We start from the raw sequence: 69,957 nt of genomic DNA, 5'->3' as shown, positions 1-69,957 counted from the left end.
ACAATGCAGGTAAATTAAAAGAGATCCAGGAAGAATCAATCTGTCACCAAGAAAAGCCAGACAAGATTGATCAGGTATCACTCTGCTGAAACCATAATCCTGAGTTGTGGATACACAGTAGAATCATATGTCTGGCAAAAATATGCACAAATGTAGGAAACCAAGAAAATATCTCTTTTTAATGAAATCTACATGTCAAATATGGCAACGAGTCTACCAACCTCCTTTATTTCCTGCCACATCTCTTTTGCTGAGATACCCTTAGAGTTACCCGATATCAAAAAGCAAGGGCACTCAGAGACGTGAATACCATCTGTCTCCTCCGCTGCAATTGCAAAGGTCACAGGGGGTTGTCCATTTGCTGTCCTGTAGTGGCATGTGAGGAATGTCACATGCACCGTATCGAAAAATATAACATATAATGATTCAGCTGATTAAGCAAGGGCAGAATTTTTTATTTTTGTTTTCCTTGTTTTCTTCTGTTTTAAGGAAAGGAAATTACTTGTGATGTAGAAGTACACCATGCACACCATCCTTCATCCTACCAGAATAAATTATTGTAGGTTAGTATAACCCATAGGCATGCTACAAAATAGATGAGGAATCTTCATATAAGGACACACACAGACACAGAAAGAAACACATGCAGAGACATACATATATGTAATAATCATTTCAAAAATGCCTAAGAAAGATTGGAATATATCAAGAAAATGTTCAGCTAATGAGATTTTTCTTACATTATTCTAGAATTAGAGTGCTGACCAGAAAATTCAGAAAGCCCTCCAACAGAATTCTGAATGGCATTGAGAAAGATTTTGAATTAGTTTTGACAGCTTCTGACATGTCAAATTCTTTTCAGGAGTCTATATAATATATACTCGGTACCTCCAACAAGGACTAAGCTTTTAAGGAAAATATATAACTAACAAACGTACAGCACCAAAGGACATAAAGCTGAAAGGGGCTAACACATCAAAAAAAATGACTTACTGCCCATGTGAAAAGCAAGGTGACATCTGCAGCAGTCTTTCCAGAATTGTACAGCTGAAGACAAATAAAATCACCACTTAATACTTGAGGCTAACTGTATCAGATGTCAGATAAACAAGTATCTAAAAGATCATTTCCAACCGTGAAAGTAAAAGCTGAGACAGGGAAGCTGCTTTCCTCGTAATTATGGGGGATAACAGGCGAAATTTGACGACAAACTATTCTAAGCTCTGGATCAGGTTCACCTGTATTTAGAGAGCAACAGGTGACCCACATATAAGACAAATTATCCATGATGAAGGTCATTATAGATAGAGAAGTATACCACTTAATGTAGATTACCCTCATATACAGTCCAAGCCCTTGGGAATAGAGCATGATAAGTAGAGTTGTATCCATTCAGATTCCAGTCCCAAGATCCAATCCCTGAAACTGCAATTTCTCTGTTTATAACATAATATTCAGTGAGTTCATTTCTTCAAGTTTTCTTTGGTCTTCCCGTCACAGCTCATACACAAATGAAACTGAAGCTCTCAAGAACTTATGAAGCATTAATTATCCATAACAAATCAACAGCACAGCAAATAGTTACTTACTTAAGCACCTCTGGGCTCCCTGGGCATAGTACCGTAGAATATTTTTCACCACTTGAGCGCGAAACAAATACCTGCATGAGCAATTGTATTCCAAACTTAGAAAATGCAACTTGTTAAAAACCAGTAAACAAATAGTAATGATAATGAATTATCTATTTTTTATTTATTTCATATGATTAGTTTGCTTTAATCTCAAGATTGTTTAGAAAAAAAAAATGAAGTAATCAACACTAACGACAATGACCTTTTCATCAAAGACAGTTCCCAACATGTTCAGATAAACTATTGGACGTCTTTGACCATTACCCTCCATCTAGAGGCACATCTTGTATAACTGTATAAATTTCTCATAAACATGACCGACATTTTCCTTCATGTTTTCCTAGTGAAATGTTTAAACTAAGACCATATTAACTACGTTTGTATTATAGAACCATGATGTCGAAACTACATACAAAACCAAATATCCAGACATAGTGTGAAGTGTTAAAGTCTCTTTTAGTTGCATTGTTTTAAATTATTATATGTAGAAGGGCAATTTATAATCTCTTCATATTCTCCCTCTCTCCGGTTGACAACATCAAACCTTGTTTAAGCAAGAATCAACAAACAAAGCAGTTTCAAAAGTATAACTTAAACCACCTTCTCATAAATTCAAGAACAAAGTGTAAATAGTTATATCTCTCCCAATTAGCTTTATGGTCATTGATGTTAGTATTACTGAACCAGATAGGGCCAGGGCAATTGCTCAACACATCACCCTTTTAGTTCAATTGAGAAGACAAACATGACAGTTCATTTTGACACAGGAAAAATTTCTCAAATACTGCAACACCCATGTCTCTAAATACAGGACTATAATATGTAAGACTTCATTAAACTGTATTAAAATATTTATATGTTTTTTTAAAAATAAAAAAATTGTCAATGGGAAAGAACTATGTGGTTATATTATGTAGAAGACTACAACTTCGTCAGATATTCCAAAAGAAAGAAGGATAATACACTTATTTTTTAGCAAACTTCAAAAATAAACAAAGAAGACTCTTTTGAATTGACCCAATGGTGCCAGACAGAGAAGGCCACAGGTACTGTGTTGCCATTTGCCATCAGTTTGCCATCATTAGTTATACAAAGTATGATGTGCAAAGAAACTTTTATAATAGCTCCTTAAACATATCAAGAATAAATGGCTCAACATTACATTTATTGAACTTACCGAAAATTGATTTGCTAAAACTGGTTTCTCTTCACATATTTTGTGGAATAGTTGCCAGCGCTGAAACTCGCCCCTGTAACTTCTACCAATGCTCCCTGCACTGAAGATTTTTTTTTTTTCAAGAAACAAGAATAAAAATGTGTATGCGAACAAACAACAAATGATCAGCTAGTTCTAAAACTCAAAAGAAAAGAAGCATATATAATAAATTGGCCAATATTAAAATTTTCAGGTTATGATATGTAGTGAGGATAAAGAAGAATTCTCTTTACTAAGGCTGGTTCTCTTTGGGTAGCTTGGGTGAAGATGAATTTGATAAAAGGAAGGTGCTTTCGTTGCTAAAGGTCCCTTCCTCTACCACTTGGTGTTGGAGAAAAATTCTGAAGCTTCGATGGAATTTTCTTGTGGTTGGCAACTTGGCACCCCGATTGCCTTCTAGTAAACAAGTATGGCCGTAGGATTGTTTTTGAGGCCGGAAGTAGGTTGGATGCTCGGCTCTCTAGTGTTATAAGTGGGAGGGAATGTCATTGCCTGCCAGATCATAGAACAAGGTGAAGGTCCAGAGTCTGTTGTCTTTAGTAAGATTGGGAGAGAAGGCTGCTCCTCTATGGTTGCTGGCAAAGAACAAAATTTTCTCTTGTAGAGATGCTTGGGAGGCCATTCGAGAGAAAAAATCGAGGGTGTAATGGAGCAAGCTTATTTGGTATCCTCTTTTTATCCCCAAGCATGCTTTCTTTTTATGGCTCACATTTAAAGATAGATTAACCACTGGGGATAAAATGCTGAAATGGGGAGTTTCAGGGGAGTTCAAATGTTTGTTTTGTCGAAATTATATGGAGACTAGAGATCACATTTTCTTTGAGTGTGGTCCTAGTAAGAGGATTTGGAGAGCTGTCATGACAAAGTGTATGCAGAAGTATGTCCCTACTGATTGGGAATCCATTGTTAGACAAGGTTTGAAGTTGTGGAAAGGGAAGACACTATGTGCTACTCTTTGTAGGCTGGCTTGGAGTGCGTAGGTGTATAATATTTGGGAGTTTCGAGATTATTGAGAGCTGGTGTATAATATGTGCTATCTTTCATGAGTTATGAAGATCGAACACCTACCCTATACCACCCAAGGGAACGCCATGACAAGATGTTATAAAGCGCTTAGCAAATGGATTTATAAAGACCCCCTGCATGAAGAACAAAAAGATGCTCACGTGGAAAAAAAATACTCAAGAGTTCTTTTCACATGGATTTCTTACCATAACCAACAAATCATAGAAACTGGACATCTTAGATAAAAAGAAAGAAATATACATTTCCTTTAGCAGCCTCTTCTCTGATATGGCGCCACAGCCGAAATCCTATTGGAGCCTACCAAACCAAAATAGAGAAAGTAGTTGGCACATACATATAAAAAAGAGAAAAAATCAAGACTTTCCACCCAAGAAACCATAATAAGTGGGCCAAGGCCCTAATGTTCATGTCCATGAATTTGTCATGTAATTCTGCTCCATGAGCAAGGCCATGGTAAATATGCAGAGATATAATCTATATACTGCTTGACCTATATACAATCTATATAGGTCAAGCAGAACATACAGATAATCTATATACTGCTTGACCTACCTAAATAAATATATAATTGATATGTACATGCATATATGTCTAAATATGTATATACAAATATGCATGTTTCTTTTACATGTCTTGAGCCTTTCTACAAAGCAATTTACATGTCTTGTGCCTTGATTATATAAGATAAAGGCAGTATAAGATTGGAAAGGTCCGAAATAAAAAAGGTCTTAGACTCCAAATCTGTAGACATACCATCTGAACTATCTCTTTCAAACTTAGAGTGAACTGCGAAATGGCACTTCCCTCATCATTTAACATTCGCTGCCAGGTCAGAGATGCAGGTTTCCCAGGGTCAACCTTTCAAAAGAAATTCAATATTATACAATCAATTAATTAAAGGGTTTGAAGAATCAATCGAAACAAAATGTGAAGTAGAGTCATATCACTGGGCATTAAGAAAAAAATATGTAAGTACTTGCTGTAATCTGGGGCATTCCTCCAACACTCACCCCCGCAACCACCCCCCCCCCCCCCCCCCCCCCCCCCAACCGGGGCAAAAAAAAAAAAAAGAAATAGAAAAACAGAAATGAGGAAGAGGAACAGCTAAAAGGTAAATATTAACACTGTAAACTAATAATGCATTCAACTATTGGCTAAGTGTGGGATAACCCATGTATCTACCAACAAAGAAATGTGATTGATTATCTTGCCTCTTGAGTTACTTAACATTTCATGTTTAGTTGTCTAGTTATAAAGTTATGCATATTGTCACCTATATATTTCAGTGTTGTAACTTAGCATTTCGTGAAACAGATTTAAACTGCTGAATACAACGTCTAAATGTTGCAGCAATTCGGATGGTGTGTAGAAACGCATATTGAAAAGCTAGATAACTAAAAACAGAAATCATTTCACCTTCTCATGAATAATGTTCATTATTGAAACTTTTCAAACATACAGAGATAGTCCCATACCAATGCTTGAAACTAAAAGGGAGAAGTTGATGCCTTGCTTATCTCAGTATTATAACCAAGCATACAAGTACCTTATTAGTTGAAGACTTAGAATGTTCCTTCTCCTCTTCAACAAAACCATTTTCCAACGTCTTCTCCTGAAACATTTTTCCTGTATTAAGCAAAGAACAAAAAGATCAGCCCAATTGCACTATATACAATTCATCACATAGTTTATTTCTCTATATACAATTCTTCCAATTCCCTTTTCCTTTTCTCCATCTCCTCATAAACCTCAAAAAGCACTATAATTTCTTTCTCCTAAGTCCTAACCAAACATTTCACAATATCTCCAAAGGCTGGAAAAAGTAGTAAGTGGCCCCTATTTATAAACTTAAATCTCTCATTACAATCATATGAAACTAGTTAAATTAGTATAGCATGTAGTCTGTCATAAAAAGAGCTCAACCAAATTCATGCTCAACGTAATACAAGTATACTTATTGTGCAGCAATATAAAGTACTTTTTTTTTTATGATATGGAATTCCTTCAAGGCAATGCCATTTCGTGACCCATCCTTGTCGGAATGTCGGGTAAACCCCGGATACACAACCCTACCCACAAGAATCATATATCGGTTGAGTGAGGGCTCGAACAATCAATCTCATGGTATTAACCAAATGAGTCGACTATTCAAGCTGACCCTTGTGGGCTCTCTATATTTACACTATAAAGCACATTAACAACATTTTTTTTTTTTGGATGAATACATTAACAACATATTTACACATAGGGAGAGGTCACAGCTTCAATTTTCGGTATCTGAACATTACATGGGAAGTTTTAAAACTGAATTTATGATCCATAGGCCCTCACCCACCAAAACAACATCATAACTAAACCAAATTTCCAACTTCAACAAAATTCATATTTCCAAACCGAGTCCAGTTCTGCACAACCAAACGCAGCCTTATCTAATCAACCTCAAACACACAAACTTCATATATTACCCCCTAACCCATTTCACAGCAAACTTCATTAGCTTATTTTGCAGCAGATAAACTTCATGACAACTCACCACACATCCATATACATACACATAAACACACCGTACACACATACATACCCACATCATTACATACACGTATACGAATTTTTCACGTCGATTTCCGATTAGTAGACGGGAAAACGATGTGGGTCAAACTAAGCGATTGGTCGAAGAAACTTCAACACAATTACTCAAACAAAGATTACACTTTTTAGGACACTCTTCAATCGTCCAATGCAACATGCCAACATGTATGAGTAAAAAGTGCCCAACAGAAATGCATCACAAACCAGACGAACCGTTAGATCTCTAACCTGAAAAGTTGTCGGACTAAAACTGGAGCTGGTTGGGCAAAGGCACAACGACTGTGACAATTATTCGTACTTTATAGTGTATGAACAACAAAATACACTTTTCCGTAACTTTTTTTTTTTTTCTTTTATTTTTTGCAGTTACTACGGCCAAATTTTTAACATTATAATTATTATGTTAGATAATTTATAGTACAATATAAATAAGTATTTTTTAAAACATAAAAAATGCTATAAATCATATTTTTATCCTAAAACTATTTTTCACTAACCTGGCAGTTACAACTAACCCTCGATTTTTTATTTTTTATTTTTAGTAATTTTATATACTACGTTTTTATCTCACAAGTAATAATTATCTCACAATACTTATGTACCAGTCTTAACCAATCGTTATAATTCTTTTTTTAAAACAGACTAATTCAAGGGTTGGTTGAGACTGTTACATCAATATTGTCGGATAGTTGTGAAATAAAATTATAGTTTCTAACATTACATTTTTTTTCTTTTAACATGACTATGTTAAGATGACAATATTTGAATAGTAGATTTTTAAAAAAAAAATATTTGGGTCGGAGGCCTGATCTATAAAATTGCTATGTATATTTTGGTATGCGAGAAGCACATGGTTCAACCGAGAAGTTGATATCCAACCGCCTAAAAAATGTGACAATTATTTATCTTAATTCTGATAGGAATTTATGAAATGATATTTATTATTTTATAGACTTAAAAATTGTTAAGATTACATAACTCTTGTTTGGAATTTCTTCTCAAAAAAAAAAACCTCTTATCCAAATTATCTTGAAATATTATTTATTTTACATAATCATTTTAGTTTCTTTAAAAAGGAAAAATGAAAGTAATAAGGGAAATTGAAGAAGTATAAACTTTTTCTCTTTTTTTTTTTGGTAAGTTTTATATATTTTTACATAACCCAAATAACAAAATTTAAATTGATGGAGTATTTATGAATTATGACATGATCAAATTGTAATTTTTCTAGCAAATCCATTAGCCTTCGGACAAAGATTAGGATTTCTTTGCCGTAGAAGCAAGGGCATAAATAAATAAATAAATAAAAGCAAAACCCAAAAGGGGATAATAATAAGAAAAAATAAAGAACAGGAAAATAATATATAATATCCTAAGTAACTTGTTGTTGAGTTCCTCTTGTTTTGAAAGCTGGTAGTCGGAAATTTGGAATCTTCAACAGTTGACGTTTTCATTATCAGATGCTCCCGATAACAGATGGAACTGCTACATCTCGTGTCAAGATTTCATCAGGCCAATAGGATTTAAACACTTTTTCTCGAGCTCACGTAGTCTTGAAGGCAGTTAATCATTTTCAAGGGTTTGTCCGATTGCTGCATAGTTGGACTATCCGACGGCAGATTCCTTCTCCTGTGTTTGCATTATTGGTAGATATTTTTAATTTAAAAAAATTGTGTAGATTTTTTAAAACTGAAATGTTTAATGCTTTAGGAATGAAAATGTTTGTAGGCAATACATTTTTTATTACTTATTATAAATTCGCGTGATAATTCATATTTTATTAAAAAAATTATTCGAGATATTATAAATTTTAGTATGAAAAAAAATTAAAAGTATATGATAAATTAAATTTTTTGCTTAATTATTTTACTAATTATAAACTATTATGTTAGTTTGTAAAAAGCATTTGTAAAGAAAATACAGTACTCTTAACATCGTTACACATTTTTACTATTTAACGTGACATGTGACATGTGTCATATAGACTGTCACATTAATTTGTAAAAAAAACTTATAATAAAAGCTATAATATTCCTAGCACTCGTTTAAAAATAGTTTTAAAAAAATAAAAAATTGATTGCATAATAATTTAGCAATGAAAACCTTGACTTTGATAAAGTCTCACTATATATTTGGATTAGGTGAAGTGTAATTTGCCTATGTTTATCTTACAGGAATAGCAATCAAAGCTAAGATGGTGATTAAGGGGCTATCCACTTATGTTTTATCCCTGCATTTTATATTTTTAATTCATCTTGGACTAATTCATTTATCTTTTGAATGAATAGATTCAAGTTCTGAAAATTATACTCTCGAATTTAAATACCCAGAAGAGATAAATGATTTTTAAAACCAACAATAGATGTTGAAAAAAAAAAACTATTAAAATTGTGGCTCAATGACTTTTTAATGTAAACAAAAATTATTTTGAGAACTAAACGAATAGTTTAGGTTCGTTGACTTTTTAAAGAACATAAAATACAGAATTAAAAATTTGGGGTGAGGTAAGAGGAGTAGAAATTTTCCTAAATATATGATTCTTGAGTTTCAATCCATTATTGCCATCTCATCATTTGATCTATCTTCATCTCTCTTTTTTCTTTTCTTTTTTTCTTTACTTTTTTGTGGCCTGACAAATTATTTCATCCATATCCTAAATGAAGGTTATGTATGGAGTTCTTTATGCAAAATGTCTCATTTGGGGGTACGTTTAAAAAATGACGATTTAAAAAAAAAAAAAAAAAAAAAAAAACCACTTTTTGAGCAATAGGCAAGAAAGTATGCTTTAAATTTCAAAATTGCATTTTCATTAAAAAGTGCTTGTTTGTTTAAAAATAGAATTTTGCCAAACGCTTAACAGTAATTTTTCATTTATTGTGTTTTGAAAGTCTCTAATTTACGGATTAAAGTTAGAACTATTAGAAAGGACTTTTCAATTAAATATTATTTAGTTAGAACTCTTGCGCCAATGGAAATATAAATCTTCTACTCTAACTGAAATTCGTCATTTGCTTTTACTAAGTGTAAACCTCCTTTTTAAAATTTTGGCTTAATATATATCACAGACGCTTGTAATGGCTAATGTGAATCAAACGTAAGAAATGGGTTGTAATGGCTGATGTCTTTTGCAGAAACGGTTTGGAAAGCCAAGACCATCTTTTTCTTTTAAGTGTAGCTTTAGCTTTTTAGCTTTCGGAGATGGATATCTTGTTTACAAAGATGCAATGTGATGGCTACCCTCTTGTTTGGCAAGTTTTGATAAATAAGGATTGCAGAAATTAGAAATCGAAAATCATGAGGCATTGAGCTCCACAGTTTATGGGATTTGGAGAGCTAGGAATGAAATAAAGCATCATGGCCAACCAAAAACAGAGGAGCAAATTTTTGAAGTTAATTTTCTGAGAAGTTCTATCCAGATTATCAGGAAAATGGAGTTTCAAGAAAACTAGGAAAAACCTTAGCCTTTGTTCAAACTGGAACCTCAAATGTAAACATGCTGGTTTGATACCAGTTTTGTCTCTTTTCTAGGTTTTGTTTTGGCAGGGTCTTCGTAACATAGCCTTTGTTGCTCTGGTTTGCGTTGTGTTTCGGTTGGTTTTGTGTGACTTAGTTGTAATCTTGGTTCTTTAGTTGTAAAATGAAATTGATCTACTTATTCATTAAAAAAACAGAAAAAAAAGTGAGAAAGTAGGGGGGGGTAGCATGTTACAAACCGACATTTGATCCTGACCCAAACCCTAATATATGGTCTAATTCTCAAATCAAATCAAATCAATTCCCATGAATTTGTATAGAACTAGGTAAAACCCTAACCAAATTCTCTCCTTCAAATTTCTTGGCAATATATATATATATACACTTTATAATTTTGAAGGCATCCAGTAATAGTAATCAAAACACTAATCATCAATTCTGGAGTTCTTAGCTACTCGATAGCCACCAACTGATGCACATGTGACATTATTCCTCATCCATATAAGCATCCAAGGAGCACATCCTTACTTCCCCACAACGGAGTGTTACGAAAAACTGCACCAACATCTGATGAGGTTATCTCTACAGGGACTTGAAAACAAATGCCATAAAGACCAATTAAATTGCGAATTTGGATGTCTAACAATTTGTTGCCCAGATTGCTCCGGACAACAAACGTGAGAAAGCTCTTATAGAATCTACTTATCCAAATAGGTGGCGAGCTGCCCAAGATCTACTTTGGCAAGTGGGTCTTATAGAAGCTCTCTCACATTTGCTGCCCCGATTACTAGCAATTTGGACATCAAAATTGCTAATAACTTGAACAACAAAACTGCTAGAAATCTCTAACCATCTTGTACCTCGTCCATCTTGGTAGCTAGAGCGAACCCATAAAGAAACAATAACAGAAGCGAAAACATAGGAAGATTGATCATAGCCAAACAGCAAACAGTCGAATATCAGATTTTATAAAATCATCTATAGTTCATGAAATGCCATATAATTAGGGACTGAACAAAATTTTTTTGGACATGCAGCCTATTTATCCAAGAAAGAGAGCATGTTAAATGCATGTTGATCTTATTTAAACAATAAAGTATTTTCTTCTTTTTCAATAAAAAATTTTCAAATTGGCACCATTAGCCAAACTCTTCAAATTCTGACAAAATACTAGATGATGACCTAACCAAAAGGATTAGGCAGTTCCTTCCTTCAGATAAGCAATGAGGTCCGCACGATCCTGTGGCTTCTTCAATCCAGGGAAAACCATCTTCGTTCCAGGAATGTACTGCACAAACCAAATTTTATAAGCAGTCAATTAATTTAAAGTATTCAAATTTCATCTATATATCTACATAAGAGACGGGAACATCTATACCAAAGAAAAAGAGTTATGTGCTTATAGATTTTTTTTTTTTTTTGATAATTAGTGTGCTTATAGATTTTTTAGGTGATAAATAATAAAGATTTATACAAAACAAGAATAAAAAGAGGTACACAGAATGTATTCAAAAGATACACATAAGAAACTAGGAAAAGTAATGCAAAAATACAGCTATGATAAAATTATCAAAGATCCAAAACTCGGAGGACAAAGAAGAGAAACCCCCAATAGCCCTCACTCAATCAAAAAGAGATCTCATAAATGAAGACTTCATCTCATCACCAACAGCTCAATTTCCCCAAAAGTCATAGAATTCCTTTCCTTCCAAATACTCCAAAGAAGACATAATAGTAAACCATTACATATGATGTTTCTTCTGTGTGGATCTCAACACCACAACAAAGAGAAAACCAACAACCATAACTCCCTAGCAACATAATCAAACAAGAATATGGTCTAAACAGTTTTATAGGTTTTTAAATTTTCATCACTAAAGCTTTAAAAGAAATAAATTAACTTCTGAAACATATGACCTAAACACTTGAACCAAATGCAGGCACATATTCCTAACTTGGAATTTTGCAACAGATGCCAATCATAATAGAAAAGCGGAGAAAGGATCCCATTGGCTTATGTAAAACGTAAATATACAGTTTAGCCTAGACATTTTTCATAAGTAGACAATGTAGCCTGCTTCAACATATAAGGTTCCAGACTCTAAAAAGGTATAAATGTATTCCTTCATTGTTATGCACGGCTACTTGCATGATTTCATCAACTCTAGTTCACATATCAATCATAAACAACTGTACAATACTTCAGGAGCAGGCATCTTATAACCGAAAGGTAGAGAAGAACTTCAAGAATACATACAGTACAATGACGCATTACCTTCTATTTCGGTTTGTGGAAAATGCAAACAGTTATTCAAGTTAACTATGTGCTAGCATTGCATACAATTTCATAAGATTGAGCTCTCAAACATAGAACTTGTTCCACTTTTCAGAGTTAAATATATGTCATATTAACAGAGTATGTGCAGCCCCCCATTTCATAACCCACATGAACCCTTTAATTAGAAATTAATACTTATCAGGATTAGAATAAGGCAAAACAGTTAACTAAACATTTAAACCACCATATAACCTACAGCAATGCAATTGCTCAGAGAACATGCCAGACATACCAGGTGTTTTACACACAAGACCATCTTGCTGCCATGATCAAACAGCATGATCAAGTATGATGAGTATAGAGCAAGTCTTCTTTTATTTTAGAATTGTCACAAGCAATAAAATTAAAGGAAACCATTAATCATACACACCTTCTTTGGGTTAAGCAAGTAATCGTACAACGTGTTCTCTCCCCAATTCACAGCCATGTTCTTGTTTGCAGTAGAATAGGAGTACCCAGGAGTTGTGCCAGACTGCCTTCCGAAAAGACCATTCAGATTAGGACCTGCAGAAGTCAACTGCTCAAATGATTATTATGTTGGGACAAACAACAATTGAGACCATTATCACAGCAGATAAAAAATCATTTTCATATGGAAGCAGACAAACACATTACAGTGAAATATTCAATTTGAATAGGGCAATACACAAAGATATGCTTCACAACTTCTAAAAGTCCAACAATTGCCCCACATATCCAGCAATACAATATATACATACTTCCATAGCTTAAGTTCACAATGTTCAAGTCATCAACTGCATACTCTGCACCTATAATCTTCTAGATTTTCCAGGATAAATCCACATTAGCGTTCTTAAAATCCCAACCATCATTTTCTATTAAAAGGTTAGATTTTTCCATCTCAGCACAAACTAGAGAGATATAGAATGCTGAGATAGCAATATTTGAACCTTTCAATTAAAATATAATTTCTGCTAATGATAACTGACTTCCATTGCATACATTACTTCAATAATCCATTCATTATAAAAAATAAAAAATGTTCCTTTATACCACTACTTTCCTAATCAACTATGTATTCTACAAAAAATCAAGATTCTAATACCATTATTAGTCATTGACCCAACAATTTGTTCTTTTTTTTTTAAAAAAAAAAAAAAACCATTTCTTTCTCAGTATACAAACACAGTGATCCCATAGAATCCAACACTAGAGGAACACCATCAAATGGCTAAATAAGAAATGACATGGACTTCTACACAAAATATATAGTGGAATCGGTACACAAGTTTTGAGAAATCTGATCAAAATAAAAGAGCGAGAGAGAGAGAGAGAGAGAGAGAGAGAGAGACCTTGTTTGTGACCAGCGCCTTTGTCAACGGTGTGGCATTGGGCGCACTTGGTCCTGAAGATCTTCTCTCCGACCTTGGGATCACCGGGTGGAGCTTGATCGAAGCTCGCCATTTTCTCTTCAAATGAAACGTATGGAATTTCCACTCTCTCAGATCAAAGGGTTTACGTTTGGGGTTAGGGTTAGGGTTAGGGTTTTAAGCTCTCCGAGGGTTTGGTTGGCTGAAGCAGTGTCACACGTCACGGCATTTTGGATTCTTATTGACGAAACTGCCCTTCGCGTATGTGTTTAATTACTCAGTCCTCGTGTCACACGTCTTATATAATTTTCCACTCTAATTTATGTCACGTCGTCTTATATAGCATATTTTAAATAAATAATCATTGAAAACAACAATTTAAGTAATAAATTACTAAAAACATATCGTGCCACTCGGTTGGACATGAGCGTAAAATGTAACATTATTTTACATTTTTTCATATTTATTTCAAACTAATTAAAGTAATATATTTTAAGTAGTTGATATGAAAAATCACGTTAACCGACTTGAAATGAATATAATAAATTTATGTAAAGAGTAGAAACATTACTCATATCAATTTCACTGCAAATAATTATTGATTATGGAATAAACCTCACGTTTGAGTCCAAGTCAAAAGGGCATACAAAAAATAGTAGTTATTACCGCGAAGACTTGCTAAGTGTGCCAATAGGAGATATCTCCAATATTTAAGTCAATAATCTTTTTAGGAAAGATAAAGAGCAATTGAGTGATTTAGCTAAAGTGGGTGAATGAGACTATGAATGCATACCTTTTGAGGGTTACTTCTTTTTACATCATTAGGGTTCCCTTCCTCTGTATGGACTTTGCCAAGTGTCACATTGCGATTGGACAACATGTAAATTGGGCATGATGTTTGGTTATTGACTCTAGCGAGTCACATCCCTTGTCGGGTGTTGCATGACCATGATAAAATTAAATGACACTTGCTATTGTTGCAGGGCAGGAAGGCATTATATTTGTATATTAATTCTAGCATGTGCAACTTATAAAAAATAAAAATAAAAATAATAAAATAAAATAAAAATCTAGCATGTGCCACCCAAGGTCTCATTGGAAATATAGAAGAATGATTCTATATTGAGTGTTTCCTTTTGCCCCCTTATTATGGGAGTGGACTGGGCCATCTATCCTAGGTAACCATGACTTTTGGAGCTTAGATATCCGGCTTTGGTGGGCTCCTGACCCAAGCCCAATTGGGTGGATATGGGTGTATCAACTATAATTTGCAGTTATGACAAGTGTAATAACAACCCTTGTCTCTTAAATTAAAATTCTAACATGACATATAAAAGAAGATGTAGCACTTTAACTAGTGCTCATCTTTTCAATTTTGAAAATTTAGATGATAAAAATAAGATAAATAAGATTATAAATCTCACGCTTTTCGCTAGACTTTAAAGACCCCGAATTTCAACTTGATAGACATTTTCAATAACTCTATTGGCATTTTCGTGAAAAATGACAATAATTACACTAATCACATTTAAAAAGAAAAAAAGAAAAAAGAAAAAAAAAGTAGAAAGTGGATAGATTAAACTCCAGCCATGAATGAGTCATGCTCCTAGCCACCAACGGTGGCTCGCGGCCTCCCCAATGAAAAGGAGTGCAACCACCTCAAATCGGGGTGTCTACAATCCATCGTTGGTGGTTGGGTTAGGAAACCTGGCCACTGTTTACTTCACTAATTTGAACTGTAGCCAAAATATTGAATTTCATATTTCAACAAAGCTGGAAATAAGGCCAAACAATATTAAGAAGGGTTAAATATACTTTTGGTCCATAAATTTTGGAAACTTTATTTTTTAGTACCTGAGTTTCAATTCACATAACAAATGAAACCTCAATTTTAATAAAAGATCAAATTAGTACCTTAGTCAAGCTTTCCGTCAAAAAACTAACGGTCCGCCACATGTCAACCCTTGAGGGTTGACACATATTACAATATAAAAAATAAAAATAAAAATCTTTAAAAATTAATTATAAAAAATAAAATAAAATAATTTTTTAAAAAAAAAAAAAAAAAAAAAAAAGGACCCATAACCACCCATGGGGGTGGGTCAGCCACCCCATGACAGGAAGAAAAAAAAAAAAAAAAAAATTGAAGCGTAACCACCTCCAAGGGCCTAAACCTTTGGTTTTTTATTTTTTATTTTTTATTTTTTATTTTTTATTTTCTTCAGCGTAACCACCCCTAACGGCTAAAACCTTTGAAAATAAAAATAAAAATTCATCCACCCCCCTTCTTTTTCTTTTTTCTTTTTTCAATTTTTTTTTCAAGTTTTTAATTAATTTTTAAAGATTTTTTATTTTTTTTAAACTACAATACGTGGCGAGCCATTAATTTTTAGACGAAAAACTTAATTGAGGTACTAATTTAATCTTTTGCTAAAATTGAGGTACCATCTGTAAAGCGAATTGAAACTCAAGTACTAAAAAATGAGGTTTTTAAAACTCGTGGACCAAAAATGTATTTAACCCTATTAATAATAGGGATCATTGCACCGTTGGTCCCTGTGGTATGCCATAATTATTTTTACTCCCTATGGTTTAAAAAGTTCATGAGAAGTCCTTGTGGTTAGCAATAATTACAAATCGATCCCTACAGTCAAATTCCGTTAAAAATTTTAATAGATTCTATCAAATGCCACTTCAGCGCCACGTGTCACTAATAAGATGGCGACACGTGTCCATCTTAATAAAAAAAATATAAAGTTATTAAAAAATAAATAAATATACCCCTTGCCCCATTTTTTGTTTTTTAAAAAATAAATTTATTTATTTATTTTTTTAATAATTTTTTTTTTTCTTATTAGCGACTCGTGGCATTTGACGAAATCTATTAAAAATAATTTGACTGTAGAAATCGATTTGTAATTTATTACTAACCACAAGGATCTCCCATAAAATTTTTAAACCATAAACAGTGAAAAATAATTATGACATTCCACATGGACCAATGGTACAATTATCCCTTAAAAATATGGCTGAAATACCGCCTTTGCTCATGAGCAGTTTCTTGGCCAGGCTATGATTGGTGTTGTATGGCCATGCGCACAGGACGCAAACTCAAGTGATCTGTGTTGTGTGCCTACACACAAGCTTAAGATGCCACGCAAGCCCATATTAAAAGCCGGATGTGCACCCCAGCTTGGCAGCTTGCACAAGACCGGAGATGCATGCATTCAACAAACAGCTAAAAGGTGATCCATCGCAATCAAGAAAGACCAAAACAAAATAATGCCAGGAAAGAGCAGAAAACACTCGTACCAACTGAAGTCCTACCTAACATGAATGTATGCTTCATTGAGAGAGAGAGATCGAGAGAGAGAGTAAAAGAGGAAGAATGGAAATGAAAATTGGTTAATAGAAATGGTACAAAAATAGAAACACAGATGATAGAATTCCTCCAAGCAAAACCATCATATCTAAAATTAGAAAACAAACCAAGAACTAAAAATCCTTATTGCAGCTACACCCTTTACAATCAGTTTTTCTTTCCCACAAAATTGATATTCACCAAAGACTGATATGTTTCTTTCTCCCTTGCATTTACGGTCAAGGAACTCGTGCAGGAGGACGCATAGGCCAGCCAAGAAGCGGCGGTGATCCTGGTGGGGTTGCATCTCGACTAGGAGAGAAGAGACTGAGCTCTACGAATGTCCCTGTTGAAGTCCCATCTTTGTCAAGAGTCCGAAAAGAAATAGATCCACGCTTTGTTGACGCATCAGAATTTCTGCTGGGACTAATTCGACCGCTTTCTTCCAGATGGCTCTGGTTAGCGATAAGAGAAATGGTATCATTGAGATCATCATCAACCCTTCTCCTAGCCGCCTCCATGTCCTGTAGATTTCCCAGGGCTAAAGAATCTGCCACTGGGTAGTACACAAGTATGCATATACACATCCCAGCAAAACATAAAAGGGCAAGAAAAGCCAACAAAACAAGAGCTTCAAATAGAAAATCCTCTGGTTTAGACAAAACAGATAAACCAAGTAAAAGAACCCTTAACGGTAGGAAACTCGAAACAGAGAATATCAATGTGTAAACTCTCTTCTGCAAACCCCTATTGATGACCAGTTTCAAAATCTGACTTCCAAGCCAAAACAAGTAGGCAGTAAGGATCGTGGCAAAAATTCCTAGGAATATAGTACTCAGTAAGGGGTAAGTGCAGAGGGCAATATCTTCCGTTTTTGCAGCCGTACTCATAAAATAAGGACGCAGCTTTACCGGGTGAGTCTTCTCAGACCCAATAAAAATAACAAAGAGCTGAAGAACGAACATTGGGAGGCAGTAAAGAAGAACATAGCCTGCTGTTTTCCCATTCCATCTTCGGCTTAGAATTCCCAACTCCATCTCCTGTAAGGGTGCACGAAGGAGAAATGCAAGGGTCAGGAAGAGGCAAGGTTCTGCAAACCCTAGATTCGAGACAATGTAGCATTTGCAAATAGTTTCCTGCCATTTCAGGTCAAGGGCACGTCTCCACAAACTTAACCGAATTACCTCACCAAAACCCCACCAGATCACAAACAATATGAATGTAATTCGAATGATCCAAGGACCACTAAAATAACTGAGTTGAATACAACCTTGGCTACGAATCCGAGACCGGAAGTAAAATGAGTAAATGATGCATAGCAAACCAAGTAGAATCAAGACCACAACTAGACAAATTGTCACCACACCGAATGCATCGGCAGCAAATCTCGTCTGGGGCATTACCCGAAGCACAGATTCCACGCATGCTCTCAGCCAGCATGGATACGAAGAATCCTCTTGTAGCGTATACGCTTTCCAATATTAAGGAGAATAATAAAAACAGCTTCCAAAGTAATACCAGGAGATGCTCATTGACCACAAAGTAACCATAGGCAATCAATCACTCAGTATGATGATTTAGCAAATTGTAGACAGCACTCAGATAGCACCACCGCACATTCTTATGTAACAAATAAAACCATATACGTCAATACGTCAACAATTTTGTTTGGGCTCTATGGTTGACTATCCAACCAAACTACCTACAATATAGAAAACAGAAAACCATGAGACAATAAAGAGTATGAAAAGGGAGAAAAGCAGAGATAAACATTTGTCATATAGAACAGTTTTATTCTGTGCTCAAGACAACTACACATCAACTAATTACAAGAATCACAAAATTCAGACAAGAGAAAAGGATTTCATGCCATGTAAAAACAGCATAACAAGATCTTCAATCTTCAATCACAGATCTGGCTTTCCTTTAACCATATAGTTGATTTGTCCAAATGAAACTATGCATCTTAAAAGAAATTGATATGGAAGCAAACAGAAACAAGAAAAAGATCAACATAATTTTTTTTTAAAAAAAAAAACAATCTGTTCTGAAGCTGTTTGTTTTGTGAGTTCATAGAGTTCAGGTGAAAATACAAGAAAATAAATTCCATCGGAATACAAAGTCAAAAGATTCCTTCCAATTTCAAGATAACCAAACTTCAGCAAGCATCTTAGCCAAACTAACTCGATTCATGTGAAAATTTTCCACAAATCATTTTATCAATGTACCAGTTATTCAAAAACGGGGGAAAAAGAACAAAATTCTTGAGAGAGCTCTGAAATTAAACAAATTTATTGCAATCAAATGGCCCATGACATAAATTACAGATACCTCTTGCACTCTTTGTCCACTAAATAAGATCCTATAAATTGTAGGCCCCCACTCCTAGTGATGCTAATGAAGTAAAAAACACTTCAACCAAAAATATTTTCATAATTTTTTAGCAGTTCCACACGAATTTCCAATTCAAGTATTTAGAGCAAGTTTCCCGCAGCCCAAAAGAAGAAAATACGTTTGGATTAGGTATCTAGCTAGACTTGAGTTTTACTTTCAAGTATTTAGAGCAAGTTTCCTGCAGCCCAAAAGAAGAAAATACGTTTGGATCAGGTATCTAGCGAGACTTGAGTTTTACTTTCATAGATAAAGTTAATTTTTTCCCCTTTTTCTCTTCTTTTTCCTACAAGATCCCACACTCCAACTGATAAGACTCACCAATCATGTGGGTCAAACAAATAACTTTAAAAGGTGAAAAAATGTTGCCTATACTTTTTCCTTCTTCTTCGTCATAGATTTCTTAATACAGTTATCTATGTAATAAAGTGATATATCTTTCTTCTTTTTGGAAATAAGCAACATTTAGAATAACTTTTTTTTAAAAAAAAAAAAAAAAAATTAAAGTCAGTAAGCTACTATAAGTGTGCACCTGGCTGCAGAATGCTATATCTAAATAGAAACCAGCCAATGCTTGCAGACTTTGCCTAGTTGGGCTACAAGTAGCAAACCTTTTACGAATTCACAAACTACACCCACCAAAAGAACCTACCATAACATATATGCTAGCTAACAAAAGATCCCAATTTTGAGCCAAAATCTCCAATAAACCACCCTCACATAAACTCTACTCCCATGCATTAATTACGTAGATTACCAATGGGATTATGCCTCAAGTAATTTAATTACCATTATTAATCTTATTCAAACATCAACAAACTAAAACACATTACGTTTATTTCGTTTTATGTTTATTTAATGAATCGTCATCGAAAAATAAACCAAGAAAGTTCATTTTTATCTGATTACACAAACAAAGAAAAAAAAGACTGAAACACCTAACTTCATTTACTTCTATTTCCCACCGTTTCTACGCAACCAAACAGACCGTAAGCATTTCAACCATAAAAAACAAAACCACGACCTCAAATCTAAGCCTTTAAGACAAGAAACAAAAAAAAAATATAAATTCAAAAGAAAAAAACAAAACATACGTTCTTTGGCATCACAACCACGTAAGCTACAACATCAGCGACAAAACCATCAAAAGGTTTAAACAAGAAGACAATTTGCATCGTTTACAAAACACAAAAACCCTAACTTTAAGAATTGGAGGGTACAAACAGTGCCGAAACGAGCCAAAAGTTAGATCAATGGAGAGCTTACAGAGCGCAGAATCTTGATCCGGTGAGCTCGAACGTGGAAACGAAGCACCGCGGAACAAGATCAGAAAACCCTAATTCGCTCAGAGAGAGAGAGAGGGAGAGAACCAGAGCGAGCGAGCGAGATGCAGAGAGAGAGAGAGAGAGAGAGAGAGAGAACGTAGTTAGAGGGGAATAGGTGAGTGGGACTTTGTTGGAGACAGGCTGTCTCCAGCTGTGACTGCCCGAGCCTCTAGGTTCGGAACTGAAGGGTCTCGTTTGCCTCGATCCTACGTGGCACTTGTCGTGGCGGCGTTTACGGCTATATGCTTTTACTTTTCCATTCTTCTATTTATATATCCGTATTTAAGATCTGGTATTTTGTTTTATAATATATAAATTTTCTTACATTTTAGTTATTATTTTTAAATTAAACAGTTAAGTTCGATTATATAGTATTTATTTTGGGTAGAATTATAATTTTACAATTATTTCATTATAAAAATTGATTGAAAGTTTACCATAAAGAATATTAAGATAATTTTTGTATCACAAAAACCAGTCTCATAAAAGTTTAAAAGTAATAACATATATTACTTTTTTATTTTATAATTATTTTATTATGTGACAGTTTTACCTAACTTTTGATTTGATTTATTTTTTAAATAAAAAATATTCAAAAGTCAGTTGAGATTGTCATATCAGTATTATAGGATAAAAATGTATAAACTAGCAATTGCTCTTAAGTTTTTAAACCCTATAAATAAAAAGTAATGTATAAGCTACATTTTTATCTTACAACTACCTTACGATAAGTCTTTGCTAAAAAAATAAAAAGGTCAAAGATTTTTTTTTTAAAACCAAAAATTGGTTAGAATGGCCACGTCAATATAATGAAATAATTGTATGGTTATAAAGAAAAATGTGTATAACATTACTTTTAAATAAATTCAATAATTTTTCCTAAATGCTAAAGCAACCAATGTTGAATTAGAAAACAAGTAAATGGAGATACGACTTTATCCCAACAATTTCATTTGAGAATAATTATTAGAATTTTAAAATTTATATGTGATAAAATACTCGAAAATTTAAAAAATATATGGAGTTGTGTGTTTGGGTGGGGATGGAACTTTCCTCCACCTATGAGTATAAAAAGTATAAATTGAAACAATTTATTTCCATTCAAAGAATTCAAATTTTTAATTGAAAAAAAATATATTAAAAATGCTCATAAAGATGATGCCTAACCTAAGGCCCAGTTTTCATAATATAGTTTGTTAAACATTAACCGCACACCAATCGTCCGGTAAATGAGACCTGCAAAACGGGTTGGCAGGTCAACTCGTCGGATTTGCATGTTAACCCGTTTAGCTAATCTGATAAAAAAATGTGTCATAAACGTATCGTAAATATATCATAAACAGGTTGACGGATCATAAACATGTCATAAACAGGTTGGCGGGTCATAAATGTGTCATAAACGAGTTGACGGGTCATAAACGGGTTATAACCTAAACTTAAACCTTATATATTCATGTCGTGGTTGTGTTCGTGTCGAATTCGCGAGTCATTTTAAAATTGTCAACCCTAAAGATGTGCCGGAAGCACTTGACTCTAATGCTTAAATTAGTAGATGAAGATAAAAGTAAATTTATGGAGTATAAGCAAGGAGAACGGAAGTGAGGAAGCTACCTGCCTACCTCCCATCCAATTTATTGGCTTACCACCTTGAACACTGATTTGGTGATTACTAGAGGCAAGGAATGTGCATAGGAAATAAATATGGAAATAGTGATATAGGCTCCAGTGCTTGGTTTTTCCCTTGTAGAGACCCCAACGGTAAGTTTCCCAACAAAACTAACCATAATTAATTCAACAAGATAATAAATGTGGATTGTATTGTCTTATATGATTGTATTCAATTTACCACATACATATGAAAATAAAGGATATGATGTGTCGCACTCACATAGTGTTTGTAAGGGATTATTATTGTATATAGTTATTTGTCAGAATTTGAGAGAATTCGGGCCGGTGATTGTGAAATATTACTTATAATAAGACTCACTTGACCGGATAAGTGATTGGACATGCCAAGTTTTATTTGGTCAGGTATGTAGGTCCTATAAGAAATCTCTCACAATTACATGTCTGAATTATTTTAAATTCGAGCAAATAATTGTAGACGATCATATTCTATTTATAAGACCTTTTTATGGGTTTTGGATGTTAATGGGTCGAAGACATGGGCTTTCTCTTCCGTCTTTGTGGCCAGACGAGTTCCAACGGGAAGCCCTTTGGGCAGTGAGGTCCATGGGCCTTGGACGTGGCCCAAGAGGATCATAGGCATATTGGGCACTCCATTATTATATACGTATGATATGATATTCATTAACTGATATATTAGATAAATTATGGACATAAATTTCCTACAACCCACATATAAAAATGACACGTGGACCTTAAGCATGTGAGAAACACATGTTTTTTTATTAATGCTATTAAAAAAGCTTGTAAGAAGCACATGCTATTAAAATAACATGTATTTTTCACATGCCAAGTGACACATGTCAATCTTAGTTGTGGGTTGTAAAAAATTTCCTACAAACCGATTTATAGAAAATTTTTGTCCACAAATTATTTAAGCATTGTCTAATTGATATTCATTTATAAAGAGAAAACCTTGAATAGCTCTCTTTTGTTAATGAAGTAATGAAAAGATAACAAAGAAAAAGATGCTGACTTGACTTGGAAAGCAATTAATTAAACTATACATACCAAAAAAAAAAAAAAAAAAAAGCTAACGCGTTGATTGTTTCATTGCAACTCACATTTTAGTTATCGATGTGTTAAGTATCACGTGAATTGCCATATATCAACTTGTAAAGACTTGTAATAAAAGTTCCCTAACAATGTTCATGTTTAGGTAAAAAGAGAATAAGTTAATCAATTTTCGCATGAAAAATTAGGTTCCAACTCCCATCTCATACATTTGTTGCGAAGAATGTTAATTAAATGGGTAATAATACTTATAACTAGATTAGTATGGCATAATGAGATGGAAGACCAACATTTATTCAAACCTTGGTATTAATAATTGACTACTTTCGGCATACTTAATAAGATTAAAAATTAGTTCTTCTTGGAGATAATGATGAAAGGGAGATTATCATACGGAGGCAGGGACCAATTGAGGAAAATAGGAGCTGTAGAGTTACCCCAAGAGTGTTATTTGGTCAAAATTGGTAGGATTTATCTCAAATGTACAATAAATATTTTACGACAAGTTGTTTTAATACATGTGAGAATCACGTGCTTTAAAAATATATATCAGTTTAATAAACAAAATTAAAAAAAAAAAAAAAAAATTGTCCATCTTGTATGGACTACCAATAACTATTTTGTAAGAAAAGATAATTCAAGGTAAAAGTTACTATAATGCACGTACGTAAAAATCACGTACTCTGAAAATATATATTAATTTAATAGACTGAATTAAAAAAAAAAAAAAAAAAAATTCCGAGTCAACTTTGTCGGAGAAGTATTTTATAAGAAAAAATAATTTAAGGTAAAAGCCACTCTAATGCATCAAGCTGGACTTGGTAAGGTTGGAAAGAGATTGCCATCTCCTAATTGGAGGGATTAATTGATGGTAGTTGATGGGTTCTGATATTTGGTTTTGGACCAATATTGATGGTGATTGTAATTGAAAAGCCTAAAGTGTAAGAAATTCCTTGCTTCTTATTTGGTTAAAAATCCCCAAAGATTTACATTATTTTTCATTTTCGTTCCTTCTTTTTCTTTCTATACAAGAGTTATTAATTTCAGAAATTTCGTAATTACGATTAATTGAATATTAAACTATGATTATTAAAATGAAAAAATAAAATAAGATCATATGAAATTACTTATACAAATTGAACCAATCACAACATTTTTGAAAAAGGCTATAGTATATGAGATACCTCTTCTTTTTTCTTTTCTTTTCTTTTCTTTTCTTCTTCTTATTTTATTTTATTTTTTTTGCTTTTCGGATCTAAAATTTGTTCAGCATAACAATTTCAACTGGATTAATTTTTGAAATAAGTAAAAAGTCAACTCTACTCCTGTTTGTGTTTTTTCAAATAAGCATGTTTTGCGTTTTTTCTTTAAAAATGCAAAACACTTTCCAAAAGTTTACTTAACTATTTTTTTTTTTTAATAAATTTCACATAAAACAAATTCTGAATTGTTGATCCCTTAACAAGCATTTCTCAAATTTTATATCATATAAAAAAAAATAATTCAAAATACAAAAAATAATTCTCAAAACCGTTAACAAAGACATCGTGAGTGTTGCTGCTACGTTTAGGTTTCACTACAAGTTCTTATAAAGTGACATGACAATTCACATGATTTTTACCATATCAACTACTAAATAATTAAATTTGATTGTAGGCTTTGTAGCATTGCTATATGAAACTACCACGTCAATTTGTAAGTCCACACAAGACTTATTACGTTAGATATTTAAAATCAAATTTTATTGTAATTGACACGATAATGTCGTGTTAGAAGTTATAATAAAAACTATAATACCTTAATATATTTTAAAAAGAGTAATATTATACGCCACACAATTATTACACTTTATTGATATAACACTGTCAATCAACCGTTATTATTTTTTGAAACAATTGTTCATCAAATGATTGATTGATAGTGTCATATCAACAAAGTGAAATAAATGTGTAGTGTAAAGTATTTTTCTTTGAGTAATTTTTTTTTTTTTTTTAAAGTAATGAGTAATATTATGCACGATACTTTTATCTCATTATGATGATGTGACTAGGTCTAATAGTCTTTGTTTTTTTTAAAAAAAGGTTGATCTAAAGGCTTTTACACCCTATTAAATTAAAATATTAGGATAAAAATTAAATAAAAATGTTGTGTATAACACTTCTTAGGTATTTTATACAAATTATTTTACATGAAAACAAATAGAATTTAAAAATTAATAGAGTTTTTTGAAATGAAAAATTAATAGAGTTTTTTGAAATGAAAAATTAATAGAGTTGACTCTTAATTATCAAACAGTCTTATTCCTGAGACCAAACTCAAAAGCTGAGTATTTAGGCCCGGCGCCCAAAAGCAGTCGATATCACCCAGCTCTCACAATAGGGACCGGGCCAGGCCCATCTAATGTCCTGTCAAAAAAGATATATCGTGTGGGACAAGACGGGCCGAAAAATAAATAAATTCAGAAAATAAAAAAAATAAAAAAGTGGGACCAGTGATCTCCATGGGCCCCGCACCTCGCAACGTGGCGCCACGTCCACTCTCTGTTCAAGCAACCAGATCTCTCTCTCTCTCTCTCTGCGATTTGTATCTGAATCTCTCTAAAACAGAGCTCTGTTTCATTCTCTGTTTTTCTCTGTTTCCAAAACAGAGTATTAATATTGGGTTGAAGCTCGTTAACATCACATATTCTGTTCCAACACAAGTATCCGTTGGCAATTTGTATTTCTCTAGGATCATCCAGATCCAATCCTCTCTCTCTCTCTCTGTGTTTCTGTTTCTAGAACTTCTAAATTTTGTGTGTGTGCCAACTCACATTTGGAATCCAAACATAAATGAAAAATCTGATTTATTTTTTTGTTTGGCTTATTTTTAGTTAGTCTTGTGTGGCTTTAGTTGTATTCGACGAATTGATAGCACAAGATTTCGGGGACTCCAATTAATGTGTCGCATTTGGTTATTCTAATTCGGATTTTTTTTTTTGTCTGTTGCAAAATGCTGGTTTCACCGGTCTCATTCTGGCTCCCCACCATTTGGGTGGGCTTTCTTTCTGAGTTTTGGGATCTGGGTTCGTTTAGATTTGTGAATCAGGCTTTTGGGTGTTCTTAAGTTGCGTGAAAGATATTGACTTTATCGTTTGTTTCCCTTAATCGGATCGTATGTGATTGAATTTTTTCATTTTGAAGATCTGGGTCGTTGTACATTTTCAGATTAGGCTTCTGGGGTCTCTCAGTGTGGATTTTAATATCCCATTTCTTTGATTTGGGATCTGAGTTCTCTCTCATTTGCCTTGGAAAATTTAAAGAGTTGCTTTGAAGGGCTAGTCAGGAGAAATTATATCAATAGGAGAATTATATAGTGAGAATAGTATATTTATAGGGAGCATTCTGTACATATAGAGGGAATTGCATCAGGAAAAACTGCATTTTGTGTTGGGAATAACAGGATCGGAGAACTTAGATACGGTTGTGTTTGGGAAAAGGGGACTGTGAAGTGGAATTATGGGCTGCGTTTGCTCAAAAGGGTTTTTTCCGCATGAATATGTGGTTGCGAATCATATGAGAGATAAAGCATGTAAAGGAAACAAACATAAAAAGCGGTTAGGTGCTTCCTTGAGGAGAGAGGAAACTGTGGTGGAGGGTGATGGTGGTGGAAACGATGCCACTGCACGGTTGATAACCAATCCGTCCGCAGAAATTGCAGGTTCTACCACCATTTTGTGGGATGAGGGGGAGAAGAAGGTCCTTAATGAGAAACCGGGAAAACCACAGCTTCAAAAGCGGTCCACAATGGATGTTGGACAAGTAGAGCCTAGGTTGCCTAGTATAGGTAGTTTGCTCAATGGGGAAAGAGGAGCACAAGTTGTAGCTGGATGGCCTTCTTGGCTGAGTGCAGTGGCTGGGGAAGCGATCAACGGGTGGGTGCCTCGAAAGGCAGAGTCGTTTCAGAAATTGGACAAGGTCAGTTGGCTATTTCTACATCCATGTATATTTGATAGCTCATTCATTGTATTGATTCTTACGTTGTCTCCCATGCAAATGGTACTGGATTTGATGAAAACCCACCTAACCTTTTCTAGGCAAATGTCCCATGTTTATTGATTATTATTTTTTTCTTTTTATTAATCTATCTTGTCAATAGTGCAGATTGGACAAGGAACTTACAGCAGTGTGTATAAAGCTCGCGATCTTGAAACGAACAAAATTGTTGCATTGAAAAAGGTGCGGTTTGCTAATATGGATCCAGAAAGTGTTCGTTTTATGGCGAGAGAAATTATCATCCAGCGTAGGCTTGATCACCCAAATGTCATGAAGCTTGAAGGTCTGATTACTTCAAGGGTATCTGGCAGCTTATACCTTGTATTTGAATACATGGAGCATGATCTTGCTGGACTTGCAGCAACAACTGGGGTCAAATTCACTGAAGCACAGGTAGCTACTTTTATCCTGCAGTAAAAGCTCGATGATAATAATGTAATCTTTGTCACTGAGTTGATTACAATTTGATGAATATACTTTTTCTCTTAGATGAGCCATGTTAAGTATTGACATGAACAACTCCATAATATCGAGAATAGTTTTTATTATTTTGAAAACAGTTCTAATTGGAGAGAGGAATCACAAGCTAAACCCACAAATTGAATCATCTAGATACCACCAGCAAGATTACCAGCAAGATTACTCTCTAATATTCAAACAACATTACCATAATTTTTTTTTATATTGCATAATAGTTTTTAGTTCCCATAATATATTGCACAAAAATTCTTTTTTACTTTGTTCAGAATTTGGAAGCTTAAGATGGCCTTCCATAAGAACATAATGGTATATCTTTAATAAAATGGACCTTGTTATTAAGTATCTCGGAGTTTAGCTTGTGTACTTCAGCACCCAAGATATAATAAATTTAACTCCCCTGATTGTCCAGAAATTCAGCCTCCTCAATAGCCAGGGTTGCCTCTGGATGCACCATGAACTTGGATTCTTTATCATAATGGTTTAGTCTACTGGGCTGTCTCATAATAATTTCAAGTATTAGGTATACAGTATGCGCCTAAAGCTATACAAAGTTTAACATCCTCAAGAAACTGCTGTTCATAATACTTGATAAACTCCTTCACTTACGAATTAAATTGTCATTCCATGAATCCCCAAGTAATAAGCTAGGTGGTTTAATAATCTCATAATTTCCTGAAAGGAATTCTTCTCTTTGGGATTGAAATGGAAGAACAGCATAATGGAGGGCTCCTGGAATATCTATGTTCCAACGCGTATTCTTGAGAAGAGAATGCACCCTGGTTGAGTTGATTGTAGCATTGAGGTTATCTAGATTCTGCTTTACAAGGCTCTGAGATCAATTAGTTTCCTTAAAACAATCTCTGCACAAGGAAAGACAAATGGGAATGTTGATATTTATAAGCTTGTTCTAGATCTACTTGACACATGGAAGTATGAGCTTGCTTTTTTTTAATCTAGAATGGAAGTGATGCTTGAAAGTTCTCCAATCGATTGTAGATATGACCATGTTCTATTTCCTGACAATCATTCTATGCATTAACTTGTCCTGCATGTTGTGCACCCATACTTTGTAAAAACCAGATTTAATAAACCATCAAGTGAAGTCAGCAGGGATAAGAAAGCAAAGATATATATATATATATATATATTTTATAAACAATTCATTTAATTGAAAAGCGCAGAGGGGTGCAAGCCTAGTACACATTATGTATACAAAGATAAGGCCCCACTAAAGGCGAAAAGAAGAACAAAACTCCATAAAAAGAGAAGTGAGAAGACGAAGAAATATTAAAAGCCCCTGTCCAATTAAAGAGGGATTTGACCAAAATGTTCTTGAGCTCGTCCTTCAACTTTTCATGATCTTCAAGAATCAAAACATCTTGCATTCCGTTCTCTCCATATGGTCCACATTAAGCACAATGGGGCTATTATCCACACAGCTAGAACTGAACGAGTACCCACTTGACCTCTCCAACAAGCTAACAGATCTATCACCATTTCAGGCATAACCCATGTAACATCGAAAAGAGTAAAAAACGCACTCCATAAATTTTATGCCACTTTGCATTGAAGAAGAAGGTGATCTATAAACTCTTCGTTCCTCTTACAGATGCAACACCATCCCACCATTATTACTCTTCTCTTTCGCAGATTATTCAAAGTCAGAATCTTACCAAGAGTTGTCGTCCGCCGTCCACACAAAAAAACTCACCCTCAAAGATTCTTTAACTTTCTAGATACTCCTCCAAGGAAAAGAAAAAACTCCCGAAATAGATAACTCATGAAAAAACAACTGCACCTCAAACTTCTTCCTCCTTGAAGGTATCCACCAAATATAAAAGATATATACTATAAAGTGAAGGGGCAAGACATTATCAGTTTTTGTGGAAATACCATTTGTTTTTATGACGATCTGGCTGTACATAGCTCTATGAGTTCATACGTTGTTTGTTACTACAATACATCCTCATTTGATGAAAGCTTTTTATTCCTTTTGATGATTTCATTTCTGTTTATCATAGAAAAAGCGAGATTTATTATTTTTTGTGGTCTGTACTCTTATATTGAACCTTACACTTTGGCTTGCAGATCAAATGCTATATGCAACAACTACTATGTGGACTTGACCATTGTCATAGTCATGGTGTTTTGCACCGTGACATCAAGGGGTCAAATCTTCTGATTGACCATGATGGCAATCTAAAGATTGGTGATTTCGGGTTAGCAACTTTTTTCCACTCCCATCAGAAGCAGCCTCTGACAAGTCGGGTGGTAACTTTATGGTACAGACCGCCTGAACTTTTGCTTGGCGCATCAGACTATGGAATTGCTGTGGATTTGTGGAGTACTGGTTGCATTCTTGCAGAATTATTTGCTGGGAAGCCTATCATGCCGGGAAGAACAGAGGTACTCTTTCCAATTTTTTCTTGGATATGAAGAAACATGCAAGTGCTTCACATGTGAATTAGATGTGCTGAATCTCTACCGTGTAAAGAGAAGCAGCCTGAGGAAGTTTGCTTTACTTATTAGGATGCCTGAATTTGGCATTTAGATCTGCCAGGAGAAGGGCTTCTAAATTATGCACAGCAGGAAAGTGTTTGGAAATGGTATCACACACAGCATTGGACCACCATATGCATCAGCTTTATAGCACAAGCCAGTAGATGGTTTACTTTGTCAGGAGTTCACACAGCAGGCAATGTAGAAAAGCCACCTTTTTGATGTCTACTTTGTCCATTTCATTTCCTCAAAGATGAAAAATGGTTAATTGTCCAGGTTGATCGGCATTTAATCGTTTACCCTTTCCCAATTTGCTTAGAAAAAAGAAGAAGTTGTTTATATCATGAATTTGTTAGAGATCCTTCCTCTGTACTACTCAGGTTCATCAACAAGCAAGTGCCATTTAATGATGTTCAAACAGCATGCACCAACACATTGCATGACTTACAAGTCATCGTGTTTCTTAAAAATTGATTTACTTTCAGTCTTTCACCTTGAATAGAAGAATCTGAACCTACCGTCCAAAGGGTTATTTCATTAGGATGTATAACGAGAAGGTTGTGCTGGTCCCATGTAATATACTGACTGTGTATTGCATGCAATTATTAGCTGGTGGATCTTAATGGCTTGTGTTATACTAACATAGCATGGATAAGTAACGAGCTTCACCTATTTTGAACTGTTCATATCTCTTATTTGTTTGGGCATCATGATGACAACAGTTATCATTTATAGGTTGAGCAACTGCATAAAATCTTCAAACTTTGTGGGTCACCTTCTGAAGAGTATTGGATGAAGTCAAAATTGCCACATGCAACCATCTTTAAGCCTCAACATCCTTACAAACGTACAGTTGCTGAGACATTCAAGGACTTTCCTGATCCAGCATTGGCCCTTTTGGATGTCCTTCTTGCAGTAGAACCTGAGGGCCGCGGAACAGCTTCTTCTGCACTCCAGAGTGAGGTAAACATGATTTTTTTTGTTTCTGTCTAAATTGGGCTGTATATCTTCATTGGGTAAGCTTTTCCAGTTGGGATCATTATTTCAAGTTTAGACTCTATGCTTTTCTCCAACAATTACTTGATTTGAACCCTATCATATATTAACTTGAACTCCATTTTATTAATTATGGAGCCTTTATAATTAGAATTATCCTTGATGTTTTCTTTGAGAATGTTCTGTATGCCTTCCGACCATAATTATGCTCCATATTAGGTGTTTACTTTCCAGCCATAATTAGCATGCCTGGCCGAAGTTTAATTATGTAAAGGTGATTTTTGCAACATTCATCACGGGCCTATCCAAGGGTTCATTTGTCCCAACTTTGAATCCTGATCTTACCCTTTCATCATTCATTTAGTACCGGGTGCTCATGTTACTTTTTATTATTTGTTTAATATGAATCCTGGAAGTTGGGACATTAATCATAACCGTCTTTATGAATTATGATTCTATTCTGCTGATTCTGGCAGTTTCATTAGTCTGAGTTTTCTTTTCCAGTTCTTCACGACAATGCCTCTTCCCTGTGATCCATCAGCTTTGCCCAAGTACCCACCAAGTAAGGAGTTTGATGCCAGGCTTCGAGATGAGGAAGCTAGAAGGTTAGTCATTTCTTGATATTCTATTATCTAATTGTGTTTTTGAACCCTTTACTTCATGAGATCTGGTTACAGCCTTTCTATAGGACTATAGGACAAAAGGCAGTGATGGGTACCCTTACTTTGCTTCTCATATTAATTTGGGTAAATTAGCATCTTCTATGGAAGGTAGCATAAAAAAACGTTAGATATATATAGAATTCTGATTCTTTGTGCATTAAGGTCACTTAAAAAAAATTCGAAAAAGGTTTGTCTTTTTGGTTTGAATTACTAGTCTCGGATTTTTTTTTTTTTTTTGCATGCATGCACTTATGAAATACCACCATTTGCCCATTTGATAATCAGGCGAAGAGCAGGGAGTGTTATAGGGCGTGAACGTGAATCAACTAGAAGGGGTTCCAGAGAATCCAAAGCCATGCCAGCACCAGATGCCAATGCTGAGTTACAGGCATCCATACAGGTATCCTTGTAAATTTTATATGTATATTCGTACATATTCATGCACATTATTTCTGTGGTTGTATGTGTGTATATGTTGACAAAAAATTAGTTGGTTAAGTCATCTGAATCAATTTATAACAATTCTGTTATTGCCTAATTCAGAAAATAAAAGGGCAGCCTAACCCGAAAAGTGTCAGCGAGAAGTACAATCCTGAAGATGATGGTGGCTCTGGTTTCCCTATCGAACCTCCCAAAAGAAAAGCACGAAGTGTTCTCTCCCATTCTGGCCAATCAATGCACCCAACTACTTACGGATCTTCACGCAAAATGAATGTGAATGAGCAGGAGGCTCCTACAGTTCCTGGCGAAGCTTTCAGTCGTCCAGAGAATGGCACAGTGTTTAGATCACCAAAACCTCACATACCTGGAACTGAATTTTCCAGGTTTTCCAACTCAGTAGCAATTCGAGGCAGCATGGATTCACACTGGCCAGAGGACCATTTTAATGCAAGATATAACCATCTTGATAATGGTGAAGCCCCTGACAAGCACCAGTGGTCCCAACATTTGCTGGATAGAGCTAAATCTTCTTATAAAAAGGATGAACAGCCATCTGGAAAGGAGTCTGGAACGGTAAATTCAGATTATCTTCTAACTTCTACATTTCTTTCAGTTTTTAATTTGACTGAAATTCATAGAAAATGCCTATGCAAGCCACATACTTGTCTTTTTCATTGTTCAAGGGTTGAGTGTCTAATTTGGACAAGATAAAAATCGAACTCAAATGAATTTAAGATAAGATTTAAATTAGACAAGCATATTAAGCAACAAAAAAAGGAAAAGACAAGAATAGGAACCGTCTGGTTTCTTGCTTGTTTTTCTCAAAAATAAAGGCCTTTAGTTGTCAAATGTTTTACTACCAAAGAAAGAAATTTTATAATGATAGATTTTTATTTATCTTGAACCTGTAGCTAAATGGCTTGAAAACAGTTGCATTTGCGGGTTACCTAGTATACTAATAAAATCATTCAATACAACTCTGAATTGATATACTAATCATATTTTGCTTGTGACATCAGGTTTACACCAAAAAGAACAGGATCCACTACTCCGGACCGTTGATGCCTCCAGGAGGAAACCTTGAGGAGATGCTCAAGGAGCACGAGAGAAAAATCCAAAATGCTGTCCGCAAGGCTCGTTTGGACAAGACCAAGAAAACCGAAAGTGAGAACGGACAAACTGAATCGCTACTCCACTCTGGAAACGGAAGGTGACCCCTCTAGAGGAAATTTATGAATTTGGTTGCAGAAGCTCCTGCAGAGTTGTAATTCTCACTTTAGGAAGAATTACTCCTTTTTGGAATTTGACAAGTCTCAACACCAAGAGATAAATCAGCATTCATGGAGCTTCTTTGGTTATATCACTATCAAAGGTATGCTATAAAGCTCTAAACTACCAAAGTTCTTTATACGATACAGAAACGTGAACAAGACTGAAGCAATGGAATCCATGGCCATTAACTGTTTATGTTTGGTGTGAAGGCTTCTGGGATTGACATGCCGGCTAATTGTTCCGTTGCCGGGCGTTGAGAAGGTTTTTCTGACATTGTTTAATTGCGGGAGATAATGAATTGTACAGCTGAACCACCTTTACCTCTATATGCAAAGGCCAGGCATTGTCCCGGATTTGATGATTTTTGTCAAGGCCGCCATTCATTACAATTTCTTACTCCAAATACATCAATATTATCTTTTTTCTTTTGTGTTTTAGTTTCTTTCAGGCTTTGTAGACAGTCACATCATCATGTATGAGTTAGCATGTGAAGAAAATTAACAGGAGAAAAAAAAAACTAGAAGTTTAGCATCATAATCAACTTGTATATGATTGGGTCTTTTGCATTTGTCCTCTTAGATGATACAGTTATCAATAGGTGGTGTATTAAGCCATATACCTATGCTAACAGAATAATAATCACTGTGGATTTCTAGGATCACCGTGCCTTCTGGTGGGGGAATGTACAATGAGTAATGTTATCTTAATGCCTATTTATTTAATACATTTTACATTGGCTGTCGTGGCGCGTTTTAAGTAATTTACAATGAGTAATGCCACTTAAAACACACTTGTGAAATGTGTGATAAATATATATATGAAGAGTAGCATTACTCATGTACAATTTGATGCAAATCATGCATGTGAAGAATTACATCCATATACCAATATGAGATCATGGTATATGCGATTTTTCTCTGGTGCTGTATTTGTGGAATGATAAATGTCACATGTGCTTTCAAGTGCTGATGTGGCCGTGAATATCATCATTGGTGTGAAATATACTGATTAATCCGTCCGAAATTTAATAGTGATCTTCACTGTCACATCAGACAGTAAGCACTTAGAAGTACATATAGCATTTCTCTTTTTTAAATTGAAGTTTTGTGGGGAAACAATCATGGAAGTAAATTTCCTTCAAACTATAATCAGTAATCTAATATAAGTAAATGAGCAGAATTTGACGTGCCTAAATAGCTCTTGCATCAAGAGGCAAATCTACAATTTCAGTTTTATATAAAGAAATTGTGGGACTAGGGCTTGAGCTGGGAAAGTAATTCATCAACAATGATAGGACCAGAGATCTTTGATAATGTTTCGTTATCAAAGCAAGGTGACTGCAAGTCGCTTTTCTATAAATATTACTTGCAAATAAAGTGTTGGAGGGTTGGCAGCCAATTTAGGCGCCAAAGAACTAATGTTTGATAATGTTTTTTTTTTTTTTTTTTAAATGAGGTCAGAGTTTAAAAAGCATTTTGTCTCTTAAAATCATTTGTTTATGCTTTTAAGAAAAGTGTGTTTTTGGTTTTGAAAACAAAAAAACCGTTACCAAAGAGGCCCTAGACATGTTGGACAACAAGTTTTAAAAATGTTGATTGGATTTGAATTTCAGCAATTTGCTTTGGACAGCAATGAGAGATTCCGTATGAGACCCACCTACCCAGGTAGATGGAATTAGACAAGCCACCTATCTGAACAGGTAGGTCTTATATATGTTAAGAGTCTCACATTGTCAAGGTATAACTGGGTTATGAGTTTTATAAGTCATGAGTAAACTTCTTTTCTTAAGGTGCCTTTTGTAGAAGAGTAAGACTCAATGGACTTTCTCATGGTATCAGAGCTTCAGGGCCTTGGACAATATTAGACTTTCCCTCCCGTCGTACACGTGTTTGGACAATAATGCCACACGTGAGGAGGCGTGTTAAGAGTCCCACATTGCCAAGGTATATCTGGGTTGTGGGCCTTATACGCCATGAACAAACATTTTTCCTTAAGGTACCTTTTGTGGAAGAATAAGACTCAACAAACTTTATCAATATAGAGTCTCTTACAAGCAATTTGAACAGCAAATTGTTGGAGATCTCGATATGTATTGATCAGTCGTGTCTTTTTATCCTAGACATGCACCCCTGTTCAAATCATGCTTGACTCTGTTAAGAGTCTCATATTGCCAAGATATACTTGGGTTGTGGGCTTTATAAGCCTTGAGCAAACCTCTTCCCTTAAGGTGCCTTTTGTGGAAGAGTAAGGCTCAATGGACTTTATCATGGTATCAGAGCTTCAGGGCCTTGGACAATGTTGGGCCTTCCCTCCCGTTGTACACGTGTTTGGACAATAGTGCCACACGTGAGGGGGCGTGTTAAGAGTCTCATATTGCCAAGGTATACTTGGGTTGTGGGCTTTATAAGCCTTGAGCAAACCTCTTCCCTTAAGGTGCCTTTTGTGGAAGAGTAAGGCTCAATGTACTTTATCAGACTCAACATGGCCAAACTCATTTCTGCATGTAAGTTTTGCCAAAACATCACAATCAATATAACCTGAGAGGTCTGCTTCAAATGCATGATGGCAGCCACAAAACAAAACTACACAATTGATATATTAACCAACAAATAGAAGATAAAGTATTGGCAGCAAAACCCCCACCTAACTTGCTGATCCACCAACCAGAATTTTGCTTCATCCAAAATCTTGGCGGCTCTCTTGTCTTCATCAAGCACCCAATGGTCCTCTCCCTTCATACCTAAGCATCCTGTATACAATCAATCACCTTACCTTCACCTCTCTCCTCAACTCAATCCCTATCTTCCTCCAACTCAAAACCAAAATATAACTTTATGTTCATTCCAAGCACCCATAGCAAAACCCGATTCTTACAAATTTATCCTTGTGTTTCTCTCTCCCCTTTAGCATTTTAAACAACCAGAAATTTAAAAAAGAAAAAATGAGGCCTAAATCCCACCCAATCCTCAACCTTAAGTTCCTCCTCCTTGGGGTCTTCATTGCTTTCTTCCTCCTCTTTATGCTAAGATCAGGCTTTCCAACTTCCATGCAAAGTGAGTCTGCCATTTCACAAACTTTCACACCCAATGCAAAAGCAGATACAAAGTGTCAAACTTGCAGCAAGATCCCACCCACACTAGCCCAAGTTCTCATCCATTACTCAACCTCAACCATCACCCCACAGCAAACACTCAAAGAGATCTCAGTGACAGCAAGAGTTTTAGAAAAGAAATCTCCCTGCAACTTCCTAGTCTTTGGCCTAGGCCACGACAGCCTCATGTGGAATGCGCTCAACTACGGCGGCCGCACGATTTTCCTTGAAGAAGACGAGGCATGGATACAGCAAATCCGACGCCGATTTCCGATGCTCGAGTCTTATCATGTCACATATGACAGCAAGGTGAACCAGGCCAATCAACTGATGGAGGTTGGCAGGGGGCCTGAGTGCACAGCACTTGGTGATCCTAGATACTCTATGTGCCAACTTGCCTTGAAAGGCTTGCCGGGTGAAGTCTATGAAACACAATGGGATCTGATTATGGTCGATGCGCCGACCGGTTACTACGAGGAGGCGCCGGGAAGGATGACTGCTATATATACAGCAGGGATGATGGCAAGGAATAGAGTGGATGCAGGAGAAACTGAAGTGTTTGTGCATGATGTGAATAGGGAGGTGGAGGATAGGTTCTCCAGGGCATTTCTCTGTGAAAGCTACATGAGGAAACAAGTAGGCAGGTTAAGGCACTTCACTATCCCTAGCCACAGAGATGGCTCAGACAGGCCTTTCTGCCCAGAATAACTCCTCCCCTTGTGTTGCTTACCTTACCTATGCCATTTCTTTTCCTTTTTGGGGATATTTGAGTAACCTTTTTGGCGGAATATCTTTCAAGGACAAAAAGCAAAAAAAGATCAAATTCTGAAAGAACCTCTTTTAGAGCCACTTCTATCTTCTCTCCTTTCCTTTTTTGGGGTTTTATGTTCAATTTCATTTGATTAAAATCTATAACTAAATAAGAGCAGATGGGTGCACATTTCTCAAGTGACATGTGTCAAAATCTAATTTCTAGTATACATAATCCATTTGCTTGCCATTTCCAGTATTTTAGTTTTTTTTTTTTTAAAAAAAAAATTATTTTGTTTCTCTTGTTGAATCACCGATTATCCTAAATGCTGATAGAAAATTGTGAATTTAGTTATTTAAATTAATACTTTAACACTCTTCTCTTGGTTGAATTTAATTAAGTAAACTGATATTTTAACATTCCTTTCACGTATGGGAAACGGAGAAGCTCCGTTTCTTTATATTCTAGGGGTATTTTTGTTTTTTTACATATTTTTTTGGAACAAAAACACTCTTACACTATAAAGAACTGGATAATCTGTAATGGGTATATTAGTAGTGTATGGGCTGGGTTATTAGTAGTGGGTTGAATGGGCTTGGCCCATTCCAATTAGTGGAGTCTTTAGATAAGGGGTATGTCTATATAAGGCCTAATAGAGTAATGGTAGGATTATGAAAATGAGATTAGTCACTATGTGATTGGAGATTTGCACTCTCGAATGTGCTTGGAGACCGGCCCTCTCGAATGTGGCTCAATTAATACAATTTCATTACCCATCAATTCCTGCATCAATTCATCATTTTATTCTGTTTCCATCTCAATTTCCTTTACAATTCTGAAATATAAACCCTAAATTCCTAAACAGATAATAAATCTGTTACAAGTGGTATCAGAGCCCTAGATCTACGGGGAAAATTGTTCTAATTTTGTTTTGATCTTGAAATTTTCTTTTCTGCGATGCAACCGATCCGATCGACGAAAGTATACTCTGCCGATGGACTCTGTGGCTGGCACGATGGCTTTACTGGATTTTATCTCGTGGTCTCTGGAGTTCCGGAGCATGTGCGGAAGCAGCAAGAAGCCAAGCGGAAGTTTCAAGAAGCCGAGCAGCAACGGAGGTATCAAGAAATCGCTAATCTGCTATCTGAAATGAGAGCACAAAATCAGCAATGGAGTTCACACCGTGCCAGAGCTCCAAAATTCCCTCAGCTTGATAGTGATGATCTGGAAGAGTGGTGTTGTCGTGCCGAAGAGTACTTTGCATACCACCGCACTCCGGATGAGTATCGCGTTTCCCTTTCCACCTTCCATTTGGAAGGTCCGATTAGAAAGATGCAGTGGTTCCAGGACATAAGATGGAGCAAACGTGTGACTACTTGGGACGAATTTGTTCGGATTCTTCGAGCACGTTTTGCAATTACTCCAGAATTAGAATCCTTAGGAAATGTAAAGGATGAAGAAGAGCAGCCGAGATACAAAATTCCAGAAATTCCAGAAGCTAAAACAGATCCGGATGAAGAAGAGAAGAATGACGATGAAGCTAAACAACCAATAGTTCCAGAACCAGATCCTACTGAAGGCACAAAACAAATCATAACTCCAGGACCTGATCCGGTTGCAGACATAACACAAACAAAAATTTCAAAACTAGCTCCGGCTGAAAATGCAAACCACTCACTGATTTCAACAACCGAGCCGGATGCAGACTCCTACCGTCCGTTCGTGAAAATTCCTCAACCAAAAAATTCCGACTCTCTTGTGAAGAAGACACATCCCGATCTGAAAATTATTTTGGATGCGGTGGACTTTGTTGTCCTGAAACACCGTTGGCGATGGAAACAGGTGGCCAACGTAGAGGACGCAGCGGCTGAAGCGGAAACGTCGAAATGTCGATGTCGCCAGAGCCGAGCCTGACAGAGAACCGGTTGCTCGAGAGGCCGAGCGGACAGGCCAGTACCTCGACACGGATCCGGTGGAAGGCCGACCAGCCGCGATGGGCGGAGGGAGCGTCGGCGGGGGAGGCCCTGTTCTCTCGACGAGTCCATTTCTGAAACTTGCCAAGACGAAGGTGAAACCGTGAAACGAAGAATCTGGAAGCAAGAAAGAAGAGCAGAATATGGAAGCTAGCAAAACGGTGCGCTGAGAGGGAAATGACTTAGTGGAGTGGAAGGGTAGTTTCGGAAAGTGACTGCAAGCCGTCGAACTCAGTAGAAGCTCCTGGAAATTGAATGGGCTTAGGCACCCCTCATATCTTTGCTATGAGTCAAGGGATAAGCAGCTACAGTTGGTGGAATGGGTTGGATGTGGGCCTCGCTTGGCTTTTTCTGGCTTTCATTTTTGGGCTGGCAGTAACTTTTTCTAGGCTTTCATTTTTTCTCTCAAGCGTGGACTGGCTTATCTTTTTTTTTTAACTCAAAAATAACCGCACCTTGTGGGCAAGGTGCTTGAAGGGGTCGGTATTGTAATGGGTATATTAGTAGTGTATGGGCTGGGTTATTAGTAGTGGGTTGAATGGGCTTGGCCCATTCCAATTAGTGGAGTCTTTAGATAAGGGGTATGTCTATATAAGGCCTAATAGAGTAATGGTAGGATTATGAAAATGAGATTAGTCACTATGTGATTGGAGATTTGCACTCTCGAATGTGCTTGGAGACCGGCCCTCTCGAATGTGGCTCAATTAATACAATTTCATTACCCATCAATTCCTGCATCAATTCATCATTTTATTCTGTTTCCATCTCAATTTCCTTTACAATTCTGAAATATAAACCCTAAATTCCTAAACAGATAATAAATCTGTTACATAATCTCTGGTTTAACCGAACTGGAAAGGATCCTAAAACCACGTGTGGAACTAGACAACACAAAATAATTAATATTTTCCACTCCTCTCACATATGGGACAACACAATACATGGACTGTTTTACTTAAAATAGGGAATTAATTGAGATCTTGATTCTGATACAACAATTATCCCAAAACTTTATGCCAACAAAAAAATAATAATAAATTTAATTATTTAAATTAATATTTTAACGCCCTCTCCATCATAAGCAAGTATATCAATCGGCATAATGACTACTTACCCTTCAGGACCCAAAAATACAAGTCCAACGGAGGTGAGGAGCATTAGAGAAGGAAAGGGTTGTTTGATTTTTTTTTTTTTTTATTATTATTATTATTATTATTATTATTATTATTATTATTAATGCTAATTAAATGCTTAAACCAAAATACAATACCTTCTGTTAAAAAATTTCTAGCACATACACATGTACCTTTCAAAAAATTTCACTATGAGTGCATTATTACACTAAACCCTAAAAACTCTGTTTGTTTGGGTGTTAAATTTTTGAAATTAGAATTGAATTCTTATTTAGTTTGCGAATTTTAAGGCAAAGAAAATGTGTTTAAGTGATGCATAAAATTTAATTTTTTTTTTGAAATTGTGTTTGGATGTCGGATTTTTTAGATTGAAAAGTAGTGTTTTTTTAATGATAAGAAGTTATTGGAGGTATGAAAAATTGTGTATAATGATTGATGTTATGAAAAGTAGTGTGGAATAATAATTGAAATAATAATTATTTATTATAAAAAAAATTATTTAATTTAAATAATTATTATTTGGGTTTATTGGGTGTACTGTGCGTCAGTTAATTGTGGGACCCATTCGTAAACATGGTTTTTTTTTTTTTTGAAAAAAGCTTGAATTTTGGGTTTTTTTTTTTTTTTTGAAAAAAGCTTGAATTTTGGGTTTTTTTTGGTGTTGAAACCGGGTTGAATGTGGGTTGCCGGGTTTTGGGGGAAAAAAAAAATCTCAATTCATTTTCATTTCCAAACAAACCTGCATTCCTTTAGTCGGACAATTTTTCTCAAATTTAGTTTATTAAATTGAAATATTTTCTCATGTGATTCTTACGTGTATTTTTAATAAAATTAATAGAATATGTAAAAATACATGTAAAAATCACGTGCTCTAAGAACATATGTCAATTAACAGATTGGGTTGGAGAAAGGACTTTTATCCCCTTTAGTCTTTGCTTGCTAATGTCATATTGATTTCATGTTCAGATCAATATGACACTTATTTGAACCTATAAAAGTATGAATTAGGATCCTCATGGTTTAGATTTTATTTATTCCATCTAACGGTGCGGATGGTGCCACATCAACACATTCATTATGAGCAAAATATATATCATTAAATTTGTGAAATCTAACCTGGACGATTAAATAGTTTCTATCCATTTCACTTGAAACAATACGACAATAAATGATAGGAAAAAAAATACAATTTAGCCTCCCAAACTATCGAAACTTGGACTCTAGCCCTCAAAACTACCAAAACCTTAGAAAAATGCCAATTTTGGCAAAATATCCCCATAATACCCATGCCACTTGTCATTTTTCAATTAAAAAAAAATAAAAAATAAAAACTTAAAATTATATTTCTTATTTTTATTTTTATTTTATTTTATTTAGAAAAGATGGATGCTTGAGGTTGCGTTATTTCCCAACCTCGACCAAATCTTCCCGACACCCTTCCGATCACCGTCCGTTTACAACGCCATGATGACTGATTTTATAGCCCGATTCGGCGAGTTCCGATTCATAATTACCAGCCCGCTGATCTTGGCTGGGCTCAAGCTCTCCGAGCTGCAAGCTTGCATTGTGACCAACGACATTGAAAATAAGCAGTACGTCCTCCGATTGATCGCAATATTTTTTTTAAAATAAAATTTTAGTTTATTATTATTATTATTATTTTGAATTTGTTTTAATTTTTTAATTGAAAAATGACACATGACAGGGTTGGTATTATGGGAATATTTTGTCAAAATAAGCATTTTTCAAAGGTTTTGATAATTTAGGGGACCAGAGTACAAGCATAGGTAGTTTGGGGGCCATTCGAAAAAGGATGATAGTTTGGAGGGAAAAGATAAATTGTATTTTTTTTCCTAAATGATATATATTGGAATTAACGTGTATACATGAAACTTAGGTGTTTTCAGAGCATCTTCATTGCTTCAATACATCTCCAGAACAGGATTCCCGTTGACAACAAATATAACATTGTAAAACATTAAAGGCAGGAGCATGATATGTTATTCAGAAAACAGAGTGTTACACAAGCAAAGTTAACAAACATAGCCATTTCATCCCCAGCCTGCAAAAGAAAACAGAATAGCCTGTACATATCAGAAGAACACTAAGACAAGTTCTTCACCAACAGAATGTGGAAGCTCATCACTTTTCCAAAATCTTTTGAAGACGCTGCATATACCACAGCATCTTGCAAGGGCCTTTTAAAGCAAGATCATCAGCTTCCTCGTCAAGTAATTTCCAGCCGGTGTTTCCTATGACCTATGAATACACCGGAGAAGGGAGAAAAAGAATTTTGTAACACCATAGAATTAACATAAAGAAGAACATGAATACCATTGCTATCAGAATTAAGCAAAACAGGACAATGAAAGACCTACAAGTTTGAGGAAATCAAGCAAGTTCACTTTTTTTTAAAAAAAATGGTAAAAACTACTCAACACCCCTAGAGAAGTGAACCCTTGGCTTCAACCTCCATTCCTTATATCAGGGGGAGGAATGGCAATCTGATGACAACAAAATGAGTATATTATGAGATGCCAAGTACACTGATGACGTTCTACAATATCTTAGACATGCTTCAGAGAAATGTATATATCTGAATCAATGAGAAAACTATGAATATCTGCCTAAAAATTGCAGTTAGGAAACTAGAGATAATCAGCGTAACGATTTGACATCTGAAGAATTTTGCTTAACATAAAGAAGACAGTAAAAATCTTCTTTCCTATTGCTGAGACCATGGATGGGAAAAAAAATGAAATATTGCTTCCTTGTCAGGGATACAGCTTACATAGCTACTTTTCCTCTATCCTCAACCATACAAATAAAGCAGAAGAAGATGCTTAAAGAACAGAAGCAAAAACAAAGAAAAAAAGAGGCAGAAGAAATTCATCTCATCACAAAACCAATGGATAATTGTGATCCAAATTGATGAAGATATAAGTTAAGAAAGGAAATACACATATATCAGCTTATCAAAAATTCTAAGAAAATAGATGTCAATCAAGCAAAATTACTAAAATGGATGCAACTTTTTTTTACCTAGTCAAGAAGATGGCAGTTGGATTTCCAGGGGATGGAGGATTCTGATCTAACAGCGAAACAAGAGGACCGGCTTTAGCAGGAGCATCAGGATCAGTTGCAGACAGAATCTCCACCTCATCAAGACCAAGTTGTCTCTTAATCAAGTCCAAGTTCTCCTGGAGGACTTCAATCTCTCCAAATGGTAGCCTCAAATCCAAAGCCTGAACTCCTAGTGCAACTGCCTCATCCTTCTTGAACCTCAAGAAAGGCCTATACAACTGTTGGGTTTGCTTGAAATCTGCATCCTGACCAACAGAACTATTCTTCAGTGCCTCAAGTATCTCCTCATCTGGAGCAAAAGTACGAGTCTTGCTGTCAAATTTGCTTTGCAATATCATTAAGCAATCTGCTTTCCATCCGTGAAATTGCTCATTCACATAAATCAAGCCTGTTAGCCTGTTGGCTTCAGTCAGTAATGTCACTGGAGAGTCATTCTTCTTAGCTTTCTTTGAACCTAATATTTGTTTCTGAAGCAGCTTTCTCATCAAAACAATCGAGTCTTGCAAATACTTGTTGGCACTCTTGAGGGTTAGATCCGGAGCATCAGCTACAGGCCATCCAGCCTTCACAACAAACCCGTTCATCTTCAAAAGCGTCCTCCAAACATACTCCGCATAGTGAGGACAGATTGGAGTGATAAGCCGTGTCTGCACATCCATAAAACGACAAGCCAAATCATAGTTCATGCCCCCAGCACCGCATGAGAACCTGTACTCATCCCTGGCAGATTGGAGATCGAAAAAACCAGCCTTGAGAGCTTCTCGAAACATGTAATTCTGGTAATGCTGCTCGGTCCTTTTGACAGCAATGTTTATCTCATTTGCAAACACCCGATCAGCATAGGTAGATGGGGGACCTGTTCTCAAAGAAGACTTAGCTGCCAGAACTTCTTCCATCCATGAAATCTCTTTAGTAAGTCGTAGGATAGCAGCATTCGCAGTCTCAAATGCAAAATTTGCATCATCAACACCATCACCAGCATCAGCCAAAGCGAATCGTGTGGCATCAGCAGAAAATTCCTCAATTGCCTGGTGTAGGGTCCTGAAATTCCCTGTAGACTTGGACATCTTCTCAGAATTCAGCATGATGTGCCCATTGCATCTAAACCCACGAGGCCAGTGATTCTTGGACATGATTGCTGTGTGGTTGTAGATGGAGAAAGTCAGATGATTCTGGATGAGATCCTTACCAGACACTCGAACATCAAAGGGATACCAATATTCAAACTCCTGCTTCATCTTAGTAAGAATGGATGAAGAGATATCGGATGACTTTGGGCATGGACCACCACAGAAAATAAAATCCCAGACCTCATCAGTCATTTGTTCAGGCTTTATGAGAGATGTATCAGATCCATATATATCCCCATTCTGTAACAGGTGGGCAATGGTGTAATAAGCCATGTAGATAGTGGAATCAGACAATGACTCAACAAGATATTGTTCATCCCAAGGGATGCGAGTCCCAAGCCCAAAAGATCGTGAACAAGCCCACTGATTTAGCCAACCCAAAGTATGCTCAAAGCCATGCCGTGTCTCATCAGAAAATAGATTCATGGTGGACAGGCACTTCTCGGCCAACTTCTTCCATTCTGGTTCCCCATATGTAATGTACCATTGATCTGTAAGTGCCACAACACAGTCATCACCAGACCTTGATACCACCCTCTTCTCGGGTTCACTATACATAATTGCCAGGCCCATCTCTAAAAGCTTGCTCCTGACCAATGGCTTTGCTTCCTGGACTCTGCTCCCCGCAAACTCACCAGCAACCATTGTTCCCTCTGTAAATCCTTTCAAGTATGTCAACTTCTTAGCTTCTGCAAGCTTCTCCTTTTCATTCTGGCTTTTGATTTTCATATCCTTGCAAACTCTTTCAGCAGCCCTGTCTCCAAATTCTGGAATGTCGATGATGGGAATCATCTCAAAGGGCAATACCCATTCATCCTTGACACCATACTTTGCCCTAAGAGATGGTTTTGATTTTAAATCATGCAACGCCATATAATCATCAGGAGCATCACTAGGTACACTAGTGACAATCCCGGTACCTTTGTCTGTTAGGATGGTCAACATGGGAAGGGCATATATGATCTCGTTGAACGAAAGAGGGGACCTTAATGGGAGGCCAATCAAATCATAACCAGTCAGCTCAACCAAGCATGTAGGTTTCTCTGGGATTCTAGAGTAGTTCTGATATGCAAGGTTAAGGGCAGCTCTTTGTGTGAGAATAAAGACTTCTGTGTCATTAATTTCAAAGGCTCCATACTTCCCATCAGGCAATACCCATGCATTTGTTTGCCCATACATGGTCTCAGGTCTCAAAGTTGCAGCCCCCAAGAAAACTCTTCTCCCCTCTAGCACTCCTAGTTTAGAGGGAAAAGGCGACACCACCTCCATCTTGATGAGAGTGTACTCTTGAGGCTGAACTCCTTCACCAGTTGCCCTATCATGATCTGCGCATGGCTGGCCATCTAGAGGAGAATATATTGTGTATCTGACATCTTTCACAATCTTCCCCATGGATTTTAACTTCCTCATCTGCCACCTCACAAAGGAATCATAAAACGGGTTCATGTCAGTAGTGATAAAAGAGCGTCTCCAGTCACAACCCAAGCCAAAAGCTTTAAGGTCCTCCCTGGCCAATGGAGGAAAGTAGGTCAACCAATTATATGGATTCTGGAACTGAGATATCTCACTATCAGAGAGGCCAAAACTACGCATAATCTCCCACTGGAATGCCTGACCACTTGATTTTGAGATAACCTTGGACTTCTTGCCCTTGAATGTATCCGGTGGTGCATCTCCATTTGCATCCTCAGCTTCTTGTGTGATATCTACTTCCTCGTCCAATTCATGGGGGAAAGTTGGTGGATCCCCAAATTGTTGGATTTCACGTACAAGCTTATCAGCTGAGGCCTTTATGGGCATGCCGGTGCAGTGGAAAGCAAAAGGCAAGAGCACATTGGCACCTCTTAGTCTATGATAAGCAGCAGCAAATTCTAGCTTTGAAAGTGAGAATGCGTGTCCAAGATGCAAATACCCATTCATATAAGGATAGGGGAAGTTGCCAAAGAACTTCTCACCCGGTTCAGGAGGTCTTTCACGAGGTTCAGCCCTGAAAATATCTTCTTTTTCCCACCATTCTCGAACATCACGCTCAATCTGTAGAAGACTATCCCTCCTAGCAAAGCTTTTCCCACCCTCAGTCGCTACACTTCCACTCTCTGACGCCATGTCACAATGCAGACGGAAACTACAAAGAACAAAATACCATAACTTCATAACCAAACTGTCAGAATTTTTTTTTTTTGAATTCAATACCTCTCTTTGTGAGGGTTGCATCTTATATAGAAAATAGAGTAATAATTACAATGATGAATCTACTAAACATCATGATGAATCTACTAAACATGAATTACCTACTAAAGTAACTCTATTACCTACTAAAGTAGAATAATAATTACAATGATGAATCTACTAAACATCATGATGAATCTACTAAACATCAATTACCTACTAAAGTAACTCTATTACCTACTAAAGTAGAATAATAATTACAATGATGAATTTATGCTATCATCAATTACCTACTAAAGTAACTCTATCACCTACTAAATTGACAACTCATGCCAACACTCCCCCTCAAGTGGAAGCATCCAAATCTTCAATGCGCAACTTGTCTAGTGAGTTGTAAAACTCTCTGCTTGATACGGCCTTTGTAAGAATATCTGCCAGTTGATCTTCGGACTTCACAAATGGAAACCGAATTATTTTAGCTTCGAGATTTTCTTTAATAAAATGTCTGTCAATCTCCACGTGTTTAGTGCGATCATGTTGGATAGGATTGTGAGCAATAGCAATCGCTGCTTTGTTATCACAAAAGAGGTCCATTTCGGAGGTAGGTGCAAAGCCAATTTCGGTTAGAAGTCTTCTTAGCCATAGAAGTTCACAAAGTCCTTTAGCCATTCCACGGAACTCTGCTTCAGCACTTGACAGTGCCACCACCTTTTGCTTCTTACTCCTCCACGTAACAAGATTTCCCCCGACAAACATGAAGTAGCCTGAGGTGGATCTTCTGTCTGTGGTATTCCCTGCCCAATCTGCGTCTGTATAACCATTAACTCTGAGATGATTATTCTTTGCAAACATAAGTCCTTTTCCTGGGGAGGATTTTAAGTATCGTAAAATCCGAATCACTGCTTCCATATGATCCTTACTCGGTTGGTGCATAAATTGGCTTACAACACTCACTGCGTAAGCAATATCAGGACGGGTATGCGAGAGGTAAATTAGTTTCCCAACTAACCTCTGGTATCTTCCTCTGTCTGTTGGCACTTGACTTGGATGTTCTCCGAGCCTGTGATTCTGAACAATTGGAGTGTCTGCTGGCTTACAATCCAGCATTCCAACCTCACAAAGTAAGTCTAGTATATATTTTTGCTGAGATAAGAATATACCTTTCTTTGATCTAGCAACTTCTATTCCCAGGAAATATTTGAGTCCTCCCAGATTTTTCATCTCAAATTCGGTTGCCAATTGTTTTTGAAGCTTATCAATTTCCTCTGCATCATCCCCTGTAATGATCATGTCATCAACGTATACAATTAAAGCTGTTACCTTGCCCTGTTGATGCTTCAAAAATAATGTATGATCTGAATTGCTTTGGTGGAAGCCATACTTCTTCATTGCTTGACTGAACCGTTCAAACCATGCTCGAGGTGATTGTTTCAGTCCATACAATGCACGCTGCAACTTGCACACTATTTCAGTGTTTGAAGATGCTGTGTAGCCTGGAGGAGTGTCCATGTATACTTCCTCTTCAAGATCGCCATGAAGAAAGGCATTCTTTACATCCAACTGATGTAATGGCCAATCAAGGTTGGCTGCGAGTGATAGCAAAACCCTGACTGTATTTAGTTTAGCCACCGGTGAAAAAGTTTCTTGGTACTCTACACCATATGTTTGGGTGTATCCTTTTGCAACCAGTCTCGCCTTATTTTTAATTGAGAAGACCCACCTGCACCCGACTGTCTTCTTCCCTTGGGGTAGTGGGACCAAGGTCCATGTTTGATTCTTTAGTAGTGCCCCCATTTCTTCCTCTATTGCTTTTGTCCACTTAGGATCCATTAATGCCTCCTGAACTGTAGTAGGAATATGACATACAGAGAGCTCCTGTGAAAAACTCTTGAGTGGCTCAGGCAATTTTTCGGTGGAAACATAGTTGGCAATTGGATACCTCGACCTTCTTTCCTCCATGTCTGGAGAGTATCTGTTTGGTGGTTTGCCTCGGTTATGCCTGAAAGGTAAGTTATACCCAGTATCTATAGCATTGACAATTGAGGGTGTGCCAATATTACTTACCTCAGGAATATTCTCAGGAGATGGGCTTGCAGCAACTGAGAGGCGGGGGGATTCTTGTTCTTCTCCTGATGGTATAGGCTCAGCTGCCAGAGGTTCTTCTTCGGATGGTGTGTCTTTCTGATTCTCAAGCCATTCAAAGGTTAGCCACTTCAGCTCTTCATCTAGTGTCTCCCCCTGAAGAGGAGCAGTGGATACCGAGGAAGGGTAGAAAGGAGCGGACTCCAGAAAAGTGACATCCATAGTCACATAAGTACGCTGAGTAGTAGGGTCATAGCAGCGGTAGCCTTTTTGGTATGTACCATAGCCCAAGAAGAGGCACCGACGAGCACAAGGGTCAAGTTTGGTACGTTGGTTCTTATGAAGGTGTACATACGCCACACATCCAAAGATACGGGGTGGGAGCATGAGGGCAGAAGGTAGAGAGACCAAGGTTGATAGGGATTGTAGTGGGCTTTGGAAATTTAAGACTTTGGATGGAAGGCGGTTGATCAAATGGACAGCGGTGGTAACTGCATCGGGCCAATGTCTTGTGGGAACATGGGCGCCGAGGAGGAGAGCTCGGGCAGTTTCAAGAATATGTCGGTTTTTCCTTTCAGCTACCCCATTTTGTTGTGGTGTCTGGGGACATGAAGTTTCGTGGATAAGGCCGTGGAGTTGAAAATAGGACTGAAAATGGTGATTGACATATTCTCCACCATTGTCAGAACGAAGAATCCGAATCTGAGCTGAAAACTGAGTCTGAATCATAGCATGAAATGACTGAAAAACCTTAAATACTTCATCCTTATGTTTAAGCAAATATAACCAAGTCATGCGTGTGCAATCATCAACAAACGTTACAAACCAACGTACACCAGAGACAATAGACACGGGGGATGGTCCCCATACATCGGAATGAATTAAAGCAAAAGGAATGTCACTTTTATTCATGCTTAAAGGATAAGTAGCCCTATGACTCTTGGCTAAAATACAAGTATCACAATTTAACTCAGAAGCTTCTACATCAGAAAATAAATCAGGAAACACATGCCTTAGATACCCAAATGAAGGATGTCCCAAACGACGATGCCACAACCAAATCTGTTGAGTCTTGGAACTCAGTGAAGACACATGATGAGTTCTTCCCATACTGAAATCTTCCATGTAGTATAATCCCCCCCTCTTAGTACCACGCCCAATTATCTCCTTGGTGAGAATATCCTGTATAAGACAAAAATCAGCAAATATGAGTACCACACAATTCAGGTCTGTGGTAATTTGACTCACAGATAGTAACTTGTGGGACAATGAGGGAACAAGTAATGTGTTGGATAATTGAAGAGAGGGTGATAATGTCACAGAACCAGCTCCTGTGACAGGAGAGACCACTCCATTGGCATTTGCAATGCTAGTGCGCCGTGGAGATGAATGTTGAGAAAGATCCGTAGGATCAAAGGTCATATGATCCGTGGCCCCAGAGTCAAGTAACCAATCATCACGGTCAGTATTGCAGCAAGAACTAATTAATGCATGACAGGGATTACCTTGATCCACAGAAGAAAAATTCTGTTGAGGGATTAGAGAGAGACACGGTTCAGCTGCTGCTACAGCAGCCTTGCCTATGCCTGCACTTGTACCAGCAGTGTCTTGTTTCTTCCGGGCTTGGAGTTCATGCCACCAGTCCGGATACCCATGCAGTTGGAAGCAATTTTCCCGTGTGTGCTTCATATTGCCACAATGAGTGCACTTTAATCCGTCAGATGATGATCGGCCTTTAGAACCAGATTTTCCAGCATGTTGTGGGTTCGATCCATGGATTCCAAGCTTGAGGCCTCTTGAAGCAAGCACTGCTCCTGGAGGAAGTTCATGGTTACCTGCGTTCATCACCACCTGACGAAGGGCCTCTCTACGGACATGAGCATAAGCTTGCTCTACGGTAGGAAACGGGTGTAGCTGCAGCACGTCACTGCGGATGTTATCCAGCTTGTCGTCAAGACCATCCAAAAAAACGTAGACCCGATCTTCTTGGAGGAGAGTATTATACCTTTGAATATCAGCAGGGCATTCCATTGGGTTTGGACGTCAAAAATCAATTTCACGCCAAAGACCTTGCAAGTCAGTGTAATATCTTTCCAGGGATCCACCTGCTTGACGGAGACGTGAAACACGGCGCCGGAGATCATAAACCTGGGATGTATCACCACCATCAAAATAGGTGGTGGCAGCAGAGTCCCACACCTGTTTGGCTGTGGGAAACCGAATAAAGTTTCCAATTAATGTCGGATCCATGGAGTTGATAAGCCATCCTTTGACAATGGCATTGTCAGTGCGCCATTTGCGAAAGGACGGGTCGTTAGGAGATGGCGGGGTCAGGTCGCCATTGATGTAGCCCAACTTGTCTTTGCCGGAGATGTACATCTCGACAACTTGGGACCACAAGCCATAGTTGGAGCCATCCAACTTGATGCCTATCGGTAGAGCTGCAGGTTCTGAAGTCACGGTTGAGGCCTGGGCTTTGGACAGAGCTTCGGCCATCTTGGAGGTGAGTAATTCAGAGAGAATCCGGTCGGTGGTGGATTCCTCTGTCTGGGTTGGTGTTTCGGTGGCTGCCATAGGTAGATAAGAGGCTAAATCCTAGGGCTGGGCGTGAACAAGGAACCGGATCGTGAGATGCTCTGATACCATGTCAGAATTTTTTTTTTTGAATTCAATACCTCTCTTTGTGAGGGTTGCATCTTATATAGAAAATAGAGTAATAATTACAATGATGAATCTACTAAACATCATGATGAATCTACTAAACATGAATTACCTACTAAAGTAACTCTATTACCTACTAAAGTAGAATAATAATTACAATGATGAATCTACTAAACATCATGATGAATCTACTAAACATCAATTACCTACTAAAGTAACTCTATTACCTACTAAAGTAGAATAATAATTACAATGATGAATTTATGCTATCATCAATTACCTACTAAAGTAACTCTATCACCTACTAAATTGACAACTCATGCCAACACAAACATACTTATTAGACTGCAGTTTATGTGATATTTTCTTTAGTTTTTAATAAGAAACATTCAAAGTTGAGTTTCCTCTTATTTTGCCTCAAATCCTTGATTGGATTCTTGGTTTTGGGAAGAGTTGTGAGTTTTGTGTGTGTTAATTATGCGACCCACTACACCACACTGCATCAGTTGGTATTAGAGTTCAAGGTTTCTTTCCTATCATGAAGAGGAGCACGTGGAGGAGGAAACAAACATGCAACCATTGATGATGTGTATGAGCGCGAAGAGACAACACGTAATGAACAACTGACGGCACGCTTGCAACGCTTGGAGGAGTAGTTTGATCGGGTTGGTGATCAATTTGAACGATTTGGGGACCAAATCGAGTTGCTAACTGAGCAATTTTCCGCCATGGTAGGCCTAACGGTCGTCATCGTCGACCAAATCCGTGTTTTGCAGAAGAGGAAGATGAATATAGCGTTGATCCGTTTGCAGACCGTAGAGCGAGGGCAGAGCATCTCGCGGCTTAAAGCAATGCTAGCATATGGGAGTTAGGATTCAAACTTGACATCCTGCAATTTCAAGGTTAATTATTTACAACCTGGAGAATTCCTTAATTGGGTAGCCGTTGTAGAGGAGGTCTTGGATTTCAAGGAGGTGCCTGATGATCGAAGAGTTCCTTTGGTGGCAACCAAATTTTGGGGAAGAGACGTTGCATGGTGGCAACAACAAAAGCAAGCTATAGTGCAGCGAGGGAAGGAGAAGATCAATAGTTGGGAGAAACTATTGAGGCACATGTGGGCCGCATTCTTGCCCCATAACTATGTGAGGACCATGCACCAACAATTGCAGAATCTTTGGATGACATAGTGCAGAAAAGGTGACCAGTGTGGAAAAGGCCTATTTATTGAGTCCGGGGAATCTGTGGATGATGCTTTGGTTGATCTTTTTTCAAAAATAAAAATAAAAATAAATTGGTTTTTATTAATTTTTTTTTTAAAAAAATTTATTATTATTATTTTTTTTAGTTTTTTTTTTTTCGAATTTATAAGGACCTTTTTATCTTAAGCAAAAGGAAAAGTTCTTTTTTTATGGTCTTTTTTTTTTTTTTTTTTTTTTTTTTTAGGGGACATTGACATTTTTTTGATAGTTTAAGGAAACATAACATAATTGGTAGTTTGGGTCCATTGGGAGGACATCGTCACATTGACAACTGAGTGGTAGTTAGAGAGAGATATGTGTACTTTTTCCAAATATATAATAATAATAATAATAATAATAATAATGTTCATAGTAATACCAACACTAATAACTACGCTGATCATAAGGATTATCATATCTCAATAGCCTAAAAAGAAATTGAATCATCCAGATTCCAATCTAACTTAAACCAAAGAGTATTAAAAACCCCATTAATAATTCACTAAATATGGAGCTCAATTCACGAAAAATAGCATATAATCAAGGCCCAAAAGACATCAAGAAGCATATATCTCACTAACCAGAATAATACTAAATCATCCAAATTCCAATATAATTTAAACAAAGAGCACTAAAAACTCACAAAATATAGAATCAATTCACCAAAAACAGCACCTTATCAATTCTCATTAACCCAAAATGATACAGAATCTTTTTTCTTTTTTTGGCAAAATTTAATTCTGCTTGCTAATTTCTATGATGGGGCTGGTTTAACTGAAATCAATATAAAATCCTGATTAGTTTTATAATTGGATCACACGCTTAGCTGATTACTTGCATGATTAGCTTGCCTGGAATAGTCATGCCAAAGGAAAATTCTGATAACAAACCGAGAGACAGAGAGAGGCTTAAAAGCAAAAATCAATCAAACAATGGAAGAACAGCAAGCAGTCGGAAAAAAAATGTAACTAGAATGAGTTTGTATTGTACCTCTGGCTCAGAAGCGATACGCCAATGGCATCACGAGGAGAGTATGGGTTTGTTTGAGACCAGAGAAGTTGGCTTTATAGAAGCTGCATGCTCTGCTACAACGCGCGCTGCGTAAAAGTGACGAGAGGAATAAGAAACAGCGGAGAAGAAGTGGGGTTTTTTTGGTTGGGATGAGGTTTCTGATTCGATTTGTGGCGCCCCTCGTCTTTTCCCGCGGGTTCTGTCTCTAATTTTGCAAAAAGAAGTTGAGAATAAAGGCGGACGAGGGGAACTACAACAGTCTCCTTAAAAATAACATAATTGTAATAGGCACACGTCTGCTTCTTATTATGTGCGACTAAACATATTAATAGAATCTTTTAACTTGGTAGATAGAAAACGTGTTTAGAAACTGATTTATAATTATAGTTTACCATGAGTGATTTATAATTTAAGCCAACCCAAGTGACCAGTGATGCAATTATCTCTAAAAATAACAAGTTTTTATTTATTTATTTATTTTTTTTTTATGTGACACTGCAAATTAGCTATTATTTTTTTAAAAAATAAAGGTTGATTAGCAGCGCCACATTGTGTATAGCAAATTAATTGACACGATTACATTTAGCAAGCGAGACAATGGTAGGATAAATATATTGCTTCTAATATTATATGCTTTAAAAATATATAATATAGTCCATATATGAACTATGCAGATGGTGGATTTTAATAATCGCCCACCCATTAAGGGGAGTGAAATTCGCCTATAACTACAGTGAGACAATGGTAGGATAAATATATTTTTTCTAATATTATATGCTTTAAAAATATATAATATAGTCCATATGTGAACTATGCAGATGGTAGATGAGATTTGATTCTTACACTACACAATCACAATAACTGCACAACAATCTCTCACATGAGGGATTATTGTGCAGTTGTTATATTGATGTTGTAAATCTAACATTTTCATTTTTTTTGTATTAATCGCTCATAGCATCTACTTTGAATTTTTGGCTCTTTTTTATTTTCTTATTTTTAACTATGGCTTAATTTATTTGGGCAGGTTGTGTTTATAAAGCTTTTTGTTAGCTTTTTTAGATGGGCTAAATCCAATTTCAGAGTTCTTTCGTCTCCTCATATTCCGCTTTCTATCCGCATATGTGCGGATAACCAATATGGTATCTGCTTGCCTAAAGTTATGGGTTGAAAAGCGGATGGATGGATAATAGGTACAAGGTGGTTTTTAACTGTCAACCTAAACACGAGTAATGATATAAGTTAGGTCCTCCCAAAATTGATGTAATTTTTAAACTCACTTTTGAATTAAAATTCAATAGCGATCTATTACATATCTAATTATAATTTTTAAATTCACATTGATTTTGAGGGAGGGCTAAAAGAAAGCATGAGTATTTCTTTTAGTATTAGAGTCTGTTTGAGTTTGCGATTTAAAAATAACGATTTGAAAAAGTGATTTTTAAAAACACAGTTAAACATTTAAAAAAATCGCGATTTGGCCTTTAAAATCGCAGGTTAGCCTTTAAATTATGTGTTTTCAAAAAAAGCACCACCTTTTTCTAGGATTTGAAAAAACAGTTTTCTGCATTTTCATATTGCAATTTTTTAAAATCGCAATTCTCAAACGGTTCATTTTATACGATTTGGTTTAAAATAGCACTTTTTGCAATTTCAAATGCACCCTTACTCCTTCAACACCCATATATTTTTGTGTAGTATAAAGTATTACTCTTTTCTTGAAACTCTTGAAAATTGATTTTTAGCATCACTCATTCTGACCTAACATAATTTAAAATCCCAAATCAATAGAAAATCTTCATATCCTACGACTAAAGCTCATAAAAAATCTATGATTTCACTTGAAAGTTGAAACAATCCAAAATACTAAATAAATAATAATAGACTAAAATTGTCATATCTTACAATAAAAAACTCTTTAAAAATACCATAATTTAATTGAAAACTAAGCAAAAACTGTTGTACCCCTGTTCTCTATTGTTTATATTTATCAACAATGAAACAAATATGAAATCGAAGATTTAAATCAAATTGATCACTGGTTTAAACATCAACTTCTACACTTCAATCTCAAATATTACAATAATAGAGTAAGTAGTTTGATAATTTTACAAGTATTCTTTAATTTACTTAATTTCTTAATTAACATTTAATGTATTTGACCAATTTCATACGGAAAATTGTTAAAATAATTAAATTATAATTTTGAAATAAATAATAATTTAATTTATAAGATTTTTATATAAAATTAAAAATGTGATTTTTTTTCTATTTTTTTTTTTTTGAAAGAAAGTTACGCTTTCATTAAAACATTAATAAGGGTACATAAACCACTATAGAGGTGTACATAGCCACCACAAGGATGTACAAATTTCACCATCACAAAGGTGTGCACCCATCCCAAATAGAACATACAGACAGTTGCCACTAAAAAAACCCAGCCAACAGAATGGTGCATCCGCGTTAACATACACATTTGCTTGAACAGGAAGTCGGTCATATATTCTAGGCAAAAGCCAATGACTAGATTAGTACACGCACAAAGCAAACTGTCAGAGAACTACAAACAAAACAACACAGGAAAAGCTCAACAAAGAAACTGTCTTCCGGAAGAGTCGCCACCAGAAGATGCCCTTTAGCCCTCAAACACCAACTGCCTCCAATCACCACCAGACACGGCAAACTACCAATTTGTAGCCATCACGCGCAGCCCAACACATAAAACTATCTAGGCGCGTGATGACCACGCGCTGACCACCGAGAGACCGCACGACCGTGAAAAGCGGCTGAAGCACCAGAAACTGACAGCGAGTAAGACAGCGAGGCGCGTGTCCAACATAAGACAATGTAAACTCATAGATCTGTCCTTCAAAAATCTGACAGTGACAAAAACTTGGCCACGATCTCCGCCATCAACACGCCATGGACAACCACTCTTCTTCGGCACTTTCACCAGTGAACTCACCTGCCACCACAACCTAAAAAACAAGAAAATTTAAACAACCTCCATCGGATCTACACTGGGGGGACAAAACTCCACAACCCACAACCCTAGTGGTTGTGAGACTACCCTTCACTGGGAAACACAGCAAGGTCCAAAAACCACCTTAACCTAAAAAGGCTAAGGGAAACGACCAAGCCGGAGAGGGGGAGGCTTCCCGGCAAGACAGAAAGTCCTAAAAGAAAGTCCTAGAGGGTTTTTAGAGAGAGAAGCTCTGAAGAGAGAGAGAGAAGCACTTTTCCTAATTTATACCAAGGAGAAACACAAGTTATTCCAAAAAGGAAAAAAAAAACATAAATAAAAGAGAAAAGAGAAGGTCAAATGACTAAAATCTACGCCACATAGGAAAAAAGCAGATCTAAATTAAATTTAAAAAGTTAAATAAAATAATAAAATAATAAAACAATAAACCAAAGAATCGTATGGTGCACAATAAGCATTTGGCAAGTGACCCCCCACTACTTCCCATTCCTTATATTTCTTTCCCTTTCTCAATCAACACAGACAGAGAGAGAGAGAGAGAGAGTGAAAATTCCCCCAAAGAATTTTCCATTTCGATCCCAATTCTCACAGCACAATCATGAGCAACGAATAGTGAGTCCGATTTTCCTTCTCTCCAAACATATATTTTCCCTCTCTTTCTTTTCTATTTTCAACACGTGTGTGTATACACACACACACACACACACCTATTTACAAACTAATCATTATTTATTTTTTGTTTTTTAGCGATTATTTGTTCAAGCTTTTGCTAATCGGGGACTCCTCTGTGGGAAAATCGTGTCTGCTCCTCAGATTTGCGGTGAGTCTGACTTTGTTAGACTTTCAATATGTTTCTTTTCGTTTTGTTTTTGTTCTTTTTTTTTAGGTTAATTTCAGTTATTTGAATAATAGTGAAGAAAATAAGTGAACCAGTGTTAGGGTTTCAGGTTGATTCTTCTGTAATTAGTGCTCAATGTTTGTAGTTTTGATTTTATTCTCATTTTCAGGATGATTCCTATGTTGACAGCTACATAAGCACCATTGGAGTTGATTTTGTAAGTCTCTTTCTCCCTCTCTCTTACTATGTATGCGTCAGTACTTAAAATTTTGTGCTGGTGTTGCAGAAAATCAGAACTGTGGAGTTGGATGGAAAGACAATCAAGCTGCAGATTGTGAGTTGAAACTGTTTATTTATTTATTTATTTTTTATTTTTTAATGTACATTCAAGTATTTTGATTTGATTCAATTGTTAGGGAATGTAGTGGAATTGTCTTCATTTATATTCAGTCTAAACCCATGTTAAGGGTGAATGTGGGCGTGTTATTTATTTATTTATTTTTCACAATTTTGCGTTGGTGGGGCTGGTTTAAGTGAAATCTCTACAAAATTCTGAGTAACTTATATTTGAATCACAGGCTTAGGTTATTACTTGCATGTCTACTTGCCATTGCTTTGGAATTAGTTTTTGAGTATGAACAATCTCTTCAGCAACAGGAATAGTTGTTCCAAAGTGAAATTTTGTTAATGAATAGAGAAATTAAGACGCAGCAGCCGAGAATAGAATGTCACAGGGAACAAACAAGCAAGAAAGAGAAAGATAAATAACCCTGATCGACAAGGATTTGCCGGACAACCACACTTGAGGCCAATAGAGAGTTCCATGCTCTATGATTCAACTAGGTTAGCTGGCATGAGTTGTCTTCCTATAACCAAGGAAGTAGAGGTTTTTTTCCTCTCCTTCGTACTGGCAACTATCTTTCATCCATCATCTTTTATATTAGTGGGGAACCCCTTACTTAGTTCTTGCGCTAAGGAATGTGAAATCACTCTCAATTGATTGGCATACCAAGAAGAACGATCGATAAATGCTGTTATTTGAGGCTGCGGAATGGAATATATAATAATCAGACCATGTTTAGGAGACCTAGTACCTTTTACCACCAAATATGCTTGTTATCCTGGATACCTAATTAAACATATAAATGAACTAAGTCCTGCTCATGTTACAAATAAAAATTTTAGTTGAAATACTGCATCTGGCTCGAGCAAGATGTTACAGGATTTCTAAAGTGCCCCTATCTACAAGCTACAAATCTGTAAAATAGAAAGATAGAGATCCGATAGGAAACCTGATCCCACACGTATATGCCCCTGAATTATTAGGTTCCTCAGACATATTATGTATAAAATATGGGCAGCATAAATGCGATGCTAAAATAGTTCCATGCATCTGTATTCCAAGTGGAAGATTTTTATGGAGCTCATTTTTCTTTCTTCAATGTCAGTTGCCTTTTTTCTTTTTCTTTTTCTTTTTTTTCTTTTTTAATTTTTTTAATTTTTAATTTTTATAAGTGTGTCGGTTACTTTTTATGAGTATGGAGAATCCAATTATACAGATATTGTTACGGGTGTAGTTACTATTGTGTAAATCTCCACGTCCTTGAACGCCTGGTATCCTTATTTTTTTTATTTTTTTATTTTTTTTTGTAAGTATTTTTTGTCCTCAAGGAAGAAGAAAGAGGAGGTTCGAACTAGTGACCCCTACTTCATGAGGCGTGGTCTCTAGCCGATTGAGCTATCACTTAGGGACACCTGGTATCCTTGATGAAGTTATTAGGATAATATCAATCAGCTTTCTGTATACCTTCTCTTCTTGGTTCACTTATATTCATACCTTTTATGTTATTCATAAAAAATAAAAAAAATAAAAAAATTCCTAGTTTTTATGTCAAGGGTAATTCACAGATCACAGAACAAGAGCTTTGCATCATTTTATGGTCTGCATAAAGCTTAATCTTCGTTTGACATAATAATTGATATTATTTTTCTGTTTATGTACTTCCAGTGGGATACTGCTGGACAGGAGCGGTTCAGAACTATAACAAGCAGTTATTACCGAGGAGCACATGGGATTATTGTGAGAAGCTCTTACCCTTTGTCTTCTTGTATGAGAAGCTTAGTTCCAATAGATATTTCAGTTAGCTTATATAGTAAAGTTTCACATTTCATTGGGTCAGATATAGGTGAAGTCATTGCTGGAATTCTTGTTTGCTAGTTTTTGGTTCCATGTGTATCTTTGCAATTCAATCTGTTAGCTTTGAGTGTTACTGCACTTACCTTATTATTCTTAATTTCTAAGCAGTTGACTTTACATTTAATATTTATATCATGAGATCGGAGGTAGACATGTGCTTGAGATTACACTTAAGTTGACTTTACATTTAATATTTATTTCATGAACTTCAACTTGGTACTTAAGTAATCAGATGCTTTCATTGTTTTTCTTCATTACAGGTTGGTATTTAGGTCACAAGCTTACTCGATACCTCTATTTTCCCTCAGTTTATGTAACTAGCACAAACTTATTTAAAAGACTTGGTTATGACTTTATGTGCTTTTTGAATCTTTTTTGTCATGGATGACAATTTTCACCTTACTGATTTAGAAGATCAGGCAGAATCATAAAAATGTGCTATTGCCAGATTATTCTTATTGAATTTCCCTTTAGAATATGATGGTCTCTAAATGGTTGAAAATTTTAAATAAACACGGACAAGATTCATGACTTAATATGTTAGCCATATTCAAATCAATGGGCTAAAGGCTAGACTTTCATCTGATATTGGGTTTCTCACTTGTGTCACTACTGTGGCTAGAAATGGTGTTTGTGGCTGTTTGGTGAGTTAGGTAGTCACTGCATTGTTGGTCATATTAAGAAACAATAATTGCATGTTATTGTAAAATGAGTGGGACTCTGCCAATTCATCTTTCTGTGTGGCTATATGGTTCATGATGGAAAGCATTGGAGTTTTTAGATTAAAGAGTTGGATAAGTTTCTGTAGTTGATGAATCACAGATGTGCAGTAATTGGCACTTAGAGAACAGTTCAAACTTGCCTGTTAATATCATATCTGCAACCTTTGTCAAATCTTATCACTGTTTAGGGCACTTCAGTATCCTGATCCAAAAAGCAGCATGGAATGGTTTATTTTAGCTAACATAGTTTTCCTTTCTAATGATTATTATTATTTGACCTTCTTGAGAATTCTTACGTATTGGGAATGAACAGATTGTCTATGATGTTACTGAGATGGAGAGCTTCAACAATGTCAAGCAGTGGTTGAATGAAATTGATAGATATGCAAATGACAGTGTGTGCAAGCTTCTTGTTGGGAATAAGTGTGATTTGGTCGAGAACAAGGTCGTGGACACGCAAACAGCAAAGGTATAGAGTATGATAGTAGCCTGAACTCTTATTACTACTTTGAGATGGTATCAATTGTATTCTTTTATTCTGAATTTCTGCTGTCCAAGCAATCCTTGATTCCTCGGGGAATTTATAAGCCAAGTTGGAGTCCTAGCAGAAAAATGCAAGAAACTTGTATAAAATTGTAGTTGGTCCTTTTATTCACCCTTAATAACACACACGCACGCGCGCGCACACACACAATATGTGTGTGTACATTCATATATGTATTATACATTCTTGGGTGCATGCTGATCGAGTCCAAGTTATTCCTTAGAAGATTTGAAAGCAGTAGTAAACTTAATTTCCTTTTACTTTTGGATTATGGACTCATGATATGGTGCCCACTCTCCTACAATGTTCTTTCTTACCAGTCATCTACATTAATTTCTCATAGATGAATGGCTCAGTTTGATCCCTCTTCTGTGTACCTAAGTTGCGGTTTTGATTGCTATATATATATATATACTCTCACAGATGCCCATAAGGAGTTGTTTTATAGATCGTAGCATTTGATAAAGGTCATGATCCTTGTGATTTGAGAAAGAAAAACCCAATGGGTTTCTTACTGCTTGTTCAGGTCTAACTTCATTCTATTCCTGTGCCTAAATGAAATGCAGGCGTTTGCGGATGAGCTCGGGATTCCTTTCCTTGAGACAAGTGCCAAAGACTCGATCAATGTGGAGCAAGCTTTCTTAACCATGGCTGGCGAGATAAAAAAGAAGTAAAACCACTAGCCAACTTTTTCATGCTTCCCTTATTCCAAATTATACGTTCTTTAAACCAGCAAATGCATAATCCGAAGCATGAAATCTGCTTGATGTTCCTAATAATATATAATGATCACTGACTTATAATAATAATAATAATCATTGGGTCAAAGGGCAGGCCGGGGATGAGCCATAAACTTGGACATCTTGGATTCGATTCCGCATTAAGTTGAATTACTTGATACACAGTTTTGGCGGGTGGGATTGTGTATATGGGGTTTACTCCCCATGGGTAGGTTTGAAGGGTCATGCCTATATATATATATATCTTGTAATTGCCTCTTAGATCTTGACCTCTGCAAAAATCAGACTGATAATATGATCGTTGGAAGTCTTTAATAGATGATATGAAATTATTGTCACTGAAGCCATAGAGAAATTGTCATCATAAATATCATCTGGTTTTCCACTCCTGTGTAGGATTCATAAATGTAAATATTATGGATAAAAGAGTGTTCTTATTCTCATAACTGGCTTTCCATTTTATTCCTTTTTATATTTATATCATGAAATTTAGCAAGTCTTCATTTCTTTGCTTTTAATTCTTGAATTATTTATTTATTTATTTATTTTTACAGAATGGGCAACCAACCAACTGCAAACAAGTCAACAGGAACTGTTCAAATGAAGGGGCAGCCAATCCAGCAGAAGAGCAACTGTTGTGGTTAGCCACGCTATTGTAGCTTTCATTTCTGTTAAAAGATTGTAAGACAGTGAAAACTCTGTTGACTGTACTCGTATGGTCCGTATGGATCTATCAGAAACTGTTAAATATGGCTCCTTCAATCCTTCTCTTGGGGAAAGAAAAATGAATTTCCTAACAATTCCTCGCAGCCAAGGAAAATTTTCTTTAGAATTTAAAATAATAATAATAAGAGTTAATTAAAAGTTAAGTTTCTCTGAAACAGATAGCTAAATATGTTGGGACCGAAATATATGATTTGAAATTTTTTTATCCAAATACTAGTTGAAAAAATAGAACTTATATTATGGTTCAATTTTTATTTTATTTTATTTTTTGTATGCCTAATTCACGAGAATGCAACCGCGCAATATTTGTATCAAACTAAGAGACATCAATCAGTATAGGAGTCGTTTAAGTTTTGCCAGATTTATTTATGAAGTTTTTCCTGAAATAATGACAAAGGCCAAAAATTTCTTTTCTATATACCATATTTTTAACTTTTTATATGATTGTCATATAATTTGAATGATATGGTGTGCCATGAGTCTTTTATATATATATATATATATATATAATGCTGATGTAATGGTTAATTTTTATTATTACATCATCAAGCTGTATAATAATTTACTAAATAGTATTACTAATATTTTCATTTCACAACTATAGATATTTTCATTTCACAACTATTCAACAGTACGGACATAATAATTCCCACCGACCATTGGTTCAGTCTTTGTCCCAAAGTGATATCATGGACTAGAATTTCATGCAACGAGGCCTCTTACATGAGGCTATCTTATTGCAATGCAATTGTACAAGATTTAAATTCAGAGTCAGCTTCTTCACATAGAATATGTGAACATAAAAGAGCCCATCCCTCACATGAAGCTACCCTATTGTAGTTCATCTTTTATATTCGGATAAATAATTATAGACAATCCTAATCCTTATTATAGTGCAATAAGAGAGTCTTATTGCAGGAGATTTAAGTCCGCAGTCCACAAGTTCTCATAAAACATGTGAACATAAAAGGGTCCTCACAATGAATCAGAGTATGATACACTCAAAAAAACAATGGAAACTGTAATACATCTCATCAAGCGCACGCATAAAGAAATCATTATCAATCCTGATTACAAAGCAAAACATAGTTGAAATATATTTTCAAAGCTAAAAAAGAAAAAGAAAAGAATTGGAACAACAACCCACAAGATGGGGAAAATCATGGTCATCCTCAGGATGAAGAGCAGCAAGGCTTCTTGGTATTGGCCTCCGATCCCCCAACAACAATAGTCTTCCCTTCTTTGATGTTGGCAGGCGCCGGCTCCTCCGAAGAAAGCGACTTCTTACTAATTATCCGGTATATCTCCGCCAGAATTGTCTGGAAAGCCTTCTCCACATTTGTTGCTTCAAGAGCAGATGTTTCTATGAATGAAAGGCCTTCTTTTTCAGCATAGTTCTGGGCATCCTCTGTCGCAACTGCCCGGAGATGCTTCAGATCAGTCTTGTTGCCAATTAGCATGATGACAATGTTGGAATCTGCATGGTCCCTTAGTTCCTTCAGCCACCGGCTCACATTTTCAAACGTCGTTGGTTTCGTAACGTCATACACTAGAAGTGCTCCAAGAGCACCCCTGTAGTAGGCACTTGTTATTGCTCGGTATCGTTCCTGTCCTGCTGTATCCCATATTTGAGCTTTCACAGTTCTTCCCTCAACCTGCAGAAAGGGCAAATTCTTGTTTGTGTAAGAACAAACCATTGAAGCTGGTTTTGATATAACATAAAACATAATACGAAGGATTTCAACAAATAGCTTCTCTACTCAAACATATAATTCTTTGTATATACTCATTGTTCACTGGCACCAATGTAAACATGGGTGCCGCAATGGGTGATTTTGACATCACTCATCCATGGCTCCCACTCAAGAGATATTAGCGTAGGAGTAGACTTACTTATAATTATGGCTAGCAATTTTTTATATGATTCGGGAACCCGACATGAACCTAACACAAAGTCACAAACTTAGTGAATTAGGGGGAGTCTGGCTCGTTTAATTAAATTGGTCGAGTTAAAGTTGACTTATATAGTCTTATACCCATGCTTCGACACGATTCGAACCCAACATGCCAACACGAATTGTCACCCCTAACTATAATCACTCCTAAAACGAAATGAATCAGTAAGGTTTCCAGAAAATTAACAGAAAACTAAAACTTGGTTAAGCTGGGGTGAACATAGAACGAGTACCAACTGAACATGTAGGGGCATAATGCAGGCACCAAGATATCGACTTAGAAACTAAGGCTGCTGACTGAATGTACCCAGTACTGTGGAAAGCAGACACAAGAATAAGCTTCAACTAAGGAAAGTCGATGAGTGATATTATTAAAATTATGAAGCAAGAATCATGGAAAAAAAATGTGCCACATTGTTACCAAGAAGGGATGAAATTTTCCTTCCAGTCAAATCAGACATCCCCATGCAACAACTATTACAAGGGTAGTTCAAAATACCACCATCTGTGTCATTCTTGATAAGTAATACATCTCGTACACTGCTACAGGATTATGTCCGTGACTGTCCACCACATGTTTCTAGGGAAGGAGATGCCATTTGGTTCAAAGAAAATTAGCAAATATGTATCATATGTTACTAATACAGGTGTCTCTCAATAATAGTTTGGTGTCATTCTGGTCAGTGATGGAAGCAACCATCCCTACCGTCGTAAAATAAGAGCACCTGTGATTACAAAGAGGGGGGGGGGGGGGGGGGGGGGGGGGGAGTGCAAGAAGTGGAGGACAATCTCTCTAAGAGAACTCCTTCCTGCCCTGCACAATTGCTTATTGCTTCTTTTTTCCTTCACCTTTTAATAATGATTATCATCTTCTGTCAAACCAATCCTTGGCAGGGAATATGGACATGCGATTAGATGCTCCATAACAAGTTACTAAAAAAAAAAAAGTCATACCAAAGTCTAAACTGCTAGATAAAGGATTCCCTAATGACAATGAAATTTGTCTCCAAATTAACTTAGCCAGGGAAAAAAAAGAAGAACGAATTAAAATAAGAATATGTATTGTATAATTGGGGGCGACAAATATTGACGATTTGCCCAAATCTCCACCTTAGATTTCCAAGGAACTCTATACACATTCAGATCAACATCAAAACAAAAGTTGAAGTTGCTGATCGTTTGATGATATATTTTTTTTTATAAGTAATCGACATATCATTAAAGCCAAAGCACAACCTAGATGCCCATGAAGTTATTAAGTATAGATAGAAGTTCAAACTTCTTCAACAGTTACATGGTCTCTACAACTTTGTGTGTCAAAAGATGGGGATGTTGAAATAAAACGCAAACAAGTAATATCAAAACAACATGGAAATATGATTAGTCAGTTTACTGCAGTAACAATTGTCTTTTCATAAATGTGCAAGATAATAGTCGCTCAAACATGTAGCAATTGTTCAGTTTTAGGAAGCCTCTTCCCCATTCCCATCGTGCTCATCAAAAAACAAGATGATTGGAGATTAAGAACCTTCTCATATATAAATTGCTCCAAATTTTAGATTGTTATGTTTCTGAAATATTCTATATATATGCATGTATTTATGGATTGGGTAGTAAAATGACATTGGGGTGATATGAAATTTGGCGTGCATGATAAACATGGAGAAAACATGTTATCTAACAGTGAGATCAAGAAAATATGAATCCAATGTAGGGTTATTGAGTGGTGTAACTTAAACAAGTTAGATTTGAACCTAACACACACGCACGCGCACACAAAGGAGACACCAAGGAATAAAATCACTCAAAAAAACACGAAGAAGCAAGTGATGTCAAATACTATGAAAGTGAAACCACAGGAAATTATTTCAAATGCTTTGTTATAGTACAGGAGATAATCATTTCACAAGGTTATCAAGATTCCCTTGAAAATTCCCAACCTTAAGAGTTGACAAATATTTGTGTAGATGTGCACCCGAATATAGCATGTATAGACATACACACACACATATAATACTGGCAACGAAATTAAGGTTGGGTAGCATTTAATAACCCATTTTCACAATCTCTCAAATCAAGAACAAAACTTTCAAGGCCTCAGATTCCATTTCTACCAAAACCCAAATCCCAAAAAGCGATTCAAATCAAAATTTGAGAAAAAAACCCAATGAACCCAGTACCGAAAAACCACTCATCAAGGCAGATCTGCCACAGTTTTATTGAAAAATTCAAAATTCAAGCAAACCCAGATCCAAATTATACATATATTTGTATATAAATAGACATAAAGAGCGTGCACACACGTGAGAGAGTAAGAGAGAGACAGTGAACCTGAAGAGTACGTGTGGCGAATTCGACGCCAATGGTGGACTTGGACTCCAAGCAGAACTCGTTGCGAGTGAATCGGGAGAGGAGATTCGATTTCCCTACGCCAGAATCGCCTATTAGTACAACCTTGAACAAGTAATCGTATTCCTCGTCCGGTCTCCTCGCCATCTTTTTCCTTTTTCTTTGTAAGGAGATATAAAATCTTCAAAATAAACTTAATAAACAATAAAAAGTGAAATAAAATTACAGAGACTTCCTAAGGAATCGGTCTCTGAAGAAGAAGAAGAAGCAGAAGCAGAAGAAGTACAAGCAGACGGAAAAAGTCGAACTAAATATGTGTCGGAAAAAAAATAAAAAAAAAGGTTTATGTGACTAAAATGCCCCTGATTATAGCTAGGGATTTTTATGAATATACCACAATTTTTATCTTAAACTATCCAATAATTCTAACTTAACAATTTCGATCAATATTTGGATTTTCTTTTTTCTTTTTTTCTAATTTAAAAGGGTAGTTGAGACTGACACATCAATATTGTGAAATAATTATGACATTAAACATTATTCGTTAATCAAATGTGGAACTGCTGTATTTATTACGAGTAATGTTGTACACCATATTTGTATCTCACTTAGTTGAAGTGATACTGTCAATTAGTTATTTATTTATTTATTTTTAATAATATTTGTATCCCACTTAGTTTTTAAGTTTATTATACTACTCTTAAGAAATGACATAAATTTCCTATAAATCGGTTTGTAAGAAATTTCATAGAACTCATATATAAGATTGACATGTGTCCCTTGGCATATGAGAATCACGTGTTATTTAAATAGCACGTGCTTCTTACATGCTTTTTTAATAACATTAATAAAAAAAAATGTGTGATTCTCACTTGTTTAAAGGACACGTATCCTTTTTATATGTGGATTGTAGGAAATTTCTATACCTCAAGAAATTAAGATGATTCTTTTTCCCACCATTTCAAGTGAAATTAAAATGATTCATATTTCCTTCATTTCACTTGTAATATAGATAATTTGTTATACGGTTTATATATATATATATATATATTATTGAATAATGCTAAACGTAAGACTCATGTCCTTCGATCTTGTGTCCCTAAAAAATAGATATTGTTTTTAAAATCAGTACTGTATCAAAATTTAATAGTAATTTATCACAAATTCAATAGTAATTTTAAAAATCACATCAATTTTAAAAAACATAAATAAAATATGGATCTTACATTTAGATCCATTAAATATAATCTTGTCTATAAAAATGATTCTCTATTTGATGAGAGAATCCTAATATTTTTCTCATAAATTATACAAAATTCTGAAAAAATAAGCTCTTAAAAGAGGAGAAATTTGCAACTGTCTTATACATCCTACAGTTGCCACTGATTTTATTTTCTTAAGTAAATTTGAAGGATATGAATGACTGGAACCATTAAACATAATTTCAAGTTCATCATATAATTTTTCTAAGTAAATAAAGAAGAGAAAAAAAAAAAGAAAAAAGAAATCCATTAAACAGGTTCCAAGCTCGTAGTAGAAAAATATCTATCAACTTATTATGCACTTTTCAAATTTCAATTATTATTTTCAAATTATTTGGAATTGTGATTCTCTAAAATTCTCCAAGTATTATATTATGTAGATTTTTCAAATATCAATAATTATTTTGAAATTAAAATAATTAAAATTTTATTAGGGTCAACATTTATCACTTTTTTCAATTTAATATTTATTATTTTAGTGTTTATTATATTTTATATATAAAAAGTGATAAATACTAAATGACAAAAGTAAAATAATTTAATTAAAAAAATAATGTTAAAATCACATATTTTTTTTTTATCATATTAATGTCCGTCACAATCAACTATTGGATTGATTGTTATTAAAAGAAAAATGTATCAAAAGATTGGTTGAGACTACCACATCAATATTATGGGATAAAAATGTGACTATGTGAGACTCGTTTGGCAACACTTTATAGGGTTTTTTTTTTTTTTCTTTTCTTTTTAGTAAAAATAAAAATAAAAATAAAAATCAACAAACAACTCAAAAAACAAACCATTTACAAAATACTCAAAACTACTTTATCATTTATGAAAAATCACAACAAAAAAGAAAAAGAAAAAGAAAACCACAAAATTAATGGATTATAATTGAGGGGTATGACTCGTTTAATTAAAGGAGTCGGATTAAAGTTGACAGATATTGTTTTATACTCATATCTTGATACGACGTGAACCTGATATGCAATATAAGGGATGATAATTTTTTATATGATCCATGAACTTAGATAAACCCAACACGAAACTAGTGGGGTTAGGTTTGAGGGTCTAACTCGTTTACTTAAATGAGTCGGGTTATAGTTTTTTTTTTTTTAAATCAGTTTCATAACTAATAAAACAATTTAAGGAGAACTCCATTGTTCAGTACAGATGATTTCTGAGATTAAGTCAGGAACTGACTCAACCCAGACTCGATGAAGACCCTGTTGAGCTGCCAAGCGAGCCAACGTATGAGCCACAACATTACAAGTTCGATTAACATAAGAAACGCGCCATTCAGAGAAAGAATGAGTCGGATTAGAGTTAACTTATATAATTTTATACCTATATTTTAACACAATTCAAATCAGACACATAAACACAAAATTACTACCCTTAATTTATAGCATTACTCTTAAAAATTTCAAAATTATAAACGGAGATATACGAGGGCCTGCTGTAAGCGGGTATTTTGGGCTGTGGATTATCGAATGAACTCATTGTAGCCCAAAGAAGTTGTGGGCTCTTAGATTTTTCGCTCCCTACAAAA

At 35.8% G+C, this 69,957-nt stretch overlaps 9 protein-coding genes across 15 annotated transcripts in view; 4 read left to right on the top strand and 5 right to left on the bottom strand.

Annotated features, from left to right (window-relative positions):
- Positions 1-6,759, bottom strand: part of LOC133881433 (uncharacterized) — an 11,633-nt gene extending 4,874 nt beyond the window's left edge. The window contains exons 1-13 of one of the 3 annotated variants that reach the window (XM_062320365.1): positions 6,691-6,759; positions 5,420-5,499; positions 4,627-4,731; positions 4,114-4,170; positions 3,916-3,986; positions 2,809-2,908; positions 1,590-1,660; positions 1,336-1,436; positions 1,135-1,238; positions 994-1,047; positions 741-796; positions 503-541; positions 222-366 (exon numbers count right to left, since the gene is read on the bottom strand). In XM_062320365.1, coding sequence (XP_062176349.1) covers positions 222-366; positions 503-541; positions 741-796; positions 994-1,047; positions 1,135-1,238; positions 1,336-1,436; positions 1,590-1,660; positions 2,809-2,908; positions 3,916-3,986; positions 4,114-4,170; positions 4,627-4,731; positions 5,420-5,494 — 978 coding nt within the window. In that variant the 5' untranslated portion in view covers positions 5,495-5,499; positions 6,691-6,759. Of the gene's footprint in view, positions 1-221; positions 367-502; positions 542-740; positions 797-993; positions 1,048-1,134; positions 1,240-1,335; positions 1,437-1,589; positions 1,661-2,808; positions 2,909-3,915; positions 3,987-4,113; positions 4,171-4,626; positions 4,732-5,419; positions 5,500-6,690 lie in introns of those variants that run through there. The other 2 variants (XM_062320367.1, XM_062320366.1) reach the window with 2 other exon arrangements.
- Positions 6,760-10,230: 3,471 nt separating this feature from the next.
- LOC133882119 (cytochrome c) lies at positions 10,231-13,815 on the bottom strand. 2 transcript variants are annotated; one of them, XM_062321226.1, is made up of 4 exons: positions 13,588-13,815; positions 12,645-12,778; positions 11,119-11,224; positions 10,231-10,491 (listed from the first exon to the last, which is right to left on the bottom strand). In XM_062321226.1, exons 1-3 carry the CDS (start codon positions 13,697-13,699, stop codon positions 11,132-11,134), a joined length of 339 nt encoding a protein of 112 aa, XP_062177210.1. In that variant the 5' UTR covers positions 13,700-13,815; the 3' UTR covers positions 10,231-10,491; positions 11,119-11,131. The 2 variants fall into 2 exon arrangements, with proteins under 2 accessions (XP_062177210.1, XP_062177209.1); XM_062321225.1 differs by lacking the exon at positions 10,231-10,491 and having other exon boundaries at positions 10,884-11,224; positions 13,588-13,813.
- Positions 13,816-16,994: 3,179 nt separating this feature from the next.
- On the bottom strand, positions 16,995-20,779 carry LOC133881688 (uncharacterized). The gene is made up of 2 exons (XM_062320688.1): positions 20,624-20,779; positions 16,995-18,668 (listed from the first exon to the last, which is right to left on the bottom strand). Exon 2 carries the CDS (start codon positions 18,364-18,366, stop codon positions 17,206-17,208), a length of 1,161 nt encoding a protein of 386 aa, XP_062176672.1. The 5' UTR covers positions 18,367-18,668; positions 20,624-20,779; the 3' UTR covers positions 16,995-17,205.
- A 5,196-nt stretch (positions 20,780-25,975) lies between these two features.
- LOC133881817 (probable serine/threonine-protein kinase At1g09600) lies at positions 25,976-34,187 on the top strand. 3 transcript variants are annotated; one of them, XR_009902598.1, is made up of 9 exons: positions 25,976-27,338; positions 27,525-27,809; positions 29,985-30,302; positions 31,131-31,358; positions 31,896-31,996; positions 32,339-32,453; positions 32,597-33,067; positions 33,514-33,866; positions 33,976-34,187. XR_009902598.1 is itself a non-coding variant. In XM_062320858.1 (8 exons), the coding sequence occupies exons 1-8, from the start codon at positions 26,880-26,882 to the stop codon at positions 33,706-33,708; spliced, it is 2,172 nt and encodes a 723-aa protein (XP_062176842.1). In that variant the 5' UTR covers positions 25,976-26,879; the 3' UTR covers positions 33,709-34,187. The 3 variants fall into 3 exon arrangements, 2 of the variants coding, with proteins under 2 accessions (XP_062176842.1, XP_062176843.1); XM_062320858.1 differs by having other exon boundaries at positions 33,514-34,187; XM_062320859.1 differs by having other exon boundaries at positions 27,103-27,338; positions 27,520-27,809; positions 33,514-34,187.
- A 2,382-nt stretch (positions 34,188-36,569) lies between these two features.
- On the top strand, positions 36,570-37,805 carry LOC133882197 (glucuronoxylan 4-O-methyltransferase 1). Its single transcript, XM_062321312.1, has one exon. The coding sequence runs from the start codon at positions 36,708-36,710 to the stop codon at positions 37,563-37,565; it is 858 nt and encodes a 285-aa protein (XP_062177296.1). The 5' UTR covers positions 36,570-36,707; the 3' UTR covers positions 37,566-37,805.
- Positions 37,806-42,692: 4,887 nt separating this feature from the next.
- LOC133881737 (leucine--tRNA ligase, cytoplasmic-like) lies at positions 42,693-54,269 on the bottom strand. 2 transcript variants are annotated; one of them, XM_062320756.1, is made up of 3 exons: positions 54,069-54,269; positions 43,757-47,053; positions 42,693-42,973 (listed from the first exon to the last, which is right to left on the bottom strand). In XM_062320756.1, exons 2-3 carry the CDS (start codon positions 47,032-47,034, stop codon positions 42,967-42,969), a joined length of 3,285 nt encoding a protein of 1,094 aa, XP_062176740.1. In that variant the 5' UTR covers positions 47,035-47,053; positions 54,069-54,269; the 3' UTR covers positions 42,693-42,966. The 2 variants fall into 2 exon arrangements, with proteins under 2 accessions (XP_062176740.1, XP_062176739.1); XM_062320755.1 differs by lacking the exon at positions 54,069-54,269 and having other exon boundaries at positions 43,757-47,084.
- A 3,254-nt stretch (positions 54,270-57,523) lies between these two features.
- LOC133881739 (ras-related protein RABD1) lies at positions 57,524-62,913 on the top strand. The gene is made up of 8 exons (XM_062320758.1): positions 57,524-57,684; positions 57,820-57,892; positions 58,080-58,127; positions 58,197-58,244; positions 59,919-59,990; positions 61,143-61,298; positions 61,940-62,043; positions 62,668-62,913. Exons 1-8 carry the CDS (start codon positions 57,671-57,673, stop codon positions 62,756-62,758), a joined length of 606 nt encoding a protein of 201 aa, XP_062176742.1. The 5' UTR covers positions 57,524-57,670; the 3' UTR covers positions 62,759-62,913.
- An 869-nt stretch (positions 62,914-63,782) lies between these two features.
- Positions 63,783-67,422, bottom strand: LOC133881738 (ras-related protein RABA2a). The gene is made up of 2 exons (XM_062320757.1): positions 67,126-67,422; positions 63,783-64,494 (listed from the first exon to the last, which is right to left on the bottom strand). The coding sequence occupies exons 1-2, from the start codon at positions 67,288-67,290 to the stop codon at positions 64,012-64,014; spliced, it is 648 nt and encodes a 215-aa protein (XP_062176741.1). The 5' UTR covers positions 67,291-67,422; the 3' UTR covers positions 63,783-64,011.
- Positions 67,423-69,941: 2,519 nt separating this feature from the next.
- Positions 69,942-69,957, top strand: part of LOC133881717 (elongation factor 1-gamma) — a 3,145-nt gene continuing 3,129 nt past the window's right edge. The window contains exon 1 of the mRNA XM_062320726.1: positions 69,942-69,957. This exon is cut by the window's right edge and continues 98 nt beyond it. The gene's annotated coding sequence lies outside the window, so the exon portion shown is untranslated.

Source organism: Alnus glutinosa, chromosome 11 (assembly GCF_958979055.1).
Source record: "Alnus glutinosa chromosome 11, dhAlnGlut1.1, whole genome shotgun sequence".
NCBI classification, from domain to species: Eukaryota; Viridiplantae; Streptophyta; class Magnoliopsida; order Fagales; family Betulaceae; genus Alnus; species Alnus glutinosa.
Note: the sequence above shows the minus strand (reverse complement) of the source record. Positions and strands in the feature narration are given on the sequence as shown.

What these genes read in the sequence shown, in the direction of transcription:
- LOC133882119 (XM_062321226.1), bottom strand. Translation starts at nt 13,699, where the DNA reads ATGGCGAGCTTCGATCAAGCTCCACCCGGTGATCCCAAGGTCGGAGAG. An exon ending in AGGCGCTGGTCACAAACAAG is followed by an intron (nt 12,779 to 13,587) that starts GTCTCTCTCTCT and finishes TGACTTCTGCAG; the next exon opens with GTCCTAATCTGAATGGTCTT. An exon ending in ACTTGCTTAACCCAAAGAAG is followed by an intron (nt 11,225 to 12,644) that starts GTGTGTATGATT and finishes TGGTTTGTGCAG; the next exon opens with TACATTCCTGGAACGAAGAT.
- LOC133881688 (XM_062320688.1), bottom strand. Translation starts at nt 18,366, where the DNA reads ATGCCCCAGACGAGATTTGCTGCCGATGCATTCGGTGTGGTGACAATT.
- LOC133881817 (XM_062320858.1), top strand. Translation starts at nt 26,880, where the DNA reads ATGGGCTGCGTTTGCTCAAAAGGGTTTTTTCCGCATGAATATGTGGTT. An exon ending in CTTCTGCACTCCAGAGTGAG is followed by an intron (nt 31,359 to 31,895) that starts GTAAACATGATT and finishes TTTCTTTTCCAG; the next exon opens with TTCTTCACGACAATGCCTCT. An exon ending in CGAGATGAGGAAGCTAGAAG is followed by an intron (nt 31,997 to 32,338) that starts GTTAGTCATTTC and finishes TTTGATAATCAG; the next exon opens with GCGAAGAGCAGGGAGTGTTA.
- LOC133882197 (XM_062321312.1), top strand. Translation starts at nt 36,708, where the DNA reads ATGAGGCCTAAATCCCACCCAATCCTCAACCTTAAGTTCCTCCTCCTT.
- LOC133881737 (XM_062320755.1), bottom strand. Translation starts at nt 47,082, where the DNA reads ATGAAGTTATGGTATTTTGTTCTTTGTAGTTTCCGTCTGCATTGTGAC.
- LOC133881739 (XM_062320758.1), top strand. An exon ending in GTCTGCTCCTCAGATTTGCG is followed by an intron (nt 57,893 to 58,079) that starts GTGAGTCTGACT and finishes TCTCATTTTCAG; the next exon opens with GATGATTCCTATGTTGACAG. An exon ending in GAGGAGCACATGGGATTATT is followed by an intron (nt 59,991 to 61,142) that starts GTGAGAAGCTCT and finishes GGGAATGAACAG; the next exon opens with ATTGTCTATGATGTTACTGA.
- LOC133881738 (XM_062320757.1), bottom strand. Translation starts at nt 67,290, where the DNA reads ATGGCGAGGAGACCGGACGAGGAATACGATTACTTGTTCAAGGTTGTA. An exon ending in TCGCCACACGTACTCTTCAG is followed by an intron (nt 64,495 to 67,125) that starts GTTCACTGTCTC and finishes CCCTTTCTGCAG; the next exon opens with GTTGAGGGAAGAACTGTGAA.